The following is a 72,089-nucleotide window of genomic DNA, read 5'->3' as shown; positions in this document are numbered from 1 at the left end:
TTGCTTTTTGAACTCGGCAATCACATACGTAATTGTTCCCTTTAAGAGAAGTTTCAATTGGGAAAAAATGAGCAAAATGGGAAAAATTTGCTGAAGCATTAGATTAAGAAGTTTTCCAGCTAGAAACGTGCTCTGATTTATACGATAAATTTGTACAAATAGTAAAACAAATATCACGAAAATAGATCCCTAGAGGTTGCCAAATCGAATATATAGCGGGGCTAAATAAAGAATCTAAACCCCTACTTAAAAGATACGAGCAGCTATATGAAGATCGTCCCTTTTCGGAAGCAACAATACAGGCCGGAGAGGAAGTGCTACATGCGATATCCGCCAACAGAACGCACAGGTGCTGCAAGCTGGTCATGAGTCCAGACATGAAACAAAACAGCAGATGCGCTTGGAAATTAATTCGGAATCTTGGCAATAATCCTGCCATCCCGGCACCCAATCTGACAAAATCACACCCGATCAGATAGTCCATCGTCCCCTGACAAATGGTAAGACGACATCAAGGAAGAACAAAGTGAGAATACAACGAAATATCGACGAAGAAGAGGATGTTCTAGGTACCTCCTTTTGTCTGGAGGAAATGAGAGATGCGATCCACCAAATGAAAGATAATAAAGCGGCTGGCCTAGACGATATACGAACAGAACAAATAAAGCACTTTGGACCAAAAACCCTAGAGTGACTCGTATAAATGATGAACTCTTGCGTCGATACATTCCAAATACTCAAAATCTGGAGGAAAGCTAGAGTGGTCGCCCTCTTAAAACCAGGAAAGGATCCTGCGGATAGAAAGAGTTTTAGACCTGTCTCTCTTTTGTGTCACCTTTTTAAGGCGTTCGAAAGAATGATACTAAATCGGATCGCTGAATCTGTGGACACTAAAATTATTCCTGATCAAGCAGAGTTTAGACCCGGAAAACGCTGCTGTAGTGAAACTCTTAATCTCACCCAACATATTGAAGATGGGTTTGAACAGAAAAAAATAACAGGAGTAGCGTTCATAGACCTGACTGCCGCCTATGACACAGTTAACTATCAACGGCTACTGGTAAAACTCTACGAAATTACAAAGGATTTCCCACTAACAAGGTTAATGAAATGTCTTCTCCAGAATAGACGCTTCTACGTAACGCTTCAGTCCGAGAACAGTTGGTGGAGGGATCAATAAAACCGACTTTTATAGGGAAGTGTACTCGCGCCATTACTATACAATATTTACACCAACGACCAACCCAAAAACCAACAAACAAAACAGTTTATTTACGCGCGGATGATACAACTGACAGATGCTCTAGAAGATGACGAAAACCATCTGAAACCCAATCCTACAAAAACCCAGGTGTGTGCTTTCCACCTTAGAAACAAGTATGCTCAAAGGACACTGGAGGTGGAATGGCATGATCAGATGCTGGAACATAATCAGACGCCAAAATACCTCGGCGTACGTTTGGATAGAACTCTGTCTTATCGATATCACTGTCAAGATATCCAAAAAGAAGTAAGCGCCAGAAATAATATCATCCGCAAACTAACAAACATAAAATGGGAAGCACAACCACACACTCTCCATACTTCTGCTTTAGCATTATGTTTTTCTACCTCCGAGTTTGGAGCACCAGTGTGGAAAAACTCTGCTCGCACTAAAAACGTCGATGTTGCGTTAAATGAAACGGTTCGTATAATATCTGGTTGCCTGAAACCGACACCTATCGAAGAGGTCTACCCTATAGTCGAAATCGCTCCACCTGCTATTAGAAGACAGGTCACGTCAGAGATAGAACGAAAGAAGCAGGAAACGGATCGAAGACACCTCTTGTATGACCACCAAGTTCAGCCAAGTAGATTAAGATCTCGGAAAAGCTTTCTGAAAAAATCACAATCCTTTCCCGAAGAGGCAAAGACGCGCCGAATACACCTTTGGCAGGCGTCAGCTACAACACATTTTGCTCCCTCAGAGGAAATGGCCGCTAGACACAATTTGCCGTATCCCACACGGAAAGCGCTAAACAGGCTAAGAACTGGCGTTTCACGTTGTGCTAGTAACCTGAAGAAATGGGGATACCAGGAGGACTATACCTGCGACTGTGGCGCGGTTCAGAATAGTCACCATCTACTATCATGCACAGAGATGAGAAAGACCTGAACATAAGAAGACCTATTCTTAGCGAATGACAGGACCATCTATGTGGCCAATCATTAGAAACACAAAATTTAAAGCTGTTGGTGTTCCGGACACGGAAAGTAAAGTAAGTAAGTAAGAGATGAGATGAACTAAATCGGGAATTATCAAGAAAACAGACTACAATATATTCTATAGCGGACATACCATCCGACACCAGTTTGGGAGTGGATTTCTAGTTAATAAAAAAAGACAAAGTAAAATTAGTCGTTAACTTTAAATCCATAAACAACAGAATATGTAATTAATGTCTTAAAGAAAAATTTTTTAACTATAGCTAGTTTAGTGTACAATCACAAGGAAGACGACAAAAAAGATAAATTCTACATCACGTTAGACAAAGAATATAATCGATATCCACCTCATGACGTAAAAATAATTGCTTGGAACCTTAATACAAAAAAACTGGTAAAATATAATAGTAGAAGGAACAAGATTTCCTCATAAAACGATACACAGAGGAACGTAAAATAAAAATCCCTTGACAACGAAACATTTAACCAGATAGATCACATTCTAATAGATGCAAGGCATTCTTTCGACTTAATGGACATCAGAAGCTACCGAGGTCCAAACCCAGATCGTGACCACTTTGTTGTAATGGCAAACATAAGAAGAAAAATATCAAATATAACTAAGGAACAGAATTAATGTTGATAATCTGCGCATTGCAACCGTTGAGAGATAGTATAGGGGACAAATAGATGAGATTTTCGACGCAAAATTTAATCATATCGAAGAAGCAGAAAATACACTAGCAGATCGAAATGACTGAAATTTATTTAACCACACCGAAACAGCATTTGCCATTAAAGAGGTGGAATAAGCCATTACAAAGCTTAAAAATAATAAATCAGCAACAACATAAAATTTTCAGTGAGCTAAACAAGAATGATGGCAACGCCCTGTTATAGACACTTCATAAAAGTTTGCGTTTTATCTGGCACAATGAGATCATGTCCTGTGAATGGTCTCAAGCCGTGGTATGCCTGTTAAATAAGATAGTTGATAAACTTCAGTTTAATAACTACAGAACTATAACCTTGTTAACAACCACCTACAAAATACCAGCAAATATTCTCTATGAAAGGCTACAAGTTTACACAATCAGTGTATTTGGAATATACCAGGCCGGATTGACTACAGAAAAGTTAACAATTGACCAGATTCATTCAATAAGACAAATCCTTGAGGAAACATTATAATGTATCATTGAAAACCATCACATATTCAAGGCCGCGTACGACAGTATCAAAACAGTACTATACCAATCAATTAGTGCGTTTATTATACCAAAGAAACTTATCCGATTAACGAGAATGACAATGTCTAACTTAAAAGCCAGTGTTAGGATACAGGGAGAGAATTCTCGATCCTTTGGTATAAAGGATGGACTCAGACAAAGGGATGCCCTGGCTTGCCTCCTATTTAACATTGCCTTAAAAAAAACCGTCCAAAATACACGATACGCTGATAATATTGACATCAGGGTGTAGTAAGCGAGATGTTGACTAATATTTCCTAGAACTCAAAACGGCGGCGAAACAGGTCGGTCTAGTCATCAACGAAGACAAAACCAAGTAACTACATGTTAATTACTAAGGATCTTATAGCAAATAAGAAACGGGAAACAGTCTTTGGAAGTCACATCTTTCAACGTTTTCACATATCTTGACTCGCTGTTGATAACTACCAACAAAACAAGCAAATAAATTAAAAGACGAATACACCTTAGAAATAGGGTATACTAGGACTCCAAAAACAATTCTACTTCCAAACTATACAAAAAGGAACTAAAATTATTATATACAAAATATTACTGAGGCTAACCCTCACATATGGGGCGGAAATATGGACTCTAACGCAGAAGGATAAAAGACTTTTGAGAATATTCGAGCATAAAATACTCCGCAAAATGTTTGGAGCTTTAAAAGACCAAGGGCAGTGGCGCAAAAGATATGATTCGAATTATACCCACTCTTATTGATTGTCGAAAGAAAGAGGATATTGATGATTTTTTTCATGTGTTTACAGCATACTAGTCTTATTGATACCAAGACATGCCAGTCTTCTCGGTTTTAAAAACCAAACTATATCCTCCCCTTCTATCAACTCTTGAACATCCAAATTACCATTATTTCTTCCTGAGATATATTTTCTCAATAATTATTATTAAGAAGAAGAATTTAAAGATGTTATCTTATCGTCTTGTTCAAAATCTCATTAGTTCAATGCATTTTAAACATAAAAGTCTTAATTAGAATAGGTCAAGGAGAAAAGAAATTGGGCAAAATGGTAAAAAATGAAAAACTTAAATAGTTGGTATATAAAGGGTGATTCATTTAGAGGTACTTTTTTCAACAAGAAAAAACAATGAAAAAAATAAATTTTATTTGAAAATATTTATTATCATACAAAAGAACTCAACAATTCTTTACAATTACTTCTTAAAGATAATTTCTTTTAAATGTTGGCCATGACTACAATTAAGTTGGTTCAATCTGAAGTTCCAATTCTCGATGACTCGTTCCAGCGTTTCGATTGGTATTTCACCAATGACTGGAGTAATTTTGGCCTCCAATACCTCAATCGTATCTGGTCCATTTATGTAGACTTTGGACTTTGGTTAGCCGCAAAATAAAAAGTCTAGAGGTGAGATAGCACAGGATCTAGGCGGCCAAAATTCACTGGTCCAAAGCGTGAAATAATTTGTTCACCGCATCGTTCTCGCAGTAAACCCATGCTTTCACAGGCTGTATGGCAAGTGGCGCTATTTTGTTGGAACCAAATGTCGCCGAAATCACGAGCTTCAATTTTAGGTACCAAATAGTTCATTATCATGACACGATAACGGTCTCCATTCACAGTAGCATTCTGGCCGGCCTCTATTTTAAAGAAATATGGACCAACAATTCTACCAGTTCATAAACCACACCAAATAGTTGTTTTTTCAGTGTATAATAGCACCTGTTGAACCACTTTGGGTGGTTTATCACCCCAAATATGGGCATTTTGTTTATTAACGTACCCATTAGGCCAAAAATGGACCTCATCTGAAAACAAAATTTTTCTCGAAAACAGTGGATCTTCTGAAAGCTTATCATCGACTGGAGTCCATCGACTGAAATGGTGACAACTCGGAAGGTCAGCCAGCTTCAGCTCTTGCACTAATTGAATTTTGTATGCTTTTAAACAAAGATCGTTACGTAAAATACGCCAAGTTATTGCATATGACAAGCCAAGCTCTTGAGAACGGCGACGAATCGATTCTTCATTATTTCCGATTACAATATCTGTTACTGCCGCTATATTTTATTCAGTGCGTGCTGAATGTGGTCTATTTGGTCGCGTGTTAGCCAATAATGAAAACTGGGTTTTAAACTTACTAATCGTAAAGTGAATTGTACGTTCGGTAGGCCGATTATGTGGACTATAAATTGCTCCAGGCACACGAAACACATTCCTCACAGAACTCCCGTTTTCAAAATACAACTTATTTTTCTGTGTTCTTAATACAACTATATTTCTGTGCCGGGCTAAGTCTTTCCATAATGAAAAGTCAAACAAAACTGAACAAAAGCGAAATGCCAGTTTGACAGTATTCATGCACAATCTCCAATCGAATCCCCACCAAAAAAAGTACCTCTAAATGAATCACCCTTTATAATAAAAGATGGCAAATGCTCATAACACTACAGAATAATAGAGAGGAAATCAAAAATTAGTACTAAAACGAGGATTGGGTAATGTAGTACAATCCAAACAAATGTTAAGGCTCCTTTATTTTGTCTATTTATAGCTGAGTTGCAGAAGATTACAAAACATATTTTTAAATTTGAATACATTTTTGACTTTCTACCATTTCTTACTATAATTAAAAAAACATCTGGATTTTTTTAGTTTCTTGATATATTCATATATGGCCAGATAACATCTGTGCATTATTAACTTGCACATATTTTTGTTTATATATTTTTAATTTAGATTATGTTTCAGATTTTTTTAATCACCAAAGAAATGTTTTAAATTAAGTATTTGAATATTTAAAACCATCCTGGTTGATCTTAAAATTCACTTCTTAAAGCTAAATATTTAATAGTCACAATGTCTATGTAGACATATTATAATATATAGAGATTACATAACAAATTTTCGGATATTGTTGTTTCTATCATTGATTATGTTAACTTTATGTAGCATTATGTGTAGCATGTATAAGTTAACCCATTAGCGCCGTGAGTTGCTATAAAGCAACAGCAAACATGCCTGTATTTGGGAGGATCTTGACGTCATAAAACAATCATAAAACAGGACTGACCGTGTCAATTTCATTAACTATAAAGGCTGATTTATAAACTTTACGTTGGCGTTGGCGCTGGCGTTCGCCGTTGACCTTGGCGCTGGCTATCATATACTTCATTTATAAAGTTTCGGTTGGCATTGGCGTTAAAGATTATTTCTAACCTTACATTTTTGATTTGGTATTAGTAATTTTTGCTTGAAAATTAATACAATGGAAAATGAAAATGCTCGCCCTTTGTTAGGTGCAGTGGCACTTATATACGATACTTTGTATTCAAGCAGCACTGAGCCTCCGAAATAAAAGAGATTGTCAATACAAACGGAGGCCCATTAACCAGAACAGAAAGACAAGAGGTAATTTTAATTAGTATACGAATATAAAAAACTGGGATATATAGCAGTTTTTTTAAATATACCAGGATGCAGGTTCCAGTATTTGAAAAATTACTGCAAATGGTAAAACCACAAATAAATGTAAACTATCGATCTGATGAAATTTGTAATATATAGGAAATATAAATTAAATTATCTAAACTATTTCACTTTATAAACACGTGGAAATACAAACATAAACAAATAATTTAGTTTGATTTGTTTGACAAACCTTATCACTTTTTCGGTATCGCTTTTGGCTGCGATGACAAAGATACAGTTTTTTTTATGTTCTGTGATCGTGACTACAACCACAGAAGGGTTGGTGTATTCTGTGCTACAACGGCCAACGGCAAAAGATAAAGTTGGTTCATCTTGAACGAAACCGAGCGCCAAAGCCAACGGCGAACAATATTTATAAATAGACATACGAGTTTCCTATTTGACCATGTTGTAACGGGAACGTCAGCGATAGCGCCAACGCCAACGTAAAGTTTACTTAGTTATGCTTATTTCGTTACTGTGTTAAGAACTGTTTACTAGTTTGGCGCATATTATATTTTTTTTAGTACAATATATAACTTGAAAATAATGGACATTCGATTTGCGTAAGTATAATTTCGACATACATGAAATTTCGACTTATTATTTATATATGTTAAATGTGTGTCGATTATACTTCTAACAAAACATATTTTAAATAATTTATATTAATTTATAAACACCTACTTGTCAGTGCCTGTTGTAACCCAGCCGTTGCCTTTAAGCAACGCTATAAAAAAAAAGGCATTATAGGCATTTATACAACCTATATTTTAAATTTTATCATTTTTGTTCTAGACGTGGTTTTTCGCTTGCTCAAGCCCTTGATATTATTTATAATGAACTGGATGGCGATATTTTTGCAGAACCTCCAGATCCAAAAGTAGGCAATGACGAGGATTTAGGAGTTGAAGATTAAGAAGGGTATGTAGAGCTAGAATTATCAAATTTTGTATAATTAAAATGTACGAGCTTAGTAATGTTTTATAACTTAACATTTTAAGGCTAAAAGCGACAATAGCAACATTAGAGGTGACGGCAAACGAAGAAATAAATATTGAGGAGGAAGAGGTAAAGGGAGCATTAAGGAACTTAAAAACATAAAATTACCAGGAGAAAACAGAATACCAAACAAATTCGTAAATTACGGAGGACCAGATCTGACCAAACAACTACTACAACTAATCTAAAAAATAATAGAACAAAACAGAATTTTTCAAGAATGGAGATAAGGCGGAAAATAACAATTAATTTATTAAATACAACACAAAAATTAACAACAAAAGTGAACAAATAAACTAAATGAAATTATAACACTAGCAGGAGAACAACAAGGTTTTAGGTCGAAAAGGTTATAGACTGAGTATATTTATAATGAGGCAAGTGCAAGAGAAATCATTGGAATAAAATTAAGCAGCATATCTATGTTTTGTGGATCTTAGAAAGGCATTTGACTGGGTCCAATTAAAGGATATATTCTACTAATTGTACGCTAGTAAGATAACTCTAAGAACAATCAAAACGATCGAAAATACCTAGCAACACAACAAAAGTTGTCATCTATTGTTCAACCTGAATATGAATTAAATAATAATAAAAGGTAAAACTAAAAAAGGATACCAAGTGGAAGATAGAAACGATAAAAACTTAAAATAATCTGCTTCGCAGACGACGCAATACTACTTTCTCAAAGTGATGATGATATACAACGTATGCTGTACCAACTTATATACTGTCAGAAAATGTACCATGTTAATTTACCCAAAAAGACAAAATGCATGGTTACAACAGAAAATTTACTAAGATGTTAATTGGAGCTGGAAGGTTAGATAATAGAACAAGTGATGTAGTTTAAATATCTAGGCATCACCCCGTCTAGCTATGTATAGCTCTAAACAGAAGTGGAAGTTCAAGTGAATAGAGTAAACATAGTTGCAGATTGCCTGAATAAAACCATTAAGCATAACCATGGAGCATGGAGTATTAAGCATAACCATGAAGTAATAAAAATATTGGGAAAGAAATGAAAGGCAAAATTTACAAAACAGTAATCAGACCAATAATGATATACGCGGCAGGGACACGACCTGATACAGAGAGAAAAAACGATACTTGAAACAGCAGAGATGAAAACAGTTAAACAAATTATTGGTAAAACACGATGGGACAGAGCTATAAGTACAAATACCTATATGACATAAATGCAAAGTGGAGAACATCAATGCCGAATGACAACAAATAAAGTAGTAAAGACGGCAAGGCACGGTTCCCCAATAGGAAGACGATCAAAACAAAGACCACAAAAACGATGGAACTACAACTTACTTGAAGCACATTGAAGAACATACAATCATGCCTACATAAAAAGAAGACGAAGAACATTTTTAGGCTGGTAGATAACCTTTCATCCCGTCAAATACGTCCCGAAGCAGAAATACGACTACCAAACAATGAAAGAATTGGTTTCAACAAAGATTACATACAGCATGAAGAAATTCCTGGCCATAATTTTTAATCTGAAGAGCTGAAAAATTGGATTTCAGAACGACTTCTTGAGCCTCTAAATCAACCTTAATGGCTAACGGGAGCACACTTTGACAACGAGCGTGCCTGTGTATTTCCAAAACCTGACTATTAAAAATATAAATAAATGTCTGAAACGAAAATATTTGAACAATTATTTGTATCATTTCTCCAACATTTAGTGGACGAAAGTCGTCGCTTTCCATTATTTTTAACTTTTCCCGATCCCAAAATAACAGGTGAGGAGATTCGTTTTTTTATTACTATTTTTTATATAAGTGGGTATAATCAATTACCATCTAAACAACATTATTAGGATTATAATGATGATATGAAAAATTATGCAGTGTCCAAGGCCATGTAAAGAAATAAATTTTTACAGATTTGGCGGTATTTGCACTGTTCAGATGATACCAGAATCAATAAAAATGACAAGGCGTAACGAAACATACTTGTTTATAGACCGAAATTAATCGACAAATATAACACTTTTATGGTAGGAACTGATCAAATGGATCAGAATATAAGTTGCTATCGGATCAGTATTCGTGGAGAAAATTAATATATTGGCCAATTTTTACATTGATGCTCGATGTTTCGTTACAAAACACTTGTATATTGTATAATAAAACTGACAGAGAAAATATATCGCAGTTAAATTTGACAAGAAAGGTTGTACGCACACGCACATATTTAGCGAAGTATAGTATACTTAGCAAAGGAAGTGGAATGCCATTAGCTTCCTTGACAGCATCTGTCGATAGCCGAGTATCGGATGACATTCGTTTTGACAACATTAATCATTTAATACATTTCAGATCACTTCAGACGGGAAAAAGAGATGTGCGGTTAAAAACATGTAAATCTATTGTTAGAACAATGTATGTATTTAAAATGTGATAGTATGCTATGTACTTCTTTATTTTATATCGTTTTACTCTTAATAGTGTAAATTTTTATAACTAATCACCCAGTATTACGTTGTTTTATGAATAAATCTCTATTTTTATTTTATTGCCAACTTTAATGTATCCCAAAAGCGTTTATTTTTATACCATTTTTTAATAAAATCTAGGTAGTGTAAGCCTTAGCGTTGCTTTAAGGCAACAGGTAATATCTCAGAACTGAACTATACGAGAAAAAGTAATTTTAAGAAGTTTTTTATTATTTACAAACAGTCCATTAAAAATATTGCAAAAAATAATACAAAATCAATAATTTATTAATTTCGGCGCTAATAAGTTAATAGCAATAATGTTATTTACATACTCGCGAACTCAATCGACTATAGGTGGCAGTGCAGTTGTATCAATATGGCGGATATAATTGGGATAACGTTTGTAGATGTAATTAATATTGTGTGCGATTTAAAGGACCTTTAATTAAAGGAAAAGCAGTGCTAGATGCCAATCACATAATAATGTGCGGAGTAACATCAAAAAATGAAGTTTAAGTAAAACTTTAGGCATTATGTTTGCAAACCAGCAATCTGAAAGGATTACCGCATCAAATACGAATTCAAATCCTGTCAACCGATTCAAAAAAGACTTTCAACTGCAAGTGTACCTGTAAAGCTGGAGCCTCTGGGAAATGCAAACATGTTGTTGCTGTTTTGCTCTTTGTTTTTCGGTAAAAACACATATAATTTATTTTTGTTAGAATTGACGATATATATGTTATTTTTGTTGGAAATGTTCCATTCAGAACCTGGAAGACCTAAGTAGTAGAGATACGACGAAACAATGGGGAAAATTGAAAAAAGAGAACACTGTGTATAAAAAAGCAATCCCTATAAATGGTTTCTGTCACATGGGGAAAACTAATTCTCAAGCAGCACTAGAAAGTCGCCTTGATACTAATGAACGTATTGGCATTATTATACCATCAAGTGCTTCATGGTTGGGTGTAAGTATTGATGTAGTAGTAGACAAAAATGTTGTGTAGAGGTAAAGTGTCCTTTAGCAGGCAAAACCAGAACTTGCTGTGATGTGATAGAAGACACAAAAGTCCTGTAAGTAAAATATTTACTTACTTGATAAAAAATAGTCATTATCTGTAAAATGTTAACTGCATACATTCATGTATTTCAATATTTTCTTTCCAATGCGAAGTACACGACTCCATTCCTTTTTCTCCATTTCATTTCGGGGAAATTAATGCAAAGAGATATCCTTCGTTGCTCTCGCAGAACACTGCGGAACTGAACACATTCTGTTACTATTACTGGGCTTTTTGTTTTTGGTCTCCATAATTATAACCAATATAAATAAATATATTGTTTAAATGAATGCAAATACAACTGACAAGCATTCAACTGAGGTTAATACATACGTTAACAGATGACTTGTTTATATTTTTATCCCAATTCCTCTAGTTCCAAATAAACGGCAGCACAGTCGCTTGAATTCGCGAATTACCTGGCTTCATTTTAATTAACTAAACGATTAAGTATCAAAAATTCAATGTAACCTATTTAAAACAAGGTTGATACTTCGGAATCAATGTATTAACATACACAGGGATCTCGCGTTATCTAGGTTACATTTTTTCAATTACAATATTGAAAGAACATTTCTGTACGTTTTTTTTAAATAATGCTTGTTGCAGCCACAGACCACTAATAAGGTCTAATAATAATAAGCCACAGACCACTAAAAAGAGGTTAGGTGATGTGTGGTTGCAGCCGCAGATATGACGCCAGAAATAAATTATTTATTACATTAATATTTTTTTACTAATATTTCTTATTTTTACTCGTCTTTCTACCTATTTGCTGTTGTATAATTATTGTAAACTCGTAAAGTTGTATTGTCGTAAAGCTTGTGTTTTTATTTTCTCATATTTTTGATTCCCTGTATATTTTCGAGACCTTTCTTGCTTTCCAACAAAATTACTTCGTCGTATTTTATTAAAGAGATCAAAATATAATTATATTTATTCAATGTAATCAATAATAATATCATATTATAATTATTATACATTTAAAAGTTTTTTGAACCTGCAGTGTAGGCAACTCCTAATATTAAAATAAACGGTGCTTGCATACATTGCTGAAAGGATAAATATGAATAAATTCAGTTTAACTATTTAGCAAAAACAAGACAAGAAAAAAAATTAAACTATCTCAATTACAAATACAAAAATGCATTGCATAATAAATGATATACGTTGATTATAATAGAATTAAAATAAAAAACTAAGCCATTTTACCAAAATAAATACCTATATACAGTTTGTAAAAAAAGGACAGAATGAAACATTATTATTAAACAGAATGAAACTTTAATATCGTCCACTCCTTGTGTAGAACTTTTGGTTTTAAAATTTAGTAAAGGAGGCTGCCTGAACCTAAAATAATAAAAAGGTGAAAATGATGAAAGCAAAAAGATTAATATCAAGTATTTAGTTGGAGTTATCTTTTCAAGCACATAATAAAGATTTTCCTGACCTAAATGTTTTGGGAAATTAATTCTTTGTTTAGTTTCTTCCTATTCTTCTTCTAAATTTCGTAGATTTTGTTTTGAATCAGAATTGCGATTCCTTCAATCGTATTCCATCCTCATCGCTTATATTAGGTACTGAAATTTTTTATTATTTGTTTTTAATCCCATTCTTCAAATGTCGGGTTACTCGGTCGCATACTGCATTGTGCCTCTAATTTTTTTTAATAATATCTTTGAATTTCATATTTATTGTAGAATGTTTCTACCTATAGACTACAAGCCCATGGGACATTTTCCAAATTCCATTTGACCTAGCATAAAACACATATAAAGCAATACTATAATATGTAATAATAACTTTAGAAACTATGCCGTCAATTTTTATCGGTACAGGTGACTAAAACTTACCACCCAAGGGTAGGGGGGGCATTTTGGCCAAACATATTTGTATGGCATTTATAACTTAGAGAGGAAGTACAAAAATAATGACCTGCGACCTAATGCCGTACAAAAATATTGGTACCAGAAGCAGGGACAATCTTTAATTTTCGGAAAATTTTTACCACATAATCGGCAATTTGATAGAGTATGGCATTTATGTACACAGTTTTGAATCGTTATTTGGATTACTTTTTCTAGAGTCGTACATATCGGCTGGTCCAAGGGTAAAAAATCTAGGGCACAAAAATGGCTTTAAAAGCATTATAGTCCAGGATATGAGCTGATCATATGAGCTGATTCCGTAGGAAAAAGGTTTCTAATTCGGGTTCTTTACGCCTTCTTGTTCAAAAACGTCCCTTTTATATTAATCAGAAGAAAGCCGGGCAAAATTTTTGGACATAAATTGTTATAAACAATTTTTTTAAAAAAATTCCAAAAATCATCGGTTTTTGTTCCGAGAAACATCTTTAGGTTTCTTGGGTCTATATAAACAAAAAAAAAATCTGTTATCATTTTTCTCTAAAGTTGATAGTTTATTAGTTATAAACAATTTAACATCACAAAAAGGCGAAAATACGCACTATTTAGATTGGAAAATATAAAAATTATTATTTTTCAGGTTGCTAAGTGCCCAAGAAAAGTTCCTTTACTCCAGAAAAATCAACAATTGACCAGATTCATTTAACAAGACAGATCCTCGATAAAACAAGGGATAAGACAGAATAGAAAGAGAGAGATTTAGTACGTAGTGTAACTTAAAATTCATAAAACAAAAATATAAAATTTTGTGAACTAGGAGACCAACTATTCAATGTCATCACCAGACACAAAAGAAAAGGCGAGTAAGAAATAATACTATACTTCGCAAATGTGCTATCTTTTAGATGTAACGATAACAGCCAGTCACAACAAAGAAGGATACAATAAAGAAAAGCTTGTTTTAATAATTTTATATTTATTTTAATTTAAAACTTTCATTATTATAAATGCTCCTCTTTAATAGCATCAGCGATTTTTTCAGCCATTGCCCATATAGCCGCCAGTGGATGACCTCGAACAAGCTTGGGCATCGATCCTGCATCCACTACTCTTAAGCTTGAAATACCATGAACTTTCATATTTACATCAACGACGGAGTTAGAGGCACTAGTTCCCATTTTAGTTGTACTTGCAGGATGGTAAAGAGTTGAAGTGAGGGAGCGGATAGCACAGTACCAATAATCTTTTTCTGATTCTTCTCTTAAGTGTTCGCAATCAGGAGCTTGAGCAACCACAGTTGCATTTATAGCTTGAAGGGGTTCGCTTTTGGTGAGGTTTAAGATGAACTGGATACTCTCGTAGAGAACCTGAATGTCTTCGTCGTTAGCGTCTGATAAATAAGCTGGATTTATAAGTGGAAAATCAGCGGGATTATTCGATTTCAGTTTTAACCAACCCCTGGATTTTGGTTCTAAGTTTATGCAGTACACCAAGAAATCAGTTAACGTATTAAATGTTGAAAATACTGTGGTGTAGTTGTCATTGAGGTTGTAGAAAGTAGCTAAAAAATAAAAAATAGGTTACTGTCTATCTACATGAAAAGTACATGATTGACGAAACGCAACATTCTGCCGTGTAAAGGTAAAAGTCAATAAGTGACATTTTTGTCAAAAATGAGATATTAATGTATCCTACGTAAGTAGTAACTGCTCTTACTTTTAAAAAGGGTTTGGTTATAGTCAACTTATATCAGAACTACCAATGGCAAAAAGCAGTAACTAACAAAGTAACTCTCAATGTGATAATAACAGGCAGTATCCAACGTAATAACTAATTACTGCTGTTTGCCTACACAGAGATCTGGAACATTATTTTTATTGTGAATGAAAATGGCAGTATCTACTTAGTAAAGTAGATACTGCTATTTTTCTTTACATTTTTATTCAAAGTTTGTATTATATCATGACATAAGACAGTATCTTCTCAAATAGGTACTGCCATTTGCGTAAACATCACCTGATTTAAAATCCGTTAAAATAAATACATGACATCGCGCAGAAAGTGTAATTTGCAGTTCCTGGCGGTACTTAGATTTGTTTAGTCTACTATTTGAAGTGTATGTGTAAGGTGTGGTATTTTGGGGAGTGCACCAAAACTATTCAAATAACATGTTTACCTCACGGGGTAAATATTTAGTGTCCTTAATAACACAAGCAGAAGCATCAGATCAAGAAGGTAAATCATGTTTTTTTAAATTTGGATTTAACTCTACATAACTTTAATATTTTAGACCTTTCAATACCTGGTTCATCAGGATTACTATTTAAATGGGAATAAGCCACAATTAAAGGTTAAAATACGTTTATTTAATAATAATAATAATACGTTTATTTAATAAACGTATTTTAACCTTTAATTGTGGCTTATTCCCATTTAAATAGTAATTTATCATATTTCATCATTTCATCCATGTATGTCGCTACCGGAGAGAACATGCTCCTAACCGTTTGTATCTAGCTAACGATATCACAATCCGAAGTATTCATGCTTATTATCTTCAAAAATACCCGGAAAATAAAGTTATTACACCTATCGAAAAGTGGTGTCCGACATGAACATTAGCTTTACAAAATTAGGAAATGATGGGTGCGACTACTGTATGTTGCATATTTAGCATATATAATCTCATAATGAGGCAATAGCCACAGCTGCGAACTGTCTTCAACTTCTAAACATAATCTGTCGTCTCTTGAGTCTGTAAGCATTAAGTTTGAAGGAGCTTGTGCATCTTGCATGAAATAGCTACAGCACTCTGAAAAGGCCAAAAAAGAAAGATTTAAATAAAAGCAGGATATAGTACAGAGAAAAGAGGAAACCAAAGTAGTAAGGAGTGTAGACTTACAGAAAGTTATAATGCTACCAAGGATTCCCGCAAGCCAGAAGACATTTTTTACAAGACGACTTGTGGCTTTTCATCTAACTTTTACATCAATGGCAAACAAGAAGAGTAGAAGCACTAAAAAACATATCAGTCTTGTGTCATAAAGGAGTGGCTGAAAGAAATGCAGAAGAAATTGCATCTGCATATTGTAGAGCTTTAGTTTAAGAAAGAGACGCCGTTAAAGTAATGTATTGGACAGACAATAATTGCTCAGCTCAAAATAAAAGTTGGTGCTAATTCACCATGTTTGTCACAATGGTAAATTCAAAAATGATTGCCACCTCTGAAATTACCCTTAAATATTTTGAGGCAGGTCACACCTTCATGAGTGTGGACTCTGTTCACCACGGTATGGTACAGAGCATGAAGATCACAAATGAAGGAAAAATTTACGACTTCAACGATTTTATCAAAGCTACAGAAAAGTCAACTGGAAAAATATGAACGTAATTTGTTTAATAAATGAAGATGTTTTAAATTGGCAATCTGAAGATTCAAAAGCCAAATAAAAAAAAATGGATGGACTGGCTCAATTTCATTTAGCAAAATTTCAAAGAATATAATTTTCTTAAAGCAAATTTTAAACTAGAAATTCCCAGTAAATTGCGCGATAATTGTAGAGGTGTCCCTAAGCAAAAGAAAGAAGGTATAATTTCGCAACTGTGCCCTTTCATACCTGAAAACAGACGGCATTTTCGGCTTTCATTAAAACAAGATGACGTAGAAGACTAAATAAATTTCGAATAGTTTTTTCAATATTATGTAATTAAGACTTTTTTCTTTATTCTGCATTTTTGTTTTATTTTTAAAACCGATATTTACATAAAGCTGACAATTCTACATTTCTGCTTAAGAAAACAACTTCATTATTAGGGCAAACAGCAGTAAATGCTGAATTTTCAGCCCAAAAACAAGTAACACAATTGTTGATTTAACAAAAATCAGAACATATTTTTTAATGTTTTTTGACGTTTTTCTGCTTAAAATTAAAGGAATAATAAATTGTGTGAAAGAAAAAATCTTAAATTACAAATAACTCAAAACCATTATTTTGGCACTTACTGCTTTTTACCTTGACACGGCAGTATTATTATTAATAGTAATACCACTAGTGATTCAATTTTCGCGATAAGTCTTTCGATTTACTTCTAAACGAAACAGCTTGAAAACACCACGAGTCCGTAGGACGAGTGGTGTTTTCTTTAAGACACTCAGTTGAGTTTAGAAATAAAAGACAGACTTATAAGCCAAATTAAATCACGAGTGGTATTTTATTAGACTATTTCATGAACAAAGTGACAGGTCAAAAATTCAGTAAAATGAGAGGAAGGAATTTATTTAGTCTTTCGTTGTTATTTTCTGCATCTAATTTGTAGTTGCGATCCACACAGAACATCATAAATTGTCTCCATATATAAGATTTAGATTTTCTTGTATTACTCGGTATATTTTCTTCAATGTTTTGGTTTATAACTTCATTTGAAGTACCACCGAAACGACTCATTTTGACGTATACAGCTACAATAATTTTTTTGGCAACCGTCAAACTTTGCTTTGCGATCGGTATCCATGGTTACGTCGTTGAAAACACGAAGCTGATAGACCAATCAGAATTGAAAGACAGTTGGTGTTTTCGCGATAACACAAGCTGTCTTTGGTTTGTGATTGGTCAGATTATGTAAAAATTTTAAGATGAGTGAAATAGTCGAAGGTAATTAATTAGCAGACGTAAGCGACCGCGATGCTATCGGTAACGACGAATCAGAGGTCGAATATCGGAGTGTGGAATGTGATTTAAAAGCCTTTTTCAAAGGGGTAAGTACATGAAACCGGGAGTGGCAAAATTCTATTTAGAAACTAAAACAGATTAAAGTAGCATTTCTCCGTGGAAAACAACAGCAACAAGCATAAGGTCCCAAGTAATTCTAAGACACGTTAGACTGGGCTCTAGAATGCCTATTTTCAAACAGCGAAACTCCAAAGTGTTTAACTTGTGATATAGTAGACAGTATAGTCCATTTCCCAATTGACTGAACTAAATATAACATTAAAAGATGTGTATATGGCATCCCGAATAGCTTGCAAATTGCACTTGATAATTTTGACCTCAGAAAACTAATAGGGTATCTATTTTTGGACAGTTTTTGTGCTGTGCTATCTATATAACACAGTCACAATTATTCTACTGTTATAGCTTAAGGCCAAATAATGCATGCTTTTATATTTATCTTCGAAGTAAAGTACATTTACTTGTCGGAAGTTGCAACTATATTAAAACGGTAGAGCAGACTTTTACTTAAATAAACATATAAACTAAACTAGATAAAGATACTAAACCATCGTATTCTATTTGTGTTTACAACGTTATTTTTTATGTTATTTTGTTTCAATTATACACAAAGGTAAATCAAATAGTCTGCTTTTTGTTGGCATTAATGAAAATTACATTAATTTAAATATATATATATATATATATATATATATATATATATATATAATATATATATATTTAATCTAACCTATAAATTGTGAAGAACAGCGAAAGATATGTGTTGCTACAATTATTTCTACAAGGAAACGTAGAAGGAAAACAAGGACCAATAAGGCGAAGGATTTCCTGGCTAAAAAATCTTCGTACGTGGTTCAACACAACAACCACAAATCTTTTCAGAGCAGCAGTTTACAAAATACAGATTTCCATGATGGTCGCCAACAACCGAAACGGATAAGCACTACAACAAGAAAAACACTGTACAGCTTTGGAATAAGGAAAATTGGTAAAATAAAATATTCACGATCATTTTTTTATTTCAGAAATGACTGGAAGGGGCAAAAAGCATAAATCTTGGTCAGCTGCAGCTATGCTAGAGGCTGTAGAGGCCGTAAAAAAGGAATGCAATGGTGTATTAAAAAGCTTCCCGCGTCCGAAATCAACATTAGAGGACTATGTAAAAAAGGCAATTCACCAAGTTCTCCTGGCTGGAGACCTGTGTTTCCATTAAGCTTGGAAAAACATTTGGTTTCCTATTGTTTGAAGATGAATAAGTGGTATTATGGTTTGACAACACAGGACACCAGACGGTTAGCTTATCAACTTGTATTGCAAAATGGTAGTTCCCATCCATTTTCAAACGAAAATGCTACAGCGGGTAACAAATGGCTTAAAGGATTCTTAACACGGAAGTCTACGCAAGCCTCAGGGCTTTTTCAAAGTAAGAATAAAGGGCTTTACGGAAGAAAACGTAACACCTTTATTTAGTTTGCTTGATTCCGCTCTGAAGAAAAGGTTTTTCCCAAAAGGTAAGAAGTAAGTTCCCGTGACTGCTGCTGAGAGATTTTCACTAGTCACTGTAGGGTTCTGTATGAGCGCAATTAGTGAATTTGTCCCACCTCTGTTTGTGTTCCCCCAGAAAACAAGAAAGCTGAGTTGTAAGATAATGCTCCGCGCGGATCCATAGAGCATGTCATCCATCAGGCTTCATTTAACAAAATATATTCACACAGTAGACTAAACATATTATTTTGCATGTGAATCCAACGAAAGATGATCCTGTAGTACTTGTTTTGGATGGACACTACAGCCATACAAGAAATCTTAAGTTGATTGAAACAGCTAAGTTTAATCATTTGACGATTGTCTGCATTCCTTGTCATAAATTAAATGAGTTGGAGTTTAAATAGGTTGGAGCCTTTAAATTAAGCATTCATGTCCCCTTTAAAAGCATATTACTCTTAGAAAATACAATTATGGCTTAAACATATCGCTATTCGCAATATAACATATTTCCAAATATGTCGCCTTATGTGTGGAGATTATCTAAAATGCGCAAATGCGGAGATAGTATTTCTCGCATGTCAATTTCACTATAGAAAGGTAAAGAGACAGAAGTCAACCAACTCAAAGAAAGCTCAAAGAATTAGAAAAATGTATGGAAAGCATAGACAGAACACTAGGAAAAAATATAGAAACCGCACATTTAAAAAATTTGCAAGAGAGAGGGCCGCTTAAAGCAACAAATGAAGAAAATATATTATAATCAAGATTGTAAGATCGGAAAAGTAAGTCCATTTTCATCATGTAGTGGGACTGAAAATGGAACATCAGGAAATGTAGATCAGGGTAATAAGAAAGGAAAATAAGGTTCAAGTTATGTGATTACCAGCACGCCATATAAGAACTAACTTGAAATTAGCAAGTTAGCATAAAATAGAAGGAAAGAAGGGAGATATTATAAAAGAACAAAAGATTGAAAAACAGTGCAGGAAAGCCTAAATGTAAGGGCAAAGCTACATTAGGAAATAACAAGTCAGTCAAGCGGAAAGTTCGAGACTCTAACGCGTCCTATTATTCAAGATGACGACTTTGACATGGATGCTAGTGATGAAAATGTAAAATATATGTTTTGATGTGGATTTTTTTTCGGCGGATACCAAGGAAGAAAGGTGGATCAAGTGAGAGTCTTGTCAACGATGGGCGCATGAGGATCGTACCAATAATCTAAAAGGAGGACGTATATATGCGATTTGTGTTTGGAAAAGTAAATGGTGATATAATTTTTCTTTATAATATACCTAAATAAATAAAGTTTACGTTCCTAATGTTTGCATTTTTTGATTCTACTTAAATTACTATTCGAAAATAAGATCCCAGGGTGTCCGAAATTAGGCAACCAATTTTTAATACGTCCAATTTGCACTTTTTTTAAATTTATATATTTTATACTGTCCCGTCCTAACAAACATTCTAATTGTTTATATTTTTTCGATTTACTGTGTATAAACTTGCAAACAAGAGACTGGAACAAACAAAATTTGTCATAGCAAATTTTAAACAAACTATAACAATACTTTTGTGATGAAATTAAAACCTTAGAAATCAATAGCCAACCCATATTTATACTGGCTATTTGATTATTTTCTGATTTTAATTATGTGTGTACATTTGTTCTAAAACAAAGTCATCTTTCCAGAAAATAATACAAAATATTTGGGCTTTCTCAAATATTGTACATTGCAAAAATATTTAAGTATCAGCAACATTTTTTGTTAAAGACGGTATATTATGAATAATAATTTAATAGAAAAATAACGTACTAGTAAACAGAGTTGCCTACTTTTGTGCGTTCAAACGCCTTTAGCCAACTTTACCGCCATCTATCTAGAACTGTTATAATCGTAATAGTACTACAATAGACCTACTTTGCAGATCTCTATTACGAATACGTAAAACTTATTTTTAAATACAAAGACTATAATGAATTCAGTGACTGCTTATCTAATCTGGGTATAAATTTGGTTTATTCAATTTGGTAACGTTCTGTTTTAATATTTATTTTTAGAATTTAGAATTTAGAATCTTCAGTTGTCAAAAGATTATTCGATCTCTGATTGACTGAAAAATACAGGTTACCATTTAGTAAGAGTCTTAAGAGAGTCAAATTTAATACAACCAACATAATAATTAATATTTATAGATAAAATATTAAAAGAAAATAAAAAGTTAGGTAATTGGTCTAACAGAAAACAGAAAACCTATTAACAGAAATTAGACCAGAATATGTGACAACATCATAACCAGAAATATTTACTTTATTACAATAAATAATACAGAGGCGAATGGGGGAATATTGCGCACCCAAACCAAAATTGTAGGGGAGATCGGGAAAATTCTGAGCACCTTAGGGAAAGTACCTACTTACAAAAATTTTTCTCTGTTCACACAAACTTCCATTATTTACCTACATACTGAAACTTGTATCTATTGGAAACGTTATTCCCATAAAAAAAGGTTTAAAATTTTACGGATTTTTAAGGAAAAAAAAATTACTTTAATAGCCCGGTATTTTCCTAAATACGGGGCAATTCTGTAAAAAAATTAAATAAAGCTGGATGCGAAAAAAAATATTGTCATAAAGCAAATATTGTAAACAAAACAAATTTCCTTAAGACAAAATTAAAAAAACACATTAAAAAATATTTTTTTACTGTCGTCCGTTCGACCTTGGCACACATATCGCACGTTTAATTAAGTACAGAATCCTAACCACTACATTCTGAATGAGCTCAATTCAAATACGTTACACAACGGTACCAAATTTCTTTGTCTCGTCCAAATTCACCGCACAAAAAACATTCCTCTTATTCTAATGTTAGATCTACATCATCTAATTTATCATCATCACAAGGCTTACTCTCATCATAACTCTCAGACTCTGAATCATTAAAATGTAAGTTTCTAACTCCCGCGTTCTTGCTAACAGGTCCTTTCTTTGCTTTATTAACCAGTTTTCCTACGGTTCCCGTCATTCTTTTCCTTCTTTTTCTTAGGGTGCGTTGGCGATCATTCTGGCTATGATGAGTTTGTTGGTTGCTATATGGAATAGTTGTGTTGAGGTCTTTCTATACCATGCTCTCAGGTTAGCAGGCCAGGATATTCTTCTTCGTCCTGGGGCCCTTTTTCCTTCAATTTTACCTTGCAAAATTGCTTTGAAATATCTCATATCTGCCTTCTTTTCCTGGTTTCAGTTTTTCGACCTCTTTAACTTTTTTCTTAAGATTTCTCTTTCATTGTTTTGTTTCAAATTGAATTTTTAGTGGCGTGGAAGTGAAAATTTGTGAGTGTTGTTTTGCACGTTAGTACTTTTCTTTACAACTGTGGAAGAAGGGGCGCTAAGTTTTCAATAGATACCCTAGACTGAGTTTTAACATTTTCTGACGTTCCAGGTCGGGATTAAGCTCGCTAATTCCATTTCCATTTGGCAATATTAGATGGAGTCTTGTTCATAGCTTCACCACCTCTCAATGGTCCCGGTTGGGGTTTGGTATTTTTAGGTGGAGTTCTTTGCAGGGGTTCGTCACATCTCGACGGTATGTTTTGTGGTGTCGTTCTGTGCTCAACTAATTTACATCCTACTGCTTAACAGCACTGTCATCGTTAGTATGGTCGGTTTTATATTTAAGTTCATTACAATGTGTATATCTGAAACTTCAGTGTGATTTACTGAGCTCAAATCACCTTTAGAGAATTTATTAGGATCTATGGGCCATATTCCAGCAACACGGAACCCGGATATTCCTTTGTCTAAAATATGTGATCTGAGTATGAGTTTTGAGATACAAGTCGCACTCACGGTTTAAAGCATTCCTTATGGGTCCAAAAACAGTTAGGTCAAGAGGTTAAAGCCTGTGTGAGGTATGAGGGGGAAGTGAAACCATAACAATTCCGTGTGATCTGCAGTAAGTAAAGGGTATTTTTTTTAGAGGTATAGAGTTTTGAAATTGAATAAAACAAAGATGATTTTTATAAATTGACATTAAATTGACTTTATTCGAAAGATAATATTTTGGCATTATAATTTAAATATGATTTCTGCCATATGACCGTTATGGCTGGCTCTGACGTAATCTAATCTGGATGTCCAATTTTCGATCACTTTTTCCAATATTTGTCGCCGTATATCGTGTATTGACCAGGTGGTCAATCGTTTCATGGTTATCAGCGTAGATTAGCACCTTCACATATTCCTACATAAATCAGTCTAGCAGTGTTAAATAGCACGATTTTGAAGCCGAAACGTGAAAATATGCAGTTATCAAACGTTTCCTTTAATAAATCAATTGTAGCACGAGCTGTGTGACATGTTGCACCATCCTATTGAAAGGACAGCTCCTGTACATCATGATTGTTTCATTGGGGAATGAAAAAGGCAGTAATCATGGCTCTATAGGGCTCAACACTGACTCTGACGTTCTAGCCAGCATCGTTTTTAAAAAAGTATGGTCTAATGATTCCACTAGACCATAAAGCAGACCAAACAGTCAGTTTTTCTGGATGTGATGGTTTCCCAACATACATTTGAGGATTATCTTAACTCCAGATAGTGTAGTTTTGTTTGTTAACGTAGCCATTTAACCAAAAGTGAGCTTCATCGGTAAACAAAATTCGCATATGAAAATCGGAATCCACGGCAATCTCATTTTGGACCCACTCACTGAATAAACGAATCTATGCCTTACTAGATTATGGTGTACCTTCAATTCTTGCATGAGGTGGATTTTGTAAGCACGCAAAGCAAGATCTTTCTGCAAAATCCCTCCATAAAGTGGATGATTCTAATCTGATTCTGGTCTTCCTGTATGCTACGCTCTTCAACAGCAACAATTTTATCTGTACGACGTATCTGTGGATGCATATTATCATTTAGAGTAAACGTGCTGCAAAAAGGTTAAATGGTTAATTGAATTACTTACTCTGATAGACCATTACGTTGACCATAAAATAGACGTAGTGCGCGATACGTTTCTCAAACAGAACCACAATTTTCAAAATCAATTTGTACAATTTTGAAGCGTTGTTCAGGCGTCAAATCTATTCATGCTGAAATGCCAAACCAAACTTAACATAAGTCACTTCAGAGCTGTTAAAATGGCCAACAGTTAAAAAAGTGTTACCAACTTACATTTCTATAACTCTAAAAAACACCCTTTATATAACTCCAAAGAAATGTGACACATGGTTATCCAATATAAGAAGCACTGGATCGTCTTTAGAGGACTTTGTATGCTGACAAAAATATTTTATCTAGTCGAAAGTAACTCTTTATTTATTCAACCCTTTTTTTAACATCTGTACATTGCTTTAATGGGGACTCCTCTCATTAATTGTGGATTTATACGTAGTCGAGGAAATATGAACATAGGAGAGACAAACTGTCCTAAAGCATTTGCAGCTCATACTATGGTATCATTTTTTCCTCTTAACCAAGATATTACAGATACCTACTACTTGTTTTTAACCTTTTGGTGCCAAAATTTCTGATAATTTTTGGAACGTTTCATCTACATTAAAAAATTTTACTCTCAGGAAATTTGAACTGTTCCATGACTGTGAGCAGATTGTCAAAGAATTGTTCAACCGCATCTTTATTAAATGCAGACATGAAGTTTTGACTGTTAACTTCTGGTTTTCTAATACTAATGCAATTACTATTTTTCTTGGAAATAAGCCACAATTTAAGTTTAAAATAAGTTTATTGAGGTTTCAATTTCCCTCGTTTTCAAAATTCAAAACATTATTAATGGCATTTTGAATTTTGGCTTAAGCCTGTAAGAGTCTCTTAAACAGGAAACCTATCTCTTGTTTATGGAGCTTCTTCATACACATGATGCTATCTGATATCTAGGTAAAAAATTATGGAAATTACTTGACATTGGATAAGTCCACTTTAAGTAAAAAATATTAGGTAAACAATACGAGCTCTTGACATAATGTCGAGAAAATATTCATGGCGCTGTGCTGGACGCCTTAGCTCGTCAACAACCGGTTTAAAGTTTGAACTAGTAACGATTTTTTTAATAAAGAATCATTAAATACCTATCTGAAAAGTTGCTAACAATTTTAACATATCGATTAGCTCATGATAATATGCAATTCTGTGAGCACAAAACTTGTAACAACGAAGTATGTGCCGAAATTGCTAAATGAACCATTTGTTCAAAAGAACCATCGCATGAAAATGGCATTCTTCATATTCCAAAAACTGAAAGAAAAACTAAAAAGGGGCTAAATTTGACACAATTAATATTTGTAAAATATGTAGTGTTTATATAAATATTTTATATATTTCGTTTCATTATTAATATTAATAACCTAATAATCTTATTTAAAAACTAATTTCGTGACTTTAATATTCCACGTTAAATTGACTAATTCATATGTTTATCGTTATAATGGCCAGATGTCAATAATTACCCAGAATGTCCGAGAAAACCCAAAATGCTTGTAGAATATCGATTTTCTGAAAGTTTTCCCTAATTTATTGCATTTCTGAAGAAGGGGAATGCATATGCAATTTTGTATTATGAGATAACAGCTTAAAAATTTAATTTATAATGGTGCACCACTCGACTTCAAAATATCTCCAGATAAATTCGCCCCTTACCGCCACTAGCTAAAAGTGTTTTTCCCACACATTGAGCAGAATAAAAGAAGACTTTGTGATTGCATCTAGAGCAATCTCTAGAGCGCGTGTATAGTTTAACGTCAAAGAATTATTTTCTTCTTGTCGTCGTTGCAGTGCACACTGCACGCTTTAATGCTGAATTTTCACCTGTCAACTCTAACCTCTCATAGGGTAAGTGCTCTTCTTTGTTGAATTGATAATGATTTATGAGTTATGCTACTCGGTTTTAATTAATTAATCAGCTATTTCTGATGTTTTAAGGATTTCAGTCCAGAAAAAAACTGTATTCTAATTGTATTATAAATTTATATGCTTCATAAATGTATTGGACTTCTAAAATTGCTTTGTTCGGGTATAAGGTGATACGCTGCAATTCATTTAAACGATCTACAGGGGGTGTTGAACTACATGTTCAGGATTACCTTAAGTGTACTGCTGCTTAAACTTTTGTTAAAGAAGATAATGTTTGGTGCAATTATTTAAAAGTATCATCAATTGTATTTTTCTTGGTGATTTGAATTTGAATTTTTTAAGTACTAGCTTCTACACCCAGAAAATTAAAGCAATGTTTGTACAATGTGGCATTAAGCAGTTAGTAACATATGTTCTTGTTAATAAGGATCTGATTAGTTGTTTTGTTCATTCAACTTCCAAGTTGAGTGATCATTTAAAAATATCGGTCAGATTTAGTAATAGTTTTCAAAATTTTAATGTCTCTAGTAAACGTTACAGAGGTCTTAACGAGAAAAAAATGTATCAAATTCAATAAATGTTTTTTTTTCTTGTGATTGGGATTTAGATTCTACTGATATCAATACTATTTATAATAAAATTTTATCAAACAGTCTGTCATAAATAAGATAGCACCTATTTAAACATGTCAGATTAAAAGTAACATACCATTATTTGATAATATAGTTAATGATTAAATTAAAATTAGGGACAAGTTGTACAAAGATTTTAAAACTGCTAACGTAAGCGATAAAAATTTCAAATGGGAGAATTTTAAAAGAGCAAGAAATGTGGTAGTTAATATGTTTAAAGCAAAAAAAGAACAATATTATTTTGATCAAATCGATAGATAACTCTAGACTTATGTGGAAAACGCTAAAAATACTAATTGCCAATAATTGTCAAAAATTCCCTTATCGCTTTGAATTTAAGATTCAGAATCAGTTAAGCATTCTGAGTGACAAAGTTAAAATGGTGCGTCAGTTTGGTGAGTATTTCGTCTCTAGTATTCGACAAATTTTTGAAACTATCGACTCCGAAAAATTATGGGGTTATGATAATCAGAATATGTATCCCAGTATTCATGAAATTAGGTTCCTTTTAATCAGTGACTTAGCAGTCATGGTTAAGTCGTTAGGTAATAAGAGTAACATTAATGAAATACTAAACTTCAAAATTTTGTAAATAACTTGTGGTCACATTATCTAAAATTTTATAAATACTTCTCTTAGATGATCAAAAATTCCAGATTTATTTAAAATCAGTACAGTTGTTTCAATACCAAAAGTTAACCCTTATCCGGAAAAGGTGTGTCCATCGGACACACTTACAGATATGTTACTATATATTTCAAAAATCACAGTATATTATTACCTCAAAAATTAGGACTTTGTTAGCTTTAAAGTAAACTTATTGGAGACAACAACTAAATATTTTAAGCTAATCAAAATATAATATAAAAAAATAAAATTATTTTTACTGACGTAACCGGACGGACACAATTTGCTATTCGATGCGGTTACGCCACTGGTCATCAATATTTATCGACTGTCGGTCACGTGAAGTACTAAACAAGCTATGACTAGTTTGACTAGTAATTTATAAGTAAGTATAAAATAAAACGTAGATTGAGACTAGTATACTTCATGATACAATTTCAGCTCTTGAACATTGAACAACACATCAGAAACAGTCAACCAGCAATGTGTGTTGCTAAAGATAAAACTGAGTGGTGATCACAACCTTTTCCAAGTGGACGAACACGAGTTCATAATTTAGTAAAAGAACCACTACACAAAGTTCTATTTCCACATGGAACATGCATTGAAGACCCACTAGACATATTTCGCTTATATTTGACTGAAAATGCTGTGGATGACATTGTCCGTTACACCCATCTAGAGGCTCATCCTGTATTGCAAAATAAACCATGTAAGTCCTACGATAGAATTGAAAAGTGTGCTTTCTTTGGTCTCCTGTTTACCGCCGGACGTCTGAAATCAAACTGTGAAAGTTATCAAGCTTTGTGGAATTCAGTTTATGGACCACAGATTTTTCTAGCCATTATGGGTATAAATCGGTTCAAAGAGCTTTTGCGCTTTATTCGTTTCGACGACAAAACGACAAGATCCAAAAGACGTAAAAAAGATAAACTAGCTGCTATACGGGATATATGGGATCAAGTACTAGGAAATTTGAAAAAGCATTATTTGCCAGGACGAAATATAACAATCGACGAGCAGTTGATTCATTATCGTGGAACATGTTTATTCAAACACTATATTGCCTCAAAACCCGACAAGTATGGAATAAAAATATTTTGGGCATGTGATTCAGAAACTTTTTATCCTCTTAATGCGATTCCCTATCTCGGCAAAGAAGGAAATCAAGTAGCAACTGGTTTGGTACGTAAAACCAACAGAAACGTAACATGTGAGAACTATTTTACGGACTTAGATATTACTTATAATATGCTATCTAATGGTTTAACAAGCTAGCACAGTTAGAAAACATAAAAAGTTTATTCCTCCTGAGTTTCAACCATGTAAGAACAAGGAGCCATTGTCTTCTACCCTGTCTTTCTACCAAGGAGCCATTGGTTTTACAAAATAGGCAACATTGGTATCATACGTGCCTAAGCCTATTAAAAGTGTCAGTGTTGTCAACAATGCATTACTCGAATAAGATTAGAGAGGAGATGAACCATAACCCAGAGATTATAATTCTCGACTATAATAAAACAAAAGGTGGAGTTGACTCGCTCGACCCGATAGTGGATCAATATATGTGCAAACGTAAAACAAACCCGCATTGGATTTTCGCATATTTTATGAATATGTTAGATGTATGCTGTCTATCATCTTATATTATTTGGATCAACCCACATTCAAACTGGAATATAATAAGACACAAAAAAAGACGTATATTCATAATTGAAATAGCAGAACAACTTATAAAGCCCCATATTATCCGCAGATCGAACGTAGGACTGTCTAAATCAACCAGATTCCTTATGGCAAACTTTGCAGGAGAAGCAGCTGCCACTACTGCACCACCTCAGTCAACACAGAAAAAAAGATCTTACTTATATCCATTAAAAAAATCAAGAACAGAAAAACAAACTTGTAATAGTTGCAGCCAGAACATTTGCAACGAGCACAGCAGTGTAAAACATGAGTGTATTAGTTGCCTAAGAAAGTAATAAAATGTCGTATCATTGTAGATACTTTAGAATTATAGGTTAAGATTTGCGTTGTTTTTTAGTTTTTATAGACCAAGCACTCACTAATTATTACTTTATTATCTAAAAATAAAAATTCAAAAGAATTGTCACATATTTTAATAATTATAACATAAAATACCATAATATTGTTACAATGTGTCCGACGGACACACTCTATCCTACTACGTCAGAAAAAATAAGTGTCCGGATGAGGGTTAATAATACTACTAAGGCGGATGAATTTAGAATACTTTCGCCCATTGAGAAATTATTAAATTTGGTAGTATATGATTAACTCATGGATCACGTTGATAAAAATAAAATCTTAATGAATAGCCAGTCAGGTTTTCGTAAAAAGTATTCCTGCGAAACTGCACTGCAACTTTCACTTTTTAAATTCAGGTCTTAATTACAATGATAATTATGTAGTAGTAATATTCCTTGATTTAAAGAGAGCTTTTAAAACTATCAATCGTAATGTACTTCTCACTAAATTAGAAACCATTGAAGGAAATGTTTTTGAATGGTTTAAAAATTACTTATTGGATAGAAAGCAACAAGTAAGAATTGATGATATAACTTCATCTGATATTAGTATTAATATTGGGGTACCTTAAGGTAGTGTCTTAGAACCCCTTTTGTTCATATTGTATTTAAATGATATAAACTTCTTTGTTAAATGTAATATCTCTAATTTGTATGCAGATGACACCCTACTTGCATGTTGTGATTCAAACTTAGAAAATGCTGTATCTAGTATGAACTCAGCATTGCAGTCTGTTAGTAAATATTTAAAGATCAACAAACTAAAGTTAAATGTGTTAAATACGAAGGTCCATATTAAATATAAATACTCAAATATTGATATAAGTACTAATAATCTTCAAATTGACAATGATAAACTAGAAATCATCACAACAATTAAGTACCTTGGTTTTCAATTGGTTAATTTTTTGCCCTTTAATGACCATTTTAACTACATATTAAAAAAGATTTCTAAGATCAAGAATATCTAAAAATTTGTCAACTTTAACTAAAATCACAGTTTCCACAATTACCCTACTCAAGGTAATTGCAATTTACATATTATGAAAACAAAAAGGACGGCTTCAAGAAACTCTTTGTTGTTTAGTTTAATTTTTTTAATAAGCTTCCTCAAACAGTTAAAAGTTGTTCATATGTAAAATGTTTAAAAGCAAATTAATGGACCATATTAGAAGCACCAATAGTTAGGCAGTTGTTTTGTAATAAGTGTATTATAACCTAGAGCTAATAGTTTGAATTGGACAAAAGGGATATTAAAATAAAGGTGAGTAAAATATCTGATTGGCGTTAAAAACGTAGGTCACAACCAATACGGGATAATTATGATAGCATTGTGGCCAACGTTAACTGTCTTGTAGACATATGGTCGAATAAAGTGCGTGCATATAAAAATATTCACTAGTTTTAACATAAAATGCTTACCTGGTGGTACACTAGTCGGATTGTTAATAGTTAGGATTTCAACATTGGGGGGTTCGACTCCTGGGTTTTTAGTATTAATAAAAGCAATATTGTCAGCTGAAAAAACGGTAGTGTAATATCCCAAACCTTTCTTCCAAAGCTCCAAATTAGACCTGACAGTACCAGGATCTGCAGTAAGATTTGTCCTTATATACAATCCAACGTAGACTGGATGATCTACTAATTCAACTCCAACAGGCAAGTCTTTAACTACTTCTATTCCTAATTCTTCCAATTCATTTTTAGGTCCCACTCCACTAAGCATAAGAAGTTGGGGACTGTTGAGTGGTCCAGCTGAGAGGATTACTTCCCTACTAGCGTGAGCTTTGTATAGCTTTCCATCTTTAACAAATTGTACTCCTGTAGCTTTTAGGTTAGAAAAAATAATATTAGTAGCAAATGCATTTAGTACAACTTTTAAGTTATTCTGTGTATTTAGAATTGGTGAGAGAAACGCATTTCCTGCTGTAACTTTTGTGTTAAAGGCTACAGTCCATTGGAATTTGGAGATACCGATTTGATTTTTTCCGTTATAATCAAGGCTGTTTAGACCTGACAATTGACTTGCCTTCAAGTATGCATCATAATCTAAGGGATTGGGGTATGTATAGTTGACTCGAAGTAATCCATCGGTACCATGATAATCTTCTTCGTAGTCTGGTATTTCGATTTTTTCAGTCTTCTTAAAATATGGAAGAACGTCATCGTAACCCCAACCATCTAAACCTAATCCTTCCCATTCATCAAAATCTGCTCTGTTACCTCTTGCGTACACACTGTCTCCTATGATTGATGTTCCTCCTAGGCCTTTTCCTGTCGGATAAACGCATTGTTTGTTTGCCATCCCTAGAAAATATTTACTTTTATTACTTAAATTCAATTAATAAGATAAGATAAATTTAAAAAATATATGGTCGTGGTAAATTTTATTGATAAAAATAATAAAATTACAGTATATTTGTTACAAGAAAAAAGTGTAAGAGATATTTCAAAAAGATAATGAATAGATATCTTAAAAAACAATTATAGAAAATCAGATATAAATGATAAATTTGTGAATTAAAAAACATATCGCAGGTACTTCCGAAGGAAATATCCGTTAAAAATTTTTTCACCAAAAATAATAACTATTTGATAAGTCTAACAATAAAAACACTGAAAAGTTTTGTTTTCAACACTTAAACAAAATTTATTATCACTACAGCTGTTTTGGCAGAGTGCCTTTCTCAAATAACCTATTTTTGGTATGCGTTTACACTTTCTAGTCTTCAACTGAATTAAGTTGAGGAGCGAAGAATTGTTTGTTTCAAATTGGACATTCAGAATTAAATCAGTATTTTTAATTTTTATTTCCATAGATTCTAAAAAAGATAGCTTAAGGCCATTATTTTGAATATGAAAATTTTAAATTGGTTATTAAAAGAATGATTATGGTCTAGAAAGTAAAGTGCGTGATTAAACCGTAGTCATTTTTTTAATGACTAATTTTAAATTCTCCACATTCAAAATAAAGGCCTTCTTCTTCTTCTTTTTATACAGACATGACTCTATTTGTTCTTCAATGTGCCTCCAGCTATTTGTTGGCATTCAGCTTATATGATCGTCCATTCTACTTTTCTATTTCTTACCCAGTTCTTGATGTTCTCCACTTTGCATCTACGTCGTATATCTGTACTTCTAGCCCTATCCCATAGTATCTTACCATTAATTTTTCTGTGTTTTCATCTCTGCTGTTTCTAACATATTTTGTCCTCTCTATGTCGGGTCTTGTTTCTCCCGCGTATGTCATTATTGGTCTGATGACTGTTTTGTAAATTCTGCCTTTCGTTTCTTTCTCAATATTTTTATTTCTTCATATTGTTTCATTCAGGCATCCTGCGGTTTTGTTTGCTCTATTTACTTGATCTTCCACTTCGGTTTCGAGCTTTTCGTAGCTAGAAAATGTGATGCCTAGATATTGTTCTATTATCTGACCTTCCAGCTCCAATTTACACCTTAGGAAATTTGCTGTTGTAACCATGCATTTTGTCGTTTTTGGGGAAATTAACATGTTAAATTTTCTGGTGGTTATATTAAATTGGTGCAGCATACGTTATAAATCATCTTCACTTTGGGAGAGTAGTATTGCGTCGTCTGCATAGCAGTTTACTTTTTATATATTTATTTTTCATATTATAAGTTCTTTTTCTCCCATTTGGTATTTCTTTTTTAGTTTTTACTTTTTTATTATTTCATCTAGAATCAGGTTAAACAATAGAGGACTCAGGGAAACTCTCTATCTTATCCAATTGCCTGCTTCAATATGATCGGTTAGTTCTTCTTCTACTTTTACTTTTATTGTGTTGTTTTGATAGATATGATCGTTTTGATTATTCCTAGAGGTATCTCTCTTGCGTACAGTAAGTAGATAACATATTTTAATTTGACCCGTTTAAATGCCTTCTGAAGGTCCACGAAACTTAGATATGCCGGTTTTTTGTATTCTAATGATTTCTCTTACACTTTCCTCATTATAAATATAGCATCGGTCCATGATCTTTCCGACCGAAAACTTTTTGTTCTCCTGCTAGTGTTATAATTTCATTCAGTTTATTTGTTATCACTTTGGTTGTTAATTTTATTGTTGTGTTTAATAAATTAATTCCTCTGTAACTTTCCGGGTCCGATTAGTCCTCCTTTTTGAAGAGAGGTATTGGGATGTTTGATCTTCATTCTTGAGGAATTCCGTTTTGTTCTATTATTTTTTGGATTAGTCTTAATAGTTATTTGGTCAAATCTGTTCTCCGTACTTTGAGAGTTCGTTCGGTATTCTGTCCGTTCCTGGTGATTTTCTATTTTTTAATTTCCTTAATGCTTCCGTTACCTCTTACTCCTCAATATTAATTATTTTCGTTTGTCGTCACCTCTGGTTTTCGTGGTTCATTATCATCACCTTTAACAAACGGGGTCTACAATATTAGTCTACATCTGTTTCCTTCTGAATGTGTTTTATTTTTATTAGTTCTTTCATCTCTTTTCTTTGTTCTGTGATTATTCTCCATATTTCTTTTTGTGTTCCGTAGAAGTCGTGTTCCATCTGTTTAACGAAGCTCTGCCAGTGTTCCCGTTTTATTTATCTAACTAAAGTATTCGTTTCATTTCTGATTCGTTTATAGTGGTTGTATACCTGTTGTGTTTGTTGTGTTCTGTACTGTAAAAAGGCTTTTTTCTTTTCATCACATTTTGTCTTCACTTACTCTCTAAACCGTGGTGTTTTCTTTTTTAATATGTTCGTTATTTTCGTTGGTCTTCGTTATTTTTCTCTCTCTATGTGATTCTGTTGCTGCATTAATTATGTTATTTTTGAGTCCAGCTTTCCTCGATGTTATCTTTGTCTAATATTTCATTCCCAGCGATCTTCTTTGATATTCTTTTCTTATATAAGTATTCCGTGAATTCCGTATTTAGTCCTTCGACTTTGATTTTTGTTTGTGTTGGCGCCACTCTCTTGGGGGGAAAGTAATTCAGGACGATTCTTATTTTACATAATACTAGGCTAGGTCGCTACCTACATCTGCTGAGTTGAGGCATTTTACGTCGATTATTTTCGATGGATGTATATCTCGGTTGGTTATAACATAATCTATTGTAGATCTTTGTCCACGGATGTTATTAAATGTATTTATGTGTTGGTCTTTGTTGCCAAAAAATGTGTTGTTTATTCTTAGTTCGTTATTCGTGCAGAAGTTTATCATCAGTTCTCCATTTTCATTTTTGAAATCGTCGTTATTCTTCTTCTTTAAGTTCCATCTTCTATCGAAGGTTGGAAATCATCATGGCTATGCGGACCATGTTGACTGCCGCTCTAAAAAGTTGTGCACTACTGCATTCAAACCATTTCCTTAATTTCTTAAGCCGGGATATTCTTCGTCTTCCCACATTTCGCTTTCCTCGGATTTTGCTTTGCATAATAAGTTGTAATAATACGTATTTTTGCCCCCTCATCACATGTCTTAAGTACTCAAGTTTTTGTCTTTTGATAGTTAATATTATTTCCGCCTCATTTCCTATCCTTCTAGTTACTTCCACGTTTGACATTCTTTGAATCCATGATATTCGTAGGATTTTTCTGTAACACCAAAATTCAAAGGCGACTAACTTATTCAGATGGACTTGTTTTAGTGTCCACGCTTCCAAGCCATAAAGAAGAGTAAAAAACACGTAACATCGAAGCATTCTCGCGTAGTTCTAACCTTATATCCCAACAACAAAGAAACTTTTTAAGTTTAATGAATGATGCACGTTCTATTTCAATACGTGTCTTAATTTCTTTGGTTTGATCTACATCTCATGTTATCCATATTCCTAAGTATTTATAGACATTAACACTCTCAATTGCAGTATCTTCAATAGTCAATTGGGTATTTGCATGTGCAGATTTAGTCATGATCATGCATTTAGTTTTCTTTAAATTTATCTTCTGTCCGTACTCATGACAGTGCTCACTAAGGCGTTGCATTACGTTCTCTAAATCATTGTTGTTATTCGTCATTATTACTGTATCGTCTGCAAAACGTAAGTTATTCAAAACTTTTACATTGATAGATATACCTTCTATTGAGTCTGAGAGCGCTTTTTCAAATATCGCTTCACTGTAGACATTAAAAAGTAGTGTAACATATCCTGGTTATGGTTTTGCTTAATGTCGGGTATTACTTGATTGCCTAGTCGAGCGTTAAAGTTAAATATTATCATCTTCCCTCTGACTTGATCTACTACTTGTTGTAATTGGTCATAAAACGCTTCCCCTAGTTTTTTGAGGCTATTCTGGACTGTATAGTCCTATGATGTTCAGGTCCTCCTTCTCCATTCTTATCTTTGCTGTTACTATTTTTTCTGATATGTATTGACACTCTTTGATGTGATTTTGGTACCTTTAGCGTATTAGTTAGGCTACACCTTCTTTGGCCCTGTTTTTTTTTTACTACTAATAAAAGCCTTAAGCTATCTATATTAAAATTTATGGAAATTAACAAATAAGAAAATACAGATATAATTCTGACTTTTAGTCCACTATCAGCGAAAAGTATACCTATAATTTTTTACTACGTGAGTGCGAAGACTTTTACACAAAGACCATTACGGTGAAAATGATTACTTTCGGCATCGGTGAAAAACACTTTTTTCATCTACGTACCAGCAAAGACTACTAGTGAAGGGCGAAAAAAATTACTTTTCGTTAGTTATTAAGGAAAAATATTATTTTTATCTGCATTTCCGCGGGAACTCTTTTTCTTAAAAAACTCTACGAAAAATTAATGAAATCAGTGAATGTATCAGTGAAAAAAATTAGTTTTGTTTTTTTTTTGAAAAAAAATATTTAATTTTTAGCGGACTATTGAATAAAGAATTGTGAGCTTGATGATAATGAAGTTATAGTCTAATGTAACTGAGAAAGTAACTCCAAACGTTAACTACAAATACATAGACCTAACACCGTAGACTTAATTTTTTTTTATTTTAATAGATACTCTTACCCAAACAACTTTTGTTTTGCGGTACTGTTTTGTAACCCCAATTAAACTCGGAATTTCTTGTATAGAGATTCATAAAAGGAATATCTGTAAATTGGTTGCCGTCCGAACCTGCTTCTAGTACCAACACTTTCCATTCTGAAATTTCGCTTAATCTTCTGGCCAGGAGTGATCCCGCAGTACCTCCGCCGACGATAATGAAATCGTAGGATCCATATTCTATAAATAAAATAAAAATTTAATTATCCTAAGACAACATTTGTTTACTAAAATACTCTTTTTCTAGATTAGGCAACAAGTTGATAAGTGTGAATTTTGGAAAAGTCTGTTCCTTTACACATTATTTCCACTTCGTGCGCAAATACTATTCTACTATTAATAAAATAAAACAGAAATTTTACAAAAACGTAGGTATAACTATAAAATGTAATAATATTTCTCAGATAAGAGACATCAACAAGTCATGGATAGTAGTAGTGATGGATATGATAGTGGCGCCGACCCAGTATCTGAAACGAAAGAAAGTTATGGTAATTATGAAAGTGATGACAGCGACTCCTTCCACTATGAGTAACAAATTTCAGAATACTAGTACAAAGATGCTCAATAATAAAATTGTACCAGCGTAATAACCAAAGTAATCAGCAAGATGCAATATGCTTGCATAGAGCCGAAAAAAGTGAAAAAATTGACTAACAAGAGAACGTGCTGCAGATTTTCAAGCCTTGTGTGAGGAAACTAAAAGCAAAAAGAAAAATAAAACGAAACGCCGGTAAAAAATATGTTACTGCTAAAGGAAAAATTCAGCGAAAACGTGAGATTAAGAAGGTAGTACCATGCAGAATAAAATGTAATGTACGGTTAAATGCTAATGTTAACTATATTTGACGAATCTTGGCAACTTGGCATCCATGAACGCCGCTTGAGTTATATAAGTAGATGTGTTACTTCCCAAGAAATTAAATGTCATGGCATAAGATCTGGGTGATAGCGGCAAGGAAAGAGTTGTAACTTACAAATATGCCTTTAAAATTGACGGACAACGAAAACTAGTGTGCAAAACATGTTTTCAAGGAAAGTTAGATGAATCCGAAAAGTTCGCAACACACTTTAAAATAAGGCGCAAAGTACAACTGGTGTAGTTAAAGATGATAATCGCAGAAAGTGTATGCCCAAAAACAAAACGTCCCCTGAGCGAATACAATAAGTTATAACCCATATAAACTAATTCCCCAAATACGAAATCATTATACACGCCGAGTGAATAGTAAGTTGTATTTACCTGTTGACCTCAATTTCACTAAAATGTATAGACTGTACCTTGCAGCCACAGCTGAGGCAGTTAGTCGCACAATTTACGAAGTCAAGTTTCACCAGCTTAACCTGGATTTTAAAACGCCAAAAACGGATGTATGTCACAAATGTGAATTTTTGAAAATAGAGTTACCAATCGCAAAGGATGAGGAAAACAAAAATATACTTAAACAACAACAGACAAAGCATCGTGAAGAAGCCGACTTGGCATATACTTGTAAAAGTAAAGACAAAAAATTAGCAATGGAACACCAGTCAGTGTTGTGCTATACATTTGATCTACAACAGTGTGTTCCGACACCGTTTTTGAAAACATCGGTTTCATTTTATAACAGAAAATATTGGACCTACAATCTTACCATACACAATTGTGGAAACGGTTTTGTTTTCTGTTTTTTATGGCACAAGTCGATGGCAATGAGAGGAGCAAACGAAATTGCTTAGTATCTATCTAAGGAGCTTTTGAATTTGTCACTTGAAATTAAGAAAGTGATTTTGTACTCGGATATTTGCGGTGGACAAAATAAGAATTTCTACGTAGCAAGTATGTTCTTAACGGTTCTTTAAATTAAAAAATCGTTAGAATAAATCAATCACAAATTTCTTGTATCAGGCCACTTACATATGAGGTGTGATGCGGATAATTCCGTATTTGAAAAGCAAAAAAAAATAAGTGGTATGCAAATATCAAATCATGTGTAAATAAAAAGAAACTTTTTCAAGTACTCGAAATGTCACAAGATGATTTTTATGACTTTGTAGCCTTGTTGAAAAGTGTCTATGTAACAAGAAAACAATTAAGTGAAAAACGAAAATTTCTATGACACGACTGCAAATGGTTCAGATACACCAAGGAATAAGGGACTGATTTATTATAAAAAATCTCTTTAAGAAACAGAAGACTTCTCCATTTGGAACTTAAATCGCCGAGGCCGTTTGATTTTACTCTCTTTACCAAAAAAATATACAGAGCCACTTGCAATCTCCAAAGCCAAGAAAGATGACCTGTTGGAATTACTACCTCTTATTCCAGATGTGTACAAAAATGTTTATAAGCAACTTGTACATTCAAATGCTACAGCTGACGTTGACCCAGATTTAGAAGAACTAGATCCAGACGCCGAAAATCAAGACGTATTTGCAGTAATATATTTTACTGGTATTGGTTTTTTCATTATTTTACGTTTCTGTATTTACCTCTGTTTTTAGATATTATTTAAATACTAAAGTATTACCATACATTATTACTATAATGGCTATCATGTTAGTTCATATACGCTTAAGTCAGCAATCGCAATTAAAGTCACATTCACAAGATTGAAGTCAATCAAAAATCATCAATTTGAAAAGATATAACATGCTGTATTATTGTCTAGAGGTTTGGTTAATATATCGTATTAGAATATTGGGCATTCTGAGTGACATTCATTACTAAGTATATCTTTGTGTTTTAAGAGAGCGAGCCGGAAATCAATTCTTAAAGAATTATCTGTTGTAGTTATACAAATATTTTTTATACAAAAAATCTGAATTATTAAAATTAATAATATGGTTGGATAAATAGTTAAAATAAATTTAAAGTGTAGTATCGTAGGCGTTACCTTGTTAAAAGAAAAACATCGATGTCGCCATCAGACTCGCGGAGATAACGTTAAAATTAAAGAAAAACTCGCGCATTAAAAAAATACGTGGTTAAGTATTTTTTTTTATAAACTCAACCACATACGATATAATTAATTTATTCATTTGCACAATACTGCAGGTTTAGAAAAATACTAAATGGTAAATACGTCATTGATCCGGAGTAAGTAGCGCATAAGAGAGCGTCACGGAATTAGCGCCATAAGATTCATTCACTACTTTCGATCAATTCGTTTCTAGTCATCATAATATTTAGTCCAAACAGGTTTAAATTAAAAACTGCATGAAAAATAACCAATAGACATTAAATAAAAAGTAAAAAATTAAAATAATATCTGTCACTAAACGATTTCATTCGTAACGATGGTCAAAATTTAAAAGTCATCAATGTCATCCCATTAATATTGACACTGAATTATCTATTCAAATTTTTATGATATTTCTCGTTTTAAAATAATTTCAATAAATACAATTATTATTATTAAACATATTAATTAGTTTATATAATAATTAAATTTACTATCAAATAATATTTAATGATATTTTATAAATAATTTAATATTTAGCGTGAATTTGACAGGTAGGTATGTCAGAAGTAAACAACATATATGAGACCTCTACTTGCAAAACAACCAATCTCCACTTTTTGGGCAATCTGACCTGCATACGCCACTGGATTCCTTCGGTTATCCGTAACATAACTACCAAACTCCCATTGAAAGTAAATAGAGAAAATTGGTTGTTGTTTCAAAACGACAATTCTCCAAGGTCGTGTAGGATTCAAAACTACCAATATCCCTCTGCGCCAATCAGAGCGCTGGATTGTATCACGTGGTCGGTGATTTTTAAGATAGCGATCATACTAGTGTCAAAGCTGAGAAAACGAACATTATTTTCTAAAGTTTTTGAATTTTAATAATAAATGGAGACAACACCAGAAGTATTAACGCCTACAAAGTACAGAAAAAGAATCGCACAACCAGAGAAATGGGCGAGAAATGTGAGAAAACGGCTAAGGTTAGTATATTTTTAAATCTATATAGAAGAAAAAATGTCGTCTGTCGTGAATGCAACATGCTTCGCAGTTCTGTTAAAATGCAGGGAACATGTATAATTTTCATTGTTTTTTACATTCAAAAAATGATTTACATATAATTACCAGATATTTAGAATAGAATGTGAATTTAATTTATTTGTAGGTATGGGGAAACGAAGGCGCCTAAAATGCCAATATGCAAGCATGACGGGAGAGCCTACCAGTGCACAAAACTCAATATTGCGGATGTGATGGCATTTTATAAAGCTTTTCATAAAAATGAAGAGAAAGTTAAACAAGACACCTTTATACTGCAATTCCTAGATTTAAACCCTGTTCGCAGACGTCGCCCAAAAACTGGAGTAAATCGTAATAAGACAACTACATGCAAGTGTTTCATAAAAGGTCCAGATGGCAAGTTACCCGTTTGCCAAAAGACTTTCACTAATGCCTTGGTTGTTTTGCAAATAGAGGTCTTATATGCCTGTTAATACAGGTGACATTAAAAGCAAACATAATAATTTATTGAATTTGTTTAAAATATAAACAATAAATACATAATAAAATTACTTTATTCAATTTTAACAATATTATTTAAATTTTACAAATACGGAAAACATAGTTTAAAGCTCCGCGCTAGTCTACAGTACCTTTTTTTCTTAAAAGCACTTAGTGTACCTTAAATAAAGGTTATGACATTTGTTTACAATCTTCAAGGCACATGCAGTTATTTTTCAGCTCATTTACTAAATTGTAGACAAATCATTCCTGTTTTGTAATACGGACTGGAAGTTTTGATTTTGTCGGAAGCATCTATGAAGAAGCTTTTGAGATCTGGTGCTACAGACGAACAACACGGAGTTCATAGATCGATCGACTGATGAATTCTGAAGTTCTCGGCTAAATGAAAAAAGAACGTGAAGGGCTTGTCATAATGAAAAACGGAAATTGAAGTAGGTACTTTCAACATATTATAAGAAATAGTGATCGATAAGGTTTATTTAATTGATTAGCTGAAATACCCCAGTGGATAGCATATTATCATTTTCTAGCTCCATAACCCAAAACTTAATGCAATATAAAGACTGGAAATTTCGAGGTGCTTTAAACAAAGTCAAGATTTCTTTGATGATCGCCAGTCCGGCACGGACAGTTGTAATAAGAGGAACAATTATTGAATTTGACTTTCTATAATATTTTATTTATTAATATTTTAAATAATATATGTCCTTAATTGACCCAGAATATTGTATTTGACTTGGGTATATTTAAAAATTTATTGTATTGTTTTGATATACATAGTTCCTCCAATAAAAAAAAATCTGCATTTCGAGGGCATATTACAGTTCCATTCCATGATTTGTAATTAATAAATTGAAATAACATTAAATAATTTGAAATAATGTTTCATGCTATCGATTCAATCACCTACAATCAGTCATAATACCTACTACTACTAATATTCAAAAATTTTCCAAATTAATATTTTTGTACACTATGTTTTAAAATTTTCATTAACAAGTAGATTTCAGGTGCGGCCTTTATGATAGAAAAACAATAGACCATTTTAATTCTAATTTCACTTAGCCTAACTTCCTAACCTTATTCGATGCAAATATTGTAACTAAAGAGCGGTCTCTTACAGTTTTAAAATCTCATTACCAGTCTGATTATTTCTTCTTTTTTTCAGATTTTTTATTAGGGTAATATCGATCACTCTCAAATTTCATCTAATTGACGTCGCAGAGCAAAACGCATCAACAACAGGTGGTGCACTGGCTACTTAGTCGTTTTTCATACGCCATAGGTACTTAATGTCTAGTAAATTTGTGTTTTGTGGAAGATTTTTATAAGATCTACAATCGTATTTTAAGGTAAGGACTCCTTTATTAGCTGAAGTCAGCATTTTAGTATTCACAATGCACGAAAACATATTTCTAGAATACAGATATCACAAAATCATATAATTTCAGGTTAAGTGTTTTCTAATGTCAACAATGAGCACTCTTTCGGATAAAATCGACCATAGTGGTCGATTTTACCCCAACGTGATTGATATTACCTAATTGTGATAGGTCTCAGCTGATGTTATTTATTTTAGATGCCACCAACATATCACACAAAAAACAACACGGTCCTCAAGGGGCAAGGAGACGATGGAAAGAGTCCTCAGCGATATAGCTGACAAAATACTTTTGATAAGAGGAGAATCCAAGTTATACAACATCCTTTATGAAACATTGCAAGACAGGTTAAGAGGTCGTTTAGAGGGTAGAAGAATTACGCTAGGACGAAAAGCTGTCTTTACCAAGGAAGAGGAATCCGAATTTGTATCTAGAATTTTAGAATTATCGAAGGCATTTTTTAGCTTTACGTTCCGTACCATACGTCAAATGATTTTTGAATATGCAGAGCAAAACAAAATTTAACATACATTTAAAATGACAACGAAAATGTGTGGAAAAAGCTGGTTTTATTCATTTATGCACCGTCATCCAGAACTCAGTTTGCGTAAACCAGAAGCAACAAATTTGAGTATAATTACTGCTTTTAATCGTGAAGAACTAAAGATATTTTACAAAAACTTAACAACTCTATGTGATCGTTACAAATTTGAATGTTATCAAATTTTTAATGTTAATGAGACGGTATCAGTAATTTATATTCTCTGTAAAATTGTTGCTGCTAAAGGCCAGAAATAAGTTGGTGCAATTACCAGTGGTGAAAGAGTATTCCACCTATGTTTGTTTATAGAATAAATTGGATGAAAGAAGGTTTGGACAAAAACGATCCCATTTGGGGCAATATACAGATATTCCAAATCATGGTGGATAACGGAAAAACTTTTCTTGGAATGGTTGAAATATTCTTTTAGTGTTAAATAACCACACAACGCATTTAAGTCTGGCTTTCTACAATTTTTGTCGCGATACCGGAATAAATTTCCTTTCACTGCCACCGCACACGTGCCACCGTCACCAGTCTTTAGATATCACGTTTTTTTCTCCATTCAAGATAGCTTACTACCAGGAAGTAAATAAAAAAAAAATATGAAAAAAACAACACAACAGACGTTGCGAAACTTGTTAAAAATGCCTTTAATACGGCTGCATCTGTTGAGAAGGCTGTAAATGGTTTTACATCAAACACCGTCGCCAACACCAGTTATCATAGATGAACTACCAGGGCCCAGTGAAGTCCAAAATAAAAAACTGAGACCGAAAGCAGCACCATTATCAGAAGATTCTTTATCTGAATCAGAATTAGAGGAAGTTTTAGACATAGATCTGAGCGACGATAAGGATAAATCGGTGCAAATAAAAAATGAAAGCTTATCTCGTATATCTTTTAGTGAACTATGTCCTCTACCGGCACTACCAGTCAGTAGTTATACAAAAACTAGAAGCAGGGTAACTCAACACTCGACCATTTTAACATCAACACTATTAAAAGAACAATTAGACAATAAGGAACAAAAAAAGCAAAAGAAGAATGAGGTTAAAAAACTTAAACTAACAGTTGGAGCTACTAAGATAAAAACAGAAAAATTAGTCAAGACGAAGACTTATGACGTGGAAGCGCACCAAACACGAGAAAGCGAATTATAAGGCAGTATGTTCGGAGTTTGGATCAAATGAATTATGGTGGAGATGTCGTCTCTGTGGTCTCTGGGCTAATGCAGACTGCACGGAAGTGATGCCGGCCTTACAGCGGCGATTCCGCTTCCGGATCGCTGGATGACTGAGGAGGGTCTGGTTTAGCAGGTAGGCGTTCGGCGTAGACTCGGCGACGAGAGGGCATTTTAAAGTACCTCGGGAACTATCGCCGGGAGTACGAAGAACGAATCCTGCACTAAAGTTAGTCGGCGCTCTGGACTGAGATGTCTTTTGAAGATTCCAGACCCCCCCTCTATAAAGACGAAAAAAAAAAAAAAAGACTGCACGGAAGCGGATACTGCTACTCTTTATATTTGCTTAAACTGTAAATGTAACTAAAGAAATATGTATTTTATACTGAAACCTGAGTAAACCTAACCATTGAACTTGTCCATCTGTGATCGATATTTCCCATCCTTGATCGATATTATCCATCTCCATTGTCGATATTACCCAAATTTTTTGAGTTTCAAAAAATTTTGGTAATATCGACATTACATCGACCATTTTATAATATTTTTAAAGCAGTAATTGGTTAATGGTAAATGTCCATATTATAAGTTTTAAATTCGTAAAAGCTATAGCAAATAGTCTATAACAGTTTTGTCTTGAGTAGTCGATATTTCCCCACCTTCCCCTAGTTCCCTTCGAATATCTGAAAGAATAGAAAGAAACAAACCTAATCTGACTTGACAATGGCAAATGGGTCTTGACGAAACATTGTTGTATTATGTTTCTATTATTTAATTTTATATATACAAAAAGAATATTCTTAATTTAATAAAAAATATAACATCTCATTACAGAAGACACATAAGTCCTTGAAAATGAGAGTTAGGCAGAGCAGTACAGAAGTCATAAAATGCATAGAACAAATTATAAAATGAACAAATCGGTGGAGAATAAACCTAAACGTAATAAAGTCTATTTATAGAATTTCAGCAATAAAAGGAGTCAATGTTCAATTTCAGTTCGAACACCCTAATAAGTGGAAGCAAAGGAAATTAAAATATACTAAGTGACAGATAAAAAAACTAGTAATACTGAATTTATAACAACAATTTTTTTAAACATGTCTCTTTGGGTCAGGAAAGTTAGGTATAATATTGGAAAAAATGTAAAAAATTAAAAATACGTTGGACCTCCACGATGTCTTCTACTCTCAAAAGTACGTCTGGGCATATCCCTAATAAGACGATCGCTTTTTTCTTCAGATATTTTATCTCGCGCTACTTGAACCTCGTGCCAAAGTGCCGCTAGATTCGGTAGACGATGAAGTAAGCGGAGCAATTTTCTTCCCATAATGTTCCAGACGTTTTCAATGGGTGAAAGATCGGGAAATGTAGGAGGCAAAGACAAAAAATTGACTTGATATTTTTCAAAATGCCCCAAAATAATTCTAGGTGTACGCAATACCGCATTATCTTGTTGGAAAAGTGGGTTGGGGAGCATCTAAATAAAGCAGAACATGTGAACCCTCCGCCTTCTGGATGTAACTTACAGCGGTTATGTTGCCTCTTATGAACACCGTAGGTATATTGCTTCATCCATAGCCAAATAGAATCTGGATCCATGACTTAAGACAGTAGTATTCTATTTGGATAAAAGTCAAAAATTTTTGATTTGGTGATAAACAGTTTATACCGTGTGGAAACCACTTATGGAATAAAATTGTTTGTGTCCTTATTATAGAAAATAATTTAAAACTCTGGGACACGTTAACTTTTAAATTTAAATGTGCGGTTTTTTAACATAAATTTAAATATACAGGGTGATCCACGCAAGTCTGGCATAGTCCATAATCCTTATTTTTAATGAAACACCCTGTATATTTTTATGTTTTTAAAAGATTCTTAACAACCTAATTTCAACGAACTATATCATGTAGGGTATATAATGAATAATACAAGGTGAAATTTTGAAACTAATAATTTATCACGTGTTATGATATTACTTTAAATTATCTAAATACCTACAGAAAATACAGTTCTACTCTGTCAGTATATTCGAGAAAATTTATGTTTAGTAACCGTGTTAATATTTTTTGTCTTCATCTTCTTATAGTGACGTGCACCTATAGTGCGTTGGCGAATTATCTTAAGACCAAACGTCTGTCTTTTGCGGCATGCAAAAGATCACCAGTGTTATTTATGTGTTGTCTTCAATCTTTCTCTGGATGATTGGTTGAGGGATTGCGTTTTTTCCTCTCAGAATATGGCCGAGGTATCCAATTTTTTGTACCTTGATCAAATTTCATTCATCATTCATTTTTTGTCATGAATAGGTAAAAACTGTCTAGATAGTCTGCTGATTAAACTAAATCGGTAAATAATGCGGATTTTTATCAATCAGTTTTTGGTGTGTTGATATTTTACATTAAAATAATAAATTCGTAATTAAAAGCTAATTTCTTGAAGAAATAAAAATAAAATATTTAACTGAGACCCACCGAATTGAGATTTTAATGATGATCGGTTACGGGGAGAATTGTAGAAGTCAAGTTGAAGTAGTATACTTATTTAATCAGAGGTATCCTCAGTTGCCTAATATTGCACAAGGTACTGTGCCTAAAATTAATGCACAACTCAGAGAACTTGGACATGTCAAACCGTTAAAAAGAAAACCGAATTTCATTGAAGATGAGGTGAAAGTGGATATTTTTTTAAGTGTCGCAGAGAATACAACGTCCAACGGAGAGGTAAACCGACAAAACTGTAGATATTGGTCAGCGGAGAATCCTCATTGAATACGTGAGACACACACTCAGTATACTCAAAAGTTGAATTTTTGGGCAGGTATTATAGGTATATTGTAGATGGTAATTTGACAGCGGAAAGATATTTAAGAATCCTAAGAGACGATGTTCTTCCTCAGTTGGCTAACTTATATCCCAATCCAATAGTTCCAACCCCACCGCATGAAACTGTCTGGTTCCAGCAGGACAGTGCAACACTCCATCATTATGCTTTAGTGGTGAGAAATTACTTGAATAAAATCTTTTTCAATAAAGTGATTGGACGAAGGGGTACTATTGAGTCGCCAGCTAGGTCGCCAGATCTTACGCCTTTGGATTTTTTCTGTAAAGTTATCTCAAGAACAAAGTATATGCAACACAATCAACTAGCATTGAAGACCTCAAAGAAAGGATAACTACAGAAATGCGGAATATTTAACCTCAAACTCTAAACAAAGTTCGGGAAGAGTTTTATAGGAGACTGTGTTATTGCCAACAACAAGTCGAAGTATATTTTAAGCTTTTATTTTAATGTAGTCCAATCAATTACCTTGGGTATTCTATGAATTAATTGTCTTGAAGAAAATTATACTTAATTTCAAAATTTCACCTTGTTTTATTCATAGTAAACCCTACATGATATAGTTCGTTGATATCAGGTTGCTAAGGAGCTTTTAAAAACATAAAAATATACAGGTTGTTTCATTTAAAATACAGATTATAGACTATGCTAGACTTGCGTGGATTACCCTGTAGATTCAAATTTATGTTTAAAAAGCGCACATTTACATTTAAAAGTTAAGGTATCTTAACATTTTTTATTATTTTTTAAAATAAGGACACAAACAATTTTATTCCATAAGTAGTTTCCACACGTTATTTTAATACGCCTTCGATGTACTTCAAAGGCTGTTATTTACCTTGTGGACTTAAGGCGTGCCCATAAAGACAAAAGCTCAATCAGGCGATCTTGGTGTGTTGCCGTTCTTTTCAGACACTGTGTATCTTAAGCTACTTATGTGAAGCCCTACTGATGCCATGTCCGACAATAAACAACCACCGTTACCGTATCGATACTTCTATGTTTCCTCGTAGGTATTTCTCTAAAGGACAAATCGAACTCACGCAAGCTCCCTATTCGCTTCCTATAAACTAGCTAAGTTGTTGAAAATTGGCTATCTTCTCATTTCAGATAAAATTAACCGATTAATACAACTTTCTTTGACATATTCTACTATTATCAGAAGTAAATTGTAGCTACAAAATACAACCACCGCTTACTTACTTTTTTGTATGAAGAAACGATAACACAAAAACCACTTTATCGATATAGTAGAAAAATGTATCAGTTTTTATCCTGACTTAAGAAAACATATTTCTGAAAACACCTAGTAATACATTGAGTATTACGAGGAGTTCTTTCTTTGTGACTAGTTATTACCTAATATAGTTTGAATAATTCGATTCAAGGGAGTTTTGAAGAACCCGATAGAGTTGGTACTGAAGTAACACCAAGAAGAATACGAAGATATATTGTCCCAAATTTAATAAAATAATTCCTTAGGTTATACTTAGGTACCAAGGGAAACCTATGTAGAAGTTTTATAACTCCAGTATAAGCGTTATCGAACAAACGATAAGTTATTTTACTTTGAGTCTATGTTATGATAAAAACCAATTAATTTCGATAACATACTCTTACAACACTAACACAGTTTATTATTTTAAATAATTTAAAATTGCTTACCATAAATATGATCATCAGTAACAGTTAAAGAAGCAGAATTGTCTGTGGGCAATGTATAGTAATTTGTATAATTAATATAATTATTTACATAATCGACCAGTGTGTCGATATCATCTCGATATATTAATGCCCCATTCGAGACATAAACGAGCAGGACAAAAGTTACAAATTTTTGAAACATTGTCATATCAAGGCACTGGCGACACTTAATAATTTCAGCTTATATAGCCAAACAAAATCTATATATAAAATCTAAATATAAATTTTTATCTATTAAAAGCCACTCAAAATTAGTAAATAAGTTAATCGACCTGCATTTAAATAAAAAATGAATATTTCTGTAGTGATAACCGTAAACTTATTACAGCTAATTTTGTTGCTAACTGGTTTAAAATGTAATACAAAAAAGAAGAAGAAAACTTTCTTTACTATTATTGATGCTTCTGCTCTTGCTGATTCTCAACTTTCTAAGCTTATTTTTCTATTCGTCTCCATTCCGTACAACTTGATGGCAGTTTACTACACCGATTTCCTGATATCTTTCTCCATAGCATCCTTCCATCTTAACCTTAGTTTTAGTGTTTAACTAATTTACTCCGATTTCTCCAATATTAATAAAGCCTTAAAAAGTAGCTGAGCTGGTTGATTAAATAAAGCAGTAAAATATTTATTGACCAAACATCATTGACCATATGATACCTGTTAATAGGATTCTTCTCTATCTTTTTTAGATAGATAGATCTAGACTCTCTATGTTTTTGTATGTGCCTCCAGTAGGTTTTCGTTCCATCGTTCTCGTGGTCTTCCATCTGATCATCTTTCTATTGGAGATTGGTCTCTTGTTGTCTTTACTACTCTATTTTTGTTGTCATTCGGCTTATATGATCATTACATTCTATTCTCATATTTCTTACTCAGTTCCTTGATATTTTCCACCTTGCATCTACTTCGTATATCTGTCCTTCTAGTTCAGTCCCATAGGGTTTTACCATAAATTTTTTAAGTGCTTTCATCTCTGCTATATCTAACTTTCTTTTTGTGATCTTCATTTCAGATCGTGTTTCTTCCGCGTATGACATTATCGGTCTGATGACTGTTTTTTAAATTCTGCCTTTGATTTCTTTTCCGATATTTTTATTTCTTCATATTGTTTCATTCAGGCACCCTGCGGTTTTGTTTGCTCTATTTACTTGATCTTCCACTTCGGTTTCGAGCTTTTCGTAGCTAGAAAATGTGATGCCTAGATATTGTTCTATTATCTGACCTTCCAGCTTCAATTTACATCTTAGTAAATTTGCTGGTGTAACCATGCATTTTGTCCTTTTTGGGGAAATGAACATGTTAAATTTTCTGGCGGTTGTATTAAATTGATGCAGCATACGTTGTAAATCATCTTCACTTTAAGAGAATAGTAATGCGTCATCTGCATAGCAGAATATTTTAGTTCTTATTTTTTTTTATTATTTCATCCATAATAAGGTTGAACAATAGAGGACTCAAGGAATCTCCCTGTCTTATCCCATTTCCAGCTTATACAAATATTAGAGATCTAGCTTTTCATACAAAAAATGATAATGTAGTTATACCTAACTACTAAATTGAGAAATAGTCAGAATAAAATCTTTAGCTCGTAGTTATTGCTGGTGACCTCACATAGACCAGGATATTAAGTCACATTGTAAAAATTGTTTAGAAGGCAATAAGCACAAGAACAACTCAACTAAAGATAACCGTCATAAATAAGGGCCACCAAAATTTTGCTTTGAAAGAGTGTATGCTGATCACCCTGGTCCTTTCAATAGGAGTTATTATTTTATATTAGACAATGAAATTATCGATCGAGTTAGCAAATACAAATATTTAGGCACTTTTATAAATGAAGACAACGATAGCTCAGCAGAAATCAAAATAAGAATAGAAAAAGCCAGATCCATAGTCACTAAAATGAAGAGAGTGTTCTGCGGAAGAGATTTGAGCCTTGAAATGAAACTTCGCCTGATGAGATGTTACGTACTTTCTGTGCTGTTCTACGGAATGGAGTCATAGACGTTGAAAAAGATTGATACCAAAAAATTAGAGGCATTTGAACTGTGGATGTATCGCAGAATCCTGAGAATATCATGGACCGAGAGAGTCACAAATGTCGAGGTCTTGAGAAGAATGAATAAAGAAAAGGAAGTCATATTTACGATCAAAAAACGAAAACTGCAATACTTGGGACACATTACAAGAGGCGAAAGATATGAACTGCTTCGAATAATTATGCAAGGGAAAATAGCAGGAAAAAGGTCCATAGGAAGAAGACGAAACTCCTGGCTAAAGAATCTACGGGAATGGTATAGCTGTAGCAGCAACGAATTGTTTTGGCCAGCAGTTTCGAAAATACGTATAGCCCTGATGATCGCCAACCTTCGGAACGAAGATGGCACTTGAAGAAGAAGAAGATTTTATATTAGTAGATTCGTTCAGCAAATGGCCTGAATTTTATTTTACAAAAAATACTACTACAAAAACTACTACTATTGAAATTTAATAATAAAATAAATAATAATTAATAAATAATATTGAAATTTGCCGAAACATTTTTGCAACTTTTGGAATTTCTAAAGTTTTTGTTACTGACAATGGTAGACAATTCGACTAAATAAGAAGTTTTTCTTCTTATTTAGAAGACACAACAGTTTACTATCCAGCAACTAATGGACAGGTGGAGAGATATGTCCAAACACTAAAAAATTGTTTAAGGACTATAAGAAGTAAGGGAAATGACAGGGAATTTGAATTATGTAAGCTTCTTATGCAGTACCACAGAAGTCCATATACAGTTACAGGCAAAAGTTCCACTTATGTTAAGAAGACAAATAAGGAATAGATTAGATTTATTTAAATTTTCGTGTAGTGATAGAGTTACCTATACTGACAAAAGTCTAAGAAACTTTGATATAGGAACTAGGGTTTCAGTGAGAGATTCTTTTCATTCAAAATAACAATTTGGCAAAATTGTACTCAGATTAGGGTTATTACAATATTTAAATTACTTCGATGATGGTAGAACCTGGAAACATCATATAGACCAAATACGGCAAATTAGGGAATATACACCATCTCAAAATAATCAGACATGTTACATTCCGGATACTATTACTCACAATTTGGTTGCAAGGGAGGCATCCATTCCAGTGTCTCACCACCACCTACCGAAGTAACTACCGAGGAATCGGAAATTTCAAATAATATGAAAAGTTCCAATATTGTACTGAGGAAACTGAGGAAACTCAGAAACTGAGGAACCCGTTCTAAGGCGTTCCACTAGAGTAAGAAAACCTATTAAGAGATTGAATTTGTAAGTATTTTAGTTTTAGTTATCTTTTGTAAATCATGGTCAAGGGAGAAGGTGTTACGTTCTTGAAAAACTTCCTAAGAAGAAATGTAAGTTGGTATGACGCTGAAGGACAGCTGTCACTCGAGGATTCATAAAAAGATCAGGTTTGTATACTTTTCCGAAATAAAACATTTTTACATTACGTTATTACAATATTAATGAGGTGATTAATTACAATTACGTCTTTCAAATACGAAGGACACTACACACCTATATTGCCTTTTTCCTTTTTTGTCTTTTTTCATGACAGCAGTAATTGAAAATATTAATTACAAATAAAATACTCAAGAAAGACATATTACGACTCTCAATTTCAAAAGGAGTTACGATTATAGAGATGCTCTTTATTGTATCTAGTAATCTAATAATGTCATACTACATAAAGATGATAATTTTAAAAATAGATATAAAACAAATTTATCTAAATATTTTAAACTAGCACCTGCATAATGTATAAACAAGTTTTAAGTGTTTTTAGTTAACTTAAATGTTTTCAACAACTAGGTACTACACACTCCAATAAAACAACGATAAATATTTAAATTGTAGTTTAGTGTAGTGATATTAAAAGTACATTTTTTATTCTGTTTTCTATAAAACTAAACCATGCATTACGACTGGCATATTATGGTGTATGTACCAAGTAATGTTAGAACAGAGAAACAAACATTCATTGATATTTATTTTATGATGGAAAAATGTTATCAAAAAATTGTAATTAGTGCAGGCCTTGGAATAACCCTTCCTTCGGTTGGAAGGTAAGTCACTTCCACATTCGAAACAAAACAACATAACCTAACTTCTGTACATAGCGCACCCTCAGTAATATAAGGGATCAACTCAAAATTTTGGTAAATTGAGATTTTAGATGCTATGGGCACAAAATTAAATTTTCTACCGGTTAGCGCTGACAGAGAGAGAAATAGGACATTAGTTGCTCGGTAAATATATTTGTGCCTCTCTCTTACTCTCCCCGCCAACCTATTGTTTTTACTGCTACAAGGTAACAATCAGTAACGTGTCCATAGTCGTCAAAGGCGGACTGTTCAAACGTCGTGCGATTCGTGTTTGTACCCTTCTATGACAAAAATCCTGTGAGTTTGTATGTTAACATTTTGTATTATATAGAACAATTTTTAGTTTAGCCCTTATATTATGTAAAATGTAATTAATAATTGGGTCTAATTCATAATAGCTCGCTATATTGCCAAAAAGTAGAGATGTTATACGGAATCATATCTTATTGGTTCATTATAGTACGTAAATTGTTTTATTGTTGGTGGCGAACTTTGTAATTGGCCCTTATTTACATGAAAATTTTAACTATTTTTTTAATTGATCCGATTAAATTAACAGAAAAATAATTAAGTTGTAGTAAATTACAAATATTTAAAACAGTGTTTATTACATAGATGCAATGTATTGTTTGTAGTATAAAATTTTTACATTTTATGTTTGTATCGATACGGAATTGTCACTTTTCAAGAAATTTATTGAGTAGGTACACAATTTTAGATAGTATTATTAATTTAATATTGTGTTATGTTATTTTGCAGAAAAATGGAATCCCGGACACAAAGAATAATGAACCTGTTGAAACCAACAAATCACCTTAGATTGGAGTGTGACAAGGAAGATGATCTATCTTTGGCAACTGAAAAGGTAACTAATTTAAATATGCAATTTAGGAATATTTTTATAATTGGTTTAATTTTTTTTATTTTCAAAGTTTTATTTATATATATTTAATTTTCAGATTCACTCTAATGAAGAAAAAGAGAACAAGCAGTTGGAGTCCGCTAGTGCAGATAAAAATACAACTAATTTCATCCAGTACCAAGAAACTTGGTTTGATAATTATCATGAGAAAAGTCCATCATCACAAAATTGTGCTGCCTCTGTAGGAAGTGACCATTTAATAGAAAGTAGAAATATCATATCTACTCCTCAGAAATCCATCACTCGCCGTTGTTCGTCTAGATCAAGCTCTTCGTCCAGCTCAAGTAGCTCACGCAGTTCGAGTTCCAGCAGTAACTCAAGTACTACTTCATCTAGTACAAGCTCCTGTGACAATCATGACACAGCCCGACCACTTTTAGATGAAAACATCGACCTACAGCCAGGTACATGTAATATTTCTTCACAATCCATATTGACACCGATTTGCGGCGAGTTCGTTCCTCAGCCAGGTACGTCTAAAGCCAATATTTCCATGCCATCCTTATCGAGATGCGATGAGTTGCCATCAGTTAGATCAAGAACAGTAGGTAATTACATAATGTCTCCAATACATTCAGAGGAAAGCGACGTAGACCTCAGTGATGACGACCCCACTTACAAACAAGAACATTTTCGTCGACGTCCACGGATCACAGCAACTCTAACTTCGATTGATACAAACAATTTAACTATGACAAATGATAACATTCGAAGACAATCAAGAAAACGTAAAGCAGATCCAACCAAATGGATACAAAACACGCAAAAAATGAAACGAAACTTGGGTCAAAGCTATGTAGCTATACATTCGAAGAAATTGGTTCCTGCACGTAATATGAAACCACCTTGTGGCCAAAAATGTAGATTAAAATGAATCGATGATTCCAAAAGGTTGAAATTATTTTGGGCATTAGGGGATAGACAATTACAAAGAATGTATGTTTTGTCTAATAGCGCACAGATTACACCTAGGTACAAGTATACCAATGCCGAAAAACCACGAAATCCAAACCATGCATTCTATTTTTCCATAGACAACGAAAGAGTTAGGGTATGCAAATGCTTTTTTATTAATACTATTGATATTTCTCATAAGATGACTCGAAATGTACATGAAGATAGTAGAAAAACTGGGGGCTTCATAAAGGATGACCAACGCGGCAAAAACAATAGTCATAAAAGTGTAAGTGATGAGCTTATAAATGACATCACCAACTTCATCAACTCTATACCCCGCATTGAGTCACATTATCTAAGAGCATCTACCTCTAAAGAGTACATCAGCAGTGGTAAAAGTATTGCAGAGCTCTTTAGAGATTTTGAAGTACTGCAAGAGGAAAGGTCTCGCCCGGCTGGACTATATCACACGTTTTGTGAAATTTTTAACACAAAATTTGACCTTGGCTTTTATTAACCCAAAAAAGATCAATGCGATCTTTGCCTGCAGTTCCAAAATTCTACTGAACCACTAAAACAGAATCTTAGGGATCAATATCATACTCATTTGGAAGAAAAGAAGTTATGCAGGGAGGAAAAAAAGAATGACAGAAAGAACATTGATGAGTGCAATATTTGTGTATGTTACGATGTACAAGCTATTATGCAAAGTCCTAACGGTGAAACATCAGCATTCTATTACAAATCTAAATTAAATAGTTACAATTAAACTATGACGGAATTAAAAAAAAATCACGAAAACGATGTGTCAACAATGGACATCTCTAAAGGCTATGAAAATGTCCATTGTTATTTTTGGGACGAGACTCAAGCGAAAAGAGGCGCTACAGAGATAGGGAGCTGTGTTTTCCATTATTTACAGATGGTGTCTGATAAAGCTGGTGACAGGAAAGTAAATATAACATTTTTTTTTCGATAACTGTTGTGGACAAAACAAAAATAAATATCTCACATGCTTATACTTATACGCTGTTGCCAATCTAAAAAATTTGTCGTCGATAACTCACAAATATCTCATAAAGGGGCACACTCAGAACGAAGCTGATAACGTGCATAGTTTGATACAAAAGCAGATAGCTAGAGATAGGAAAACTGGCCCAATATACTCTCCTGTTCAATACATCTCAGCAATCAAAAGAGCAAGGAAAATTGGTGCTCCATTTATAGTTCACAGTTTAACTTACAATGTTTTTTACGATCTTCAGAAATTACAAGAAAATTGGGGCTATAATTTTAATACAGATGAACAGAAAAATAATCTTGTATGGAATAGTATTAAAGTACTGAAATTTACCAAAGAAGACCCATTTTCGTTTTATTACAAGTGCTCATATAAGGATGAGTTTAAAAAAGTTAATGTTCGTGATAAGAGGAAGAGAATGCCAAATATTAAAGAAATAACCATGCAGAAAGCTTAGCTCCAGGCACTTCCACTTAGTTGTGCTAAAAAGAATGATCTTAAGGATCTTATTAATAAACAATTGATAGATCCATACTATGCGTCTTATTATAACAACATGTTGTCTTAATATTACTAATCTTTGGGATTTCAACATTATTTTGTGTAGATTGAGTACATAGTCAAAGTACAATAATTAAGTTTTGAGACTGAATTTTATTTTTGAAGACTTTATTTTTTAGAATGAATTTTTTTATTATGTGCAGTTTTCTAAGTTTAGAATGGAGGAATGAATGTTTTTTTGTTATGTATGATTTTTTAAGTTTACTGTGGAGATATTGTGATATACAATTAAGTAATAAGTAAACGACAATGTAAAAATTGAGGAGTTCCTACTTGTAAGTTTTATTTGGAATTAAACGTTTAACTAATAAATGTGACAATATTAAAGCTATCTTATTATGTTTAACTCTTGTTTTGAATTTTTTTTAGATTATTGTTATATTTTGCACTGATTAATAAAGTATTTCTGTTATGGTTTTTTATACTATACGGGACTAACTCGAAAGTAGTTTTTTCCATTCCTTGTAATTAATAGAATTTATTTATATTATTATTTTTTCCTCATTGAAATTTTTAGTGCAGTTATCAAATAACAAATCTGCCAAATTTGGAAATTTGGAAACATGAAAATAAAGATAACCTACAAAGATTAATTAAAGAATTCGAAGATACGGCGCTCATATACAACACAGAAATCTCAACAGAGAAAGCTAAAGCGATAGTGATATCAGCGGAACCGAAACGATGTAAACTATTCGTAAATAACAAAATAATAGAACAAGTGAAGGAAACTGAATACTTAGAAATAAAACTGTCAAGCTACGGAAAAGTGAAAGAAGAAGTGCAAAAACAAGTGAACATGGTAAACAGAGCAGCAGGATGTCTCAACAACACAATCTAGAGAAACAAATACCTCACAACGGAAACGAAAACCAGGATATATAAATCAACAATAAGACCGATAATGTCTTACACATCGGAAACATAAGCAGATACGGCGAAAACACAAAGACTACTGGAAACAACAGAAATAAAAGTCTTACGAAAAATAACAAACCAAACCCTAAGAGACAGAGTAAGAAGTAAGAAAATATAAGCGAGATGTGCTATAGAGGAAATAAACGCGTGGACCAAAAGAAGAAAAGTGGAATGGAATCAACACATCGAAAGAATGAGAGAAAATAAAATAGTAGAAATAGTAAGAGACAAATCGCCAAATGAAAGAAGATCATTGGGACGACCGAGGAAAAGATGGTCAGACAACGTCAATTGAGGCTAAAAACCGAAGTTAAACAGGTATTAAGCCTATTTATAAAGTAGGAAGAAGAAAAAGAAGAATATGTTTTTTAAAAACCCAGAAAAGAAAAGATAGACCTGGCAAAGTCCAAATGGGTTAACAAAGAATGAAATAAACTATATACTGTGCAACGACAGAAATGTAATATTAGACTAAGTAGTGTTAAACACTAAAAACACAGGTAGCGATCACAGTATGTTAATAACACGAATTAGAATTAACAGCAAAACGTAAAGAAGAAAATTTATAAACGCCAGGCAAAATACAATAAATATAGATGAACTAAAGCAGAGAAAAATTGAATAAGAAAAAAACTGACAAAACGTACTGCACTAATAGACAAAGATTCAAACCTTGAAACACTAAATAAAAATTTAACAAATACCTACCATAATATGAGTTGCAAAAGTATTGATTCATAATGAAACAAATAAAGTTCAAAAACTTAGTAAGGAAACACAATATTTAATAAAAACAGACACAACAAGTTGTGCAAGATCGAACACTTAATAAAATAAAAGTAACAGAACTCAACAAAATAATTAAGAAAAAGTCTAGAGAATACATAAGATAGTCCAAAATAACACAATTAAATGAAATACTACAAGAAAAGAAAGGCATACGAGACTGAAAAAAAAATCAAGCGAAGGTAAAAATCTAATTACAAAACTAATTAATGATGAAAACAGGGAAATTACCGAAATTCAAAAAATAACCACCACGATAAAAAACTATTACCAAACATTATACGAGTCAAACACAACACCACTGCCAGTTAAAGACGAAAATCAACGAAAAATACTAAAAAAATATTGGATCTGAAGATATATTAGATATAACAAAGATGACGAAATAAGAAACACAATCAGTACTATGTAAAATAAAAATGCTCCAGGTGAAGACGGAATAGTATTAGAACTGGTAAAGTATGTCGGACAACACATCATAAAAATGTAAAAAAGTATTTTTAATAAATGTATAGAAATAGATGAAGTACCTACAGCTTGGTAAAATGCTCTTATATTGCTGATATTTAAAAAGGGAAATAAATATAAATTCGAAAACTATAGACCCATTAGCTTGTTATCAGTCTTATATAAGCTGTTTGTGAAAATAATTACATTGCGACTAACAAACAAACTAGATAATTATGGGATCAAACAAGATTTAGAAGAAGTTATAGCACCATAGATCACAAGTAATAAGAACACTAATTGAAAAGTTAAATGAATACAATATAACATTCTGGATAGCTATGGTAGATTCCGAGAAGGCCTTTGACTTTATAGAAATTTGGGCCATCCTTAATGCCTTAAGCAACAACAGAATTGATGACGAATATAAAAAAATCCATAAGATGTTCCACATCTCCAACCTTATTTAAAATATACTTAGAGAAAACCTGGACAACATAGAAAAGAAAATGCGAAGGCATGGAAGTACCAGTACGAAACGAATACCTATATACGTTAAGCTTTGCAGACGATCAAGTAGTGATTGCACAAGACCAAGAAGACCTCAGTTGCATGATGAAGAAACTACAAGAAGAATATACCAAGGATGGCTTAGATATTAATCTCGCGAAAACAGCTTACCTATCTACAAGTGAAGAAGACATAGAAGATCTTTAGATTGATGACAACGTAACAATCAAAGAAAAGGATACATTTAAATACTTGGGGTTTACAATCATGAAAAAGGCAACAACAGAGGAAGAAATTAAGCAAATATTAGGACCAACATGAACAGCAATCCGACAACGTACCTCAGTATGGTGGGATAGACACCTAAATATGAAGACAAAAATACAGATCTATAAAACATTAATGCGAATTATTATGACATATGGGGCTGAAAATTGGATCATAAACAAGAAAACAGCAGTAAGATAGTAGCAACAGAGACGGAATGCCTGCGAAGATGCTGCAGTGTTACAAGAATGGATAGGAGAAGTAATAACAAAATAAAGGAAAGAACATCAATAGAAACAGACATACTAACTTATATAGAACAATAAAGACTAGCGTCAGCAGATGAATAAAGAGAATAACCGAATGAAGCCTCATAGGAAGAGATAAAAGAGGAAGACCCCGAAAATCCTAAAGGAACGAAGTAGACGATGCTACTTGTTCTCCGTATTGTTTTATAGGTTGGAGGATTAGACATTAAAGAAAGATGTTTCGGTTTCAGACAGATTAGAAGCTTTCGAGTTATGGCCTACAGAAGGATATTAAAAATATGTTGGGTGGATAGAGTCACGAATGTCGAGGTGTTGAGAAGAATGGGAAAAGATAAAGAGGTTTTAAATACAATTATTGTGAGGTTTCCCATAGAAAGGAGGAAAAGAGGACGACCCCGAAGATCCTACAGGAACGAAGTAGACGACGCCATAAGTAAGAGAGGTCTAAACGATGAAGAATGGGACAACAGAGAGAGATGAAAATGGCTGAGCGAGAGAAGGCAGTGAATAATGTAGAATCCCTGAATACATATATATATATATATATATATATATATATATATATATATATATATATATATATATATATATATATAATCATTCAGTATATATACGACAGTGATAAAACATCGTAAATAAAAACAGAACAAACAGAAAAAACAAAACTTCAGATAGAGGTAGGAGCAGCTATTTACTTTTGCTCTAGTATTGCTGATGATATTGCCTTATTAGCAAAAGACAATGAAGAATTGCAGGAAATGCTATCAGACCTAAATACAAAATCAAAAGAAATAGAACTAAAAATAAATCTTGCAAAAATTAAATATCTGACAAACAAATTTCTAGATCTAACTGAAGGTATAACTCTGAACAACAATAATATAGAAAAAGTTATATGTATGTATATATACATATATTGATTTATAGTATCAGCAATCGGTCTGTGGGAAATAAAACTCTATTTTTGTTCTGTCTCAATATTTCGTCACGATTTTGTGACTTCTTCAGGAGAAAACTGTAAATTTGTTAGAATAATTAATTATTATATGTAAACAAAGTGAATATTTACAACTATAAGAGTAAAAATTTAAATTTTTTTAACATATCCAATTAAATGACATTTTTGTTTGATTTTTAGTAGTTAGGAGTTATGGTAACCGCAATATTTTATAGAGTGAATTCTCATTGTACAAGTTTTAGTGAATAAGTTAAAATAAACAATTATTATGACAGTATTATCCATATTATAAACTGGAAAGATGAAATTAATAGTAGAGAATTGAGAAAGAATAAGGAACATGGTAAATTGATCTCTAAAATGTAATTGATGGTGTGTAGTCAGTTATTTTAATACTGATATTTAGAAATGGAATAAAATTATAGGTACATTTACTAGAGAATTACTAAGTTTGTTTTTAAAGGTTAAGATCTATCATATCGCGAAGACTTACATACAACGATGGATTGAGTAGCTGTTAATGATGATGATATACCAATCTCAACATATAGAGTAACTTAATAAAGTAATCCAACCAAGGCAAAGTAGTAATAATAACAAATAAAATAATGATTGTATATAGCTTGAAAACATATTTTATTTTTATTTTCTTATTTCCAATATGACTCAATTTTTTATTAAAATAATACAAAAATTGATGTCCAAAATAGTATAAAACCTGAATCAAGTTATTTATTATTTCGATAAATAAAATACATAAAACATCATTTAGTTTTATGTATTTTATTTTACTAGTAAAATTCAATATACTTTAAACTTTTGACGGTTATATTATGTACACTAAGTCGTTAAGTTTGAATTTCCTGTTTACTTACACAAACTTCAATAGATGCACTAAAGTGTCGTGTCATTTATATCAGCACACCCACAGCTAGATTGTATTCTAAATTATGAAGCCATTTAAATTCCCATCAAGTCTTCCACATGTCATTCGCTACCGTCACAATATTTTTCCGATGGACGTCCCTTGCGGCTGCATTTGCGAACGTCGTATGAACTTTTAGGTGCATCGCAACGCCGAATTGAACGAAATGAAGATGTGCATCTGAAAGGGGGAGTAAAATGTCAGCAAGGTAATCTTCGCTACGGATTTAGACAAAAGGTATATATAAAAGAAGTACTTATACACCACCCGTTAGTCTTGCCGTTTTGTATTTTCAGTGATTCTGGATAATTTCGAAAAAATCGTGAAAATGAAATTGGTGAGTGAAAGTGAATTTATATTTTGTAATATTTTGTGAAAATTAAACAAAAATGTGGTACATAATTCTCATGAAATCATTTCGTATTTAGACAATTCCGTTTATTAACCCTTATCGATTTTTATAACGTTTTTCGATTTACAATATTGAGATTTAAAGAGCTGTTGAATAATTAAAATACGAAATTTAAAATAGTAATACATGAAATACTTTCTAATTGAGTAATTAATGTAGTGTACTGCCTACTCTTTCCTAAAATCGATAATTTGGATATCACTGTTAGAACAGAGAACTAAGGATTTTCCCGTGACATTCATTGATAAGGTATCTTACAACTGCTTTTGATAAATTTGTGATAACATTATCCAATAAACAAAATTTGCAAAAGATTAAACGTAATTTTTTACTTATAAACATTGTACAATGTAACATCGCTATTTAATTTTAAATACTAAAGGTTAAGACCGACAAATTATATGGATAAGTGACACACTTTTACTGAAGAAGAATAAAAATTCTTTAAAATGAAAGTTTGTAAAGTTATTTTTGTTAAGTTGTAGCTTAATTAGCTTTCTTAAAAATGCACAAAAAACTTTGATTTTGCTTAAGAATAAGGACAATATCACAGATATTCTGCTTTAAAAATTTCAAGAAGTTCCACTTAATAATTATTGCAAAATTGAAATTGTTTATTCCAGAAAGTTTTATGAATAAAACGTTTATGTTAAATATTGTAAAATAGGTTTGCAAAGGTGCTGTGATTTTAAACTTATAAACAATTAAAATAACTCGAATTAAAAAAAAATATCTGAGAGTCCTTTTTGTTTAAATGTGTACCGGGGCTTTGTTTATAAACAATAACCGATTCAAAAAGAACCAATTGAAGGAATAAAAGTGGAAGTTTAGACAAAAAAAAATTAAAAAGATTCCTTTAAAAATGAGCTTGATGTTTATTTTAATGTGGGGAACGTCGTGGCGTAAATCATATAAACGCATATAGTTGATTTGTGTACTGTTTATTTAACCGAGAAATTTGTTAAAACAATGTAAATAAATGTTAATTTTGCAAAATTTTACTTTTCTTTCATTATTATAAGTTAAAAATGTTATGAAATATTAAGCAGCTTAAATATTTATGTATAATAGTTATAAATAATGTCTTTTAAAAATAATTTTTACAAAAATTAAATATTCATTCGAATATCAAATCTATACGTTTTATTTTTTCCTGAATTGTTATAATCATTGTAGAATTATAATTAAGAATGATGAACGCAATCTGTATATAGAATTAACACATAACAATTTACATACTTAATTTTGCTATTTTTATTTATAACAATTTATTAATTTAGAATATATTTGTAACGTTTTTCAGTAAAAAATATAATTCTAAAAATAATAATCATAATTCAAGAAAAATTAACTAGATCTATAGATTTGATTTTCAAATAAAAAATTTATATTTTTGTAAAATTTATTCTAAAGAATATTATCTATAACTATAATACATAAATATTTAAGTTACCTCTCTTTTCATAACCTTTTCTAGTAATAATAATAAAAGAAAAGAAGAAAAGTAAAATTTTGCAAAATAAATATTTATTTTAAATTGTTTAAACAAATTACTCAGTTAAATAAACAATTTACATATTTACCAATTGAATTTTTATAATCTATGCAACGAGGTACCTTAAATAACAAACAAAACATCAATTTTCATTGGTTAGAACCAGAGATATTGCGACTTTTATTTTGAATTTATGAATTAAGTTCTTGAAATAGTAAAATCGAGAAACTAAAAACCGCTAACTAGGGTTCTTCGAATCGTAGGAGATTAAATTTCGTATATACATAAATTCGTTCATAAATGCCGACATTTCGCATAAAAAAAGAACCTTCTTAAATGTTGATTCCTCTTGAGTTATTTTATATGATCATACGCTTAAAATTACAGTAATTCTATAAACCTATTTTACAATTATTAACATAAATTTTTTAATCTTTGACTACTTTAATTTAATAAAAATAAAAATAAGCCTTTCCCTTCAATTTAGTGGTTATAGAATTTATATAGTCCCAATAGTTTACGGCTAAAAAAGACTTTTGACAAAGTCAACCACGATCAGCTAATAGAATGCTTGCAAAAAAAGAACCTGGATCCAAACGACATTAATACAATACGTGAACTCTACTGGAACCAAAACCCCTCTGTCAGAACTGAAATGGGTGATACTGAAACCATAAACATCCAAAGAAGAGTTAGACAAGGTTGTATACTATCACCATTATTATTCAACTTGTACTCAGAGGACATCTTTGCACATGCTCTAGATGAAGCACAAGAAGGAATAAAAGTCAATGGAAAAATCGTGAACAATATCAGGTATGCCGATGATACAGTATTGATTGCTGGCAGTGAAGAAAAACTACAAATTCTGTTAACTAAAGTAGTGCGAGAAGGAGAACTTTACGGCCTTAAGGTGTATGTAAAAAAACCAAAACAATGGTAATTTCAAAAAAACACACACCAGTTATAAACATACTAGTCAACAACAATCTAGTTGAACAAGTGAAAAAGTTTAAGTATCTAGGCTGTTGGAAAAATGAAACCTTAGACCAAGAACAAGAGGTTAAATGTAGAATAGAACAGACAAGAAAAACCTTCTTAAAGATGCGATAGTTACTCACTACCCGTAATCTTGATTTCTCCCTACGATACCGCATGATAAAGTGTTTATAGTGTACTATTTCACGGCGTGGAAGCTTGGACGTTAACAGTCAGCTCGTTACGACGTTTAGAGAGCTTTGAGATGTGGGTATTTCGTCGTATGCTGAAAATTCCATGGACCGACCGCGTTAGAAATGAAGAAGTTTTAAGGCATATGAATAGAGAACGTGAACTCACAGAAATTGTTAAGAAGCGTAAAACGTCTTATCTTGGACACATATTTAGACACGACAGGTATAACTTCCTTCAGCTTATTATAGAAGGGAAAATAGAAGGCAGACGCGGCCCGGGTAGACGACAAATGACCTGGCTGCGCAACATCAAAGATTGGACAGGATTAGACTTTCAAAGCTTAATAAGGAAAGCCCAAAATAGGTAAGACTTTGCAGAGGTCATCGCCAAACTTCGCTAAGAAGACGGCACCTAAAGAAAAATAGTTTACGCATAATAACGTTATAGAATAAAGCTTTCTGGGATAAACAATTTCAATTTTGCAATAGCTATTAAGTGAAACTTCTTGAAATTTTTATCGCTGAAAACATGGGATATTGTTTCTATTATCACGCAAAATTAAATCTGTTGCTGTGCATTTTTAGAAAAGTTGTTATTCATTTTGAAAATATCGACTTTTAAAGCTATTTTGGTAACAATTAAGCAACAAAAAAATAATTCGATAATAAAATGAAACATAAAACCACAATATGTCCACAAAATATTGGTATACCTGTACTACTTAGGGTAGTATTTCTTACTGTATTTTCTACTTACCAAACTTCCCGCTGGGCTTATGAGTAGGAAACTGCTAAAATGTTTATTTAGAAACAAAAAACCAATTTAAGAAAAAATACATTCTTTTCCTTTCTATCCCATATTGCAATTTCTGTGATTTCTTTTATCTTTCTTAAAAAATGTTTTTCACTGTAAGAACAAAAACAAGATCCTCATTTGGAATTTTCTAAGTTTCGTTTCATTTACTAATATCACACATAATGTACTTTTGTATATATTTGAGGTCACTGCAGGTACAGTGTCCCTGCAGTGACCTCTTTCCGCATGTATTTTTCACTAGTTTGTGCTCCAGCTTAACACAAACAATTGTAGATCATGTTTAATTATTAATTACTAACTTTGTAGATCTCTTATGTAAACGTTAAGTATTATCCTGAGAGATCTGAGGTCTTGGTCTACCTCGTTTTCTTCTCATGGGCGGAGTCCATTTTTCTATCTTTTTTGGTCATCATTCTCTTGCAGGTGTCCATACCAGTTTAGACTTTTGGCTTCGATAGTGTCTATTATATCTAGGACAATTTATATTTCTCTCCTAATGTCTACGTCCCTCATCATATTGTCTAGTAAGCCGGCAACATCGTCTCCAATAGTCCAAATAAACAATTATTTCTATCTCCTTTTTTGTAGATGTTGTTAATATGTGATTTTGTTTGATTCTGCGTATATTCGTATATCCGTCTACTGCCCAGAATATTTAAACCAAATACCAATTACACAAAACCCTAGTAAGACTAGTTTTCGTATATGAATTCAAAAAAATCGACACTCTCAATGATCAATTAGCAACTAGTATGTATCTTTGAAATAAAAATCCTGAGACCAGTGTAAAGTGAAGTGAAAGAAATTAGTATATGGCTCAGATGATATATTTTCGTATACACAGCACACAAAGAAGCTGACATCATAATTTGATTCGCCATTTGTCCTGGATGGACCATATTAAACAAAAGTAAAATGGCAAAGCAGTTACCATTAGGAAAAGTTTGACTCTAACTTAGATACATGGAACAAGTTCTAAGAACTCTTTGTATTAAGATTTTGAACTTGAGAAAAAAAAGCAAGGTATAGGATCAAACAGCGGATGTTATAGAAAAAACCGTTGCCCACAAAGGGCTGCCAATTTAATAATGATGATGAAATTGATATGCCAATAAACTATATATTTGATTTTTAACTTGAGAAAAAAGCAAGTTATAAAATCAAATAGCTAAAATCATAAAAAAACCCTTACCCACAAATAGTTGTCAAGTAAATGATGATGATGATGAACTTAACACACCAATAGACTACATTTAATTTAATTTTGTTACATATCAAAGGGAAGATGCAATAGCGACTAATCTACGTAAGATGGGAGCACTGCAATTATAAAAAATTGCTGCACAAGACCGGCAAGTGTGGAGGAAAATAATAAACTCGGCCAAGACTCACTTAGAGTTGTAGAGCCAAGAAAGAAAAAGAAAAAGACATGTCAAACACTACTTCAAAAGATCTACCATCTAACTATATCTTTGTCTTATCATACATTTGGGATTTGTTAGATTATATACTTTAATACCACTTTATTTTTTATGATTAATGATTATTGATTAATGATACCACTGCTATTCTTCTTAAAATCTTGGCAAATCTTTATCATTTGTTTTGTCAATACGACTATAGATACATTTACTTTATTGACGGATTCGTAATCAGTGTCCAAAAATGCTTCTAAAAATATCTCTTGGTTAATTTCCGGTCTTAAATTTTTTACTTCCGGTGAAAAATGTTTTAAATTCCGTTTACCTCTGATCTTTTCCTTAAAAACTCGAGACTTACGTTTTTCGTTAAGGTGTAATCCTTACCTTGACACAAACGGTCGATTTGATTCCACTTGTTGATTGACTTTACTTGTAAAGTACAAATTCGCACACAAAAATGATTTTCGCCTTTTTGTCCCTTCTTACCATAGGTTTAGTTGGCATATATTTATTTCTCAAATCGTATCTTTTAGACGTAATTTAGACAACTGAAATGCGTAGGTAATAATATGCTTTTACTATCGACTAGAATTTTACATAACAAAGAATATTGAGTGAACATCATACTTTTGATTATTTTTATCGATGTCATTATGTTGTAATGTTTATAAAAAATGAACTTACATTTATAGGTAATAAGATATTTATCTTAACGTTTAAGTTGTGAGTAATAATATTAACCAAAGAAGCTTTGTCTATTAGCTCATCCATAATAAGGATATGTACCACAGAAATGTATAAAAAGTTTCCTCTCTAATCCAGTCGTTAAAAACGAAAATGCCATGAACCTCTAAATATCATCATCATCAGTTTTCGTGAGCCCTGGACTGCATCAAAATATTCTTAAATCCTTTTCTGTCGAGTGCCTGTCTTCTCTATCCCCTTACTTTAATCTTCCTTTAAATCGTCCTGCACACCGTACAGATACCTAAGTTTAGATCGCTCCCTTGCAATCAGTACGTGTCTATCTGATTTTGGGTCTGTTGATCTGAGGGTGCCCATGACACTTTATGTATATGCTTATGTTGGAAGTATGTTCTATAGATTATCATGTTCAGAGATCCTACGAAATTTTCAAGTCTCGCCCTATTATCATTACATTCTTTGTGGATGCTGTGAGGTCTTATGGTTAGTCTGCACATCTCTTATTGTTATATCTTAGCATCCATGTCCCCAATAATCAGTTTATTGTCATTATTGGTACATTGCCTATATGTTTGTTCTAATCTTTCATATAATTGGTGGGAGCATGTGTATTTATGATACTGTAGTTAATGAATATTCCACGTATTCTTAGAACACATATTCTATGATATATAACGTTAAAACCTATTATTAGATTACTAACTCGTTTGCTAATTACAAAGTCTACACCAAAGAGAGATATATATATATATATATATATATATATATATATATATATATATATATAGTATATTGTATTTAAATCCTTGTGGAGAGTGCCGGTCCCTTTCCATCGTACCTCGTGTATAGCTGTTATGTTCATATTATATTTGTTAAGGATATCTAAGAGGCATCTCATCACTCCTGCAGAGCATATTGCTCTGACGTTCTATGATCCAAATCGATTATTCTTTGTTCGTTTGCCAGTTTGTGTACATAAGCTCCGTCCAGGGTTTTTTCAGCTCACGTAACAATTCTTTTTTTTAGAGTAGGGTTGTTAGCCCTATGCCCAACCCCCAGACTCGGAGGACGAGGCAGTATTTCAGTATTTTTGGTCCGCGGGTTTTGATCCTGTAACCGGTTAGTGCGTCACCCTTGCCACCATCTGGGGACGCGTCTGATGGATTAAAATTATCTCAGAAACATTTTTTTCTACAGCGACGTAGATTTTTGGCAAAATGATGTTTTCCATTTCCCTCCTACGAAGGGGTTTTTAGGGGTGAGCCCAGAAGTAGAAGCAGTAAACTTTTTTACATCTTTAATCATATAAAGGCAGATATCGAGCACAGTTTTTTAATGAATCTTGCCCAAGTACTTTCGCTCCTAGAGCATCTTCAGGGGCATTTTGTCAAAATTAGACTATCTATCAATAATTATTCGATCATTCAACCATATATCACTTCTTTACATCTGTTTTGAGGTCCCAAAATTGAAATTCTCAGCAAAATTCAGCTTTTTCGCCTCGATTTTAAAAATGAAATCTCTGACGACTGGACTATTTTCCTTATCTTGCCCGCTGCGATAACTTCTCTCATTTCATGATCCGTATATTTATTATGCTTTTATTGTTGGTGTTGCTATAAGTTAAAAAATATTTTAATGATAAGTCTTAAAAAAGGGATCACTTAATAAAACCTGCTGATTTACTTAAATAAATATTATCAACTTTTGATAAATATATTTATATTTTCAGGTTTTGGTTTTGGTTGCCATAATTGCTGGTGTTTTCGCCGCTCCCCAAAATGCCGACAAAGATGCTGTTGTAACAAAATATAATTCAGACAATAGTGGAATTGATGGATACAATTTTGAGTAAGTAAAACATGTTCATCACCGTATTATCAAATGACAAAATAATTTATTTCTTTTTGTTATTTTTCCTAGGACTCAAAACTACTAGGATGTTGGCCTTATCCATAACTTGCTTTTGCTAAAGAGTGCCACTTATCGGCGTGCCTAAACCCTAGACTAAATGTGTTAACTTTACGTTTTCCTCTCTGCTCTTCACTCCTCTTTATATCTTTGCAAATATCTCTCTTCTTGTTTAATGTGTTTTGTATTTTTGTATTTTCTGATTTATATGAAAAAGACATTCAGCTCTTGTTTTACTGTTTATTTACATGTCTGTTAGGTTTTGTAATAACTGTTCTATATAATAATCTCATTTTAATAGCTTGAATTCTAGTTGTTACGGTGAGCCATTACTTAGCTTTCAAATCCATATAAGAGAGTAGCTATAAAGTTTCGTTTTAATTATTTTATCTTTTTTGTTTTGTTCTCCCGTTATTCCGCATATATATTGAAATCTTTTCCAATTCTGAAAATATGTAACTAATTTCTTTTTTCATTTGTTCCATAGATTTTGACTATTGTTAATGATCGATATTACTACTCTTACTGTCATCTTGTTACTTAATTCTTTAGAAACAGTATTTTACTTCATAAAGGAAAATATGCTTAAAATCGCCTGCCAGTTTTTAGGTACATTTCCTTAAGAATCATTCGTGACTAAGACCTCTTTTGGCCATTCAGTAATACTTTTCTAATAAAAGATGTCACATATACATGCTATGTTTACACAAATGCTTTCATTTTCCTTATTAAATCGTTAGTTTTAATTATTATGCTGATCTGCCCTATTTTTGATAATCGGTTTATATTTTGATTTCGAAGAGAAAGGTTTTTAAGCACCTTAAAAACTTAGTTACTTATTGATATTGTATAACCTATTACTTCGTTACTTACTCTGTTGCCCTACAACCCATCGTGGGTCTTAGCTACCTATACTATCTGTCTCTGTTTCTTCCGGTCGATCATAAGGTCCATTTTTAAACTCATGCTATCTTTAGCGATATTGTCTTTTTATCTGGTGCATGGTGGTCCTGGTAGCCTTCTTCCTTCCTGGTTAGACTGCCATGCTAGTTTTGGTCATCGGTCATCTGGTTTTCGTCGGATCGTCAAAAGTGACCTGCTCATTTTAAACTCTTCTTAACAATTTCTTGTTGAACCTTCCTAATTTTTCTTCTGTGTATTTTATTAGTATCCAGGTTTCTTCCGGTCCATCATAAGGTCCATTTTTAAACTCTTCTTCCTTCCTGGTTAGTTTCTTTTTTCATGTCGTTATCGTCTGTTTTTATTGCTACCAAAAAATGAAAATTTTCTGACTCCTACAAAATTGAAATCTGTCATTGACACATTCTAGCTGACCGTCCACGATAATCGATATTATCGTGGACGGTCAGCTAAGAACATTTACATCGTAGTTTTTACTTCTTCTTCTCTATGAAAATTCATTGTAAATGTATAATTTTTATATTCAAATTAATTTTATTTCTATGAATAACATACCCTTAATCTTTTTTTAGTTTCGAAACGAGTAATGGCATCTCTCAACAGGAACAAGGTCAACTGACAAATCAGGGAACAGAAAATGAACTTATGAAAGTTACCGGCTCGTATTCGTTCACGTGGAATGGAGTAACGTATACAGTTACCTACACTGCAGATGAAAATGGATTCGTACCTGTGGGAGACCATATCCCAAAATAAAAGACTAGCTCAATCACGTACCATTATTATTTAATATTTTTTATGTAAATATATTTTATGAAGTATCAATAAATGATATGAACTTACATATATGTTTAGATTTACTATTTCTTTCAGTTTTTATTTTTAGAACAAGACATACAATTTATCATTTAAAAAAATTCCAATATATAAAAAATCAGTCAACTAGTAACAGTCTTTATCATGAAGTGCTTCTACTTAGTAGCAAATATTTCAACCAGGTTTTGCATTTAAGACTTCTATTCAAATTTAAGCAACTTTTAACAGGTTGACTGCCACGTGGTCATACACGACCAACAGTTTAATAAGTACTTCATGCCACGGTGGTCGTATACGATCGATTTGATACGGTCTGTGATATAGTTCATGTTTTGCCAGAGGTCGTGTAGTTATTGCAGCATTCGACCGCCGTGACATACAGTCGTCGCATATACATTTCGATACCTTTTTGCCATAACATCGTAAGTCTCGTTTAGTAAATTTTACAGTACGGCAGTTTTTTCAATAAACGTGTTTAGAAATGTCCAATTGAAGTGAAAATTGGCATCCGGACGTATTATGATGAGTGTTTGAACTAAAGTAATGATTTTTCTTCAAAATAGTTTCAGTTTTTTTGTAGTTGGACTTACGTTACTTTGGAAGCATTAAAAATAATTTTGCTACTGTAGTTTTATACAAGTCCAACACTTACGATAATTTTGGTAAATTCAGAAATAATTTCACATTATGATTGTTATCGTAAGCTCAGCACTTACGATAAAAAGTATGTTTAGACACAGCCTCATAAAGTAACAAATATATATAAAAAAATACCAAAAATCATTTATTTAAGGTAATTTATTTGTGAAAAGTAAAAAGTACAATAGGCATTTAACTGAACAACAAATCGCTTTAGTCATAAACTTACAAATACTCATAATATCTAATGTTATTGCATGTGGTATAATAAATGTGAATCATAGCTAGTCAGCAGAAATCTAATCTTGGGGCCCTTCATCGCT

The 72,089-nt window shown here is 32.7% G+C and overlaps 3 protein-coding genes across 3 annotated transcripts; 2 read left to right on the top strand and 1 right to left on the bottom strand.

Annotated features, from left to right (window-relative positions):
* Positions 1-14,245: 14,245 nt before the first annotated feature.
* LOC140445343 (glucose dehydrogenase [FAD, quinone]-like) lies at positions 14,246-49,009 on the bottom strand. Its single transcript, XM_072537315.1, has 4 exons — positions 48,798-49,009; positions 36,673-36,888; positions 31,118-32,002; positions 14,246-14,854 (listed from the first exon to the last, which is right to left on the bottom strand). The coding sequence occupies exons 1-4, from the start codon at positions 48,982-48,984 to the stop codon at positions 14,295-14,297; spliced, it is 1,848 nt and encodes a 615-aa protein (XP_072393416.1). The 5' UTR covers positions 48,985-49,009; the 3' UTR covers positions 14,246-14,294.
* A 3,658-nt stretch (positions 49,010-52,667) lies between these two features.
* On the top strand, positions 52,668-56,641 carry LOC140446733 (uncharacterized). Its single transcript, XM_072539324.1, has 3 exons — positions 52,668-52,937; positions 53,736-53,841; positions 53,936-56,641. Exons 1-3 carry the CDS (start codon positions 52,786-52,788, stop codon positions 54,770-54,772), a joined length of 1,095 nt encoding a protein of 364 aa, XP_072395425.1. The 5' UTR covers positions 52,668-52,785; the 3' UTR covers positions 54,773-56,641.
* A 4,922-nt stretch (positions 56,642-61,563) lies between these two features.
* LOC140446732 (flexible cuticle protein 12-like) lies at positions 61,564-71,148 on the top strand. The gene is made up of 3 exons (XM_072539323.1): positions 61,564-61,794; positions 69,212-69,330; positions 70,884-71,148. The coding sequence occupies exons 1-3, from the start codon at positions 61,786-61,788 to the stop codon at positions 71,065-71,067; spliced, it is 312 nt and encodes a 103-aa protein (XP_072395424.1). The 5' UTR covers positions 61,564-61,785; the 3' UTR covers positions 71,068-71,148.
* Positions 71,149-72,089: the final 941 nt, after the last annotated feature.

Source organism: Diabrotica undecimpunctata, chromosome 7 (assembly GCF_040954645.1).
Source record: "Diabrotica undecimpunctata isolate CICGRU chromosome 7, icDiaUnde3, whole genome shotgun sequence".
Lineage (NCBI taxonomy): Eukaryota > Metazoa > Arthropoda > Insecta > Coleoptera > Chrysomelidae > Diabrotica > Diabrotica undecimpunctata.
Note: the sequence above shows the minus strand (reverse complement) of the source record. Positions and strands in the feature narration are given on the sequence as shown.

What these genes read in the sequence shown, in the direction of transcription:
- LOC140445343 (XM_072537315.1), bottom strand. Translation starts at nt 48,984, where the DNA reads ATGACAATGTTTCAAAAATTTGTAACTTTTGTCCTGCTCGTTTATGTC. An exon ending in GCAAAACAAAAGTTGTTTGG is followed by an intron (nt 32,003 to 36,672) that starts GTAAGAGTATCT and finishes AATATTTTCTAG; the next exon opens with GGATGGCAAACAAACAATGC. An exon ending in TCCGACTAGTGTACCACCAG is followed by an intron (nt 14,855 to 31,117) that starts GTAAGCATTTTA and finishes TTTATTTTTTAG; the next exon opens with CTACTTTCTACAACCTCAAT.
- LOC140446733 (XM_072539324.1), top strand. Translation starts at nt 52,786, where the DNA reads ATGCATTACGACTGGCATATTATGGTGTATGTACCAAGTAATGTTAGA. An exon ending in ACCCTTCCTTCGGTTGGAAG is followed by an intron (nt 52,938 to 53,735) that starts GTAAGTCACTTC and finishes GTTATTTTGCAG; the next exon opens with AAAAATGGAATCCCGGACAC. An exon ending in TATCTTTGGCAACTGAAAAG is followed by an intron (nt 53,842 to 53,935) that starts GTAACTAATTTA and finishes TTTAATTTTCAG; the next exon opens with ATTCACTCTAATGAAGAAAA.
- LOC140446732 (XM_072539323.1), top strand. An exon ending in ATTGATGGATACAATTTTGA is followed by an intron (nt 69,331 to 70,883) that starts GTAAGTAAAACA and finishes ATCTTTTTTTAG; the next exon opens with TTTCGAAACGAGTAATGGCA.